The sequence below is a fragment of the Rhinolophus ferrumequinum genome, chromosome X, assembly GCF_004115265.2.
Source record: "Rhinolophus ferrumequinum isolate MPI-CBG mRhiFer1 chromosome X, mRhiFer1_v1.p, whole genome shotgun sequence".
NCBI classification, from domain to species: Eukaryota; Metazoa; Chordata; class Mammalia; order Chiroptera; family Rhinolophidae; genus Rhinolophus; species Rhinolophus ferrumequinum.
In genome coordinates, this window is record NC_046284.1 from 52346163 (window position 1) to 52418251 (window position 72089).

The following is a 72089-nucleotide window of genomic DNA, read 5'->3' on the forward strand; positions in this document are numbered from 1 at the left end:
TATATGTTGTCCTTAAAAAAAAAATAAAAAAATAAAAAACTTCTCTCAAACTTTCTAATGCAAATGATTTCCCACCACACACTTCTCAAATACAGTAGTTGATACCACAAGTTAACCCAGGAATTAGGTTGCTCATGTGAGGTGGGACAAAATCTCCTTACGATGGGGATGAGGAGAATGGGGAGCAGGTGTTAAGAGAGGTTCAGTGGTACATGGCGTAGTAGTATCACACTTACTCAAATTAACACTACTGGTGGCATGGAATGAAGTACCCAAAGTTTTGGAAAATCAAGTGGCTGTGTCATTTAAGCACTGTGTCAAAAATAATTATCAAAAGGCTGTGGAGTCATCTGTGTTTATCTGATGGTCTTAAAGAGTATGCATAGGAAAAATAGGAAAGTGAAAGCTATGAAAATACAACAAAACACATATAGAGCACCAGAAAGACTGCATGGTATGTTTTAAGGAGTCCTTCATCTTAGGGCAGATAAAGCTGAGTACCAAGCCCAGGTACTCATATTGTCACAGATTTCCGTTGCTAATTAAGTGCTCTATCTGCTATGACTTTTTACAATAAAATAAGGGCACTAGTAGGAAAAGAGATACATAGGATAGGGTCATTTGTGTAGACATGCTCCGAGGCATTAAGAAATGCATTGCTGAGATGGTTACCGGCATCCTTAAAGATTTCTGCGGGCCTGTACTCTGTAGGATGGAGACAATGGTGAAGAATGCTTCAGTGGAATTAGGCTACTTAATCTTAACGTAAATGAAGGGATCCCAGAGCGGTGGAGGTCAAATGATAGTACCCAACCATATGAGACAAGGTGAGTGTAACTGTCACAATAAGCTAAAGGTATGAAATGGTATTTAGAAGATGTTTGACCAACAGGGATCTGTGGTGATGGCTAATCAGAGAATTCCTATAAAATAAAATAATTGGGCATCCTATAGGATGCTGCCCAATATATTCAGGCAAAAAAAAAAAAAGTAAGTCTGCTGGAAAACCTAATTTGAGATGCTGTAGTGGGGTTACTGAACTTCTTACCCAACTGAGGGTAATGCAGGGTACTTCTAAGGTAGGACTCTGCAGCCACTGGTATATAATATGAATTTTCCACTAAACCTTTCCCAGGGGGACCTGCAGACACTTTTCAGGGTGACTGTGCACTAGGGAAAGGGAAATATCAAGACCTTCTGGGAGTTATTAACTAAAGGCTCCAAACTGGTGTTAGTCTCTAGACTAAGGAACAGTGAAGCAAAAGGATAGACAATACAGAAAAGACTGTGAGACACTAATGGGGCATGGTGTGAAAAAAATTGAATTTTTATGTAATCAAAGTCCCACAGGAAGAGGAGAGAGAGAATGGGGAAGAAACACTATGAAAAAATAATGGAAGATCGACTTCTGGCATGGCAGCATGAGGAGCACCACTGACCTGATTCCCAGTGTAAATCGTAAAAATTATATTTAAAAAACCAACAAAGGCCATTAAAAGCCTTTGGAAATGATCCTAAGGACAAACAGCACATTAACAAACATCTGTTCAAGAAAATCTACAGAAATTAAGTAAGAAAGGTGAAAGAATGTAATATTTGAACCAAGACTGCTTCCTCCCCTCTTTCCAAGCTCAGTGAGGTGGATACTCCATTCCAGACTGCTGCAGCCAAAAACACAGGGCTCCCTCTCCTGTAGCTCCCAGCCAGAGGACTTCCTTCACAAGAGGAGCAGTACTTTAACATTTCTTATCCTTACCCTAGCTGCCTGTTGCTGAGACTAAGTCCTGGATGAGCTCAGTTGAGAGGTAGTGCTCCCTTCTGCCCAACCTCTACTTGTGGAACAGAGAATCCATCTCATAGTGTAATGAGAATACTAGGACCCAGATCACCTTTGATCAAGCATATGAGGCTGTCGACATAAGAAATCCAAACCTGCAGAAAAATTTTATAGGAGTTTATTAGAGTTTATTTGAGCCAAAACAGAAGATACACCTGGAAGCAAGATCTCAACAGACTGAGAAAATTGCTTTGGAGAATGACAGTTTGCAGTTTCTTTTATGTATTTGGAATTAAGTAGTGAACTAAGAAAGATTACATGAAGGTGGAAGAAAGCAAGGCTTGGCTTGGATTATAGGATAGTTAACAAGACTATGTGCTCCTCTGAGGTGGTTGCAATTCCTAGGGGTCTGAAAAAGAGGCGTTTCAAAGGCATGCTAACCTGGTTGCATGGAAACAATGGACAGGGCTTGCTTAAGGCAAAGATAACTCTTTTACTAAAGAAGTTATATGCTTGGGATGTGACTACCCATCATGAACTGCTCAGTTAGGAATTCATGATCAGATCATCTGTTGAGGTTACTTTCAGTTAGATTTATTACAGTTTACCCTTTTCATCCTCAAGGCAGTGGTACTATGCCAGGAAAGGCAAGCTGAGAGGCCCTTAGGCAGCTGCCCTCCTCCATTGAGGGCTCAGATCCTAGACAGGGGTAGTAGGCAGAAAGAAGCTTTCCATGGTCTCTACCCCCATTTCCAGAGCCCTTGCTCAGAGATTTTACCAGGAGGATAAGCAAGCCATAAAATTGTTTCTTATTTCTTCCCAAAGGAACTGGCTTTTCTGTAACAGAGCGTGAAGAATCTTAAGGCTAAAAACACTCTCAAGAAGAGTGATTGTTGTGGTGGAAAGAAATCTGGAGGATATTCATGGATCTAATGAATGCACAACCTAGACTGTAGGCTGTTTGTTTGTAGGAGAGACCTGAGGAATAAGACAGCTAGAGGAGCCCTCCTGGAGTCAGAACAAATATCATTATCAAACGCTGACCTCAGCAACTATTTCTTGGAAGGAACCACAATTTGATTGGATTAGTTTGTAGAGGAATTTATCCCCTAGGGCACTGTTGAAAACAATAGAGCAATCAGCTTGCAATTAGTGGAATTTAACAGCTGGATATAATTTGGAAAAGAGGGGGAATAAAGCTCTGTCAAGGCCACTGTTGTTTTAATGACTGTGTTCATACCCAAAGTTCACCCATTGGAGGCTTAACAGTGTGTATGTGTGTGTCGGTGGGGGGGGGGGTAGACTTTGCTAAAATAGGCCAACCAGTCACAAAGCAAATAAACAAGGAAATAACAATAACAAACTATCGCTGGGGAGAGTATCCAGAGTTGCTACAATATATTGTCTAATATGACAAGTTTTTAGCAAAAATTATGTGACATGCAAAGAAGGAGGAAATATAACCCATACACTGGAAAAAGAAGAGCAAGCCACAGAAACTGTCTGTGAGAGTGGTTAGATATCAGATATAATAGAAAAAGACTTCAAAGTTTTGTTTACATATTTATATATAATATCCAAAAGAAAATATCAATAAAGAGATAGATATTATTTTTAAAAGAACCAAAAGGAATTCTGGAGATGAAAAGTACAATAACCAAAGGAAAAAATTCACTGGAGGGCTCAACAATAAATTTGAACAGCTAGAAAAACCATTAGCAACCTTGAAGTCAGATCATTAGAGATTATGCAAGCTGAACAACAGTGGGAAACAAGAATGAAGAAAATGAACAGAACCTCAGAGACATGAGGCACACCATTGTGCATACCAGCATTATGTGTAATAGGAGTACCAGAAAGAGAGGACAGAGAATGCATTTTTGGGACTACAACATATAGAAATTTAATATATGTATAATATATCTGCCAATAGCAACACAAAGGAAGTAGGGAACAAAGCTGTAACGGGCTAAAGAAATGACTACAGATGGTAAAGTAATAATTACAAGAATGTATTGTTGACTTTGCAAACTTAATGGATGTAAAACATAACAATAATAGTATAAAAGGGGGGCAAGGGAATACAGTTATATAGCAGTAACATTTCTATATGTCACTGGAATTAAGCTGGTACGAATCTGAAGCTAATTATGAAATGTAAAAATGTATATAGTAAACCTTAGAGAAACCACTAAAAAAGTAACTAAAAATATGGTTAAAAGGTATTAAGGTATGCTACATTTAAAAAAATAACCATGGCGGGGTGGGGGGGTTTGGATCAAAATGGCGGCGTGAGGTGAGCCTCTGTAAATCTCCCCTGGAATTTACAAATAATCGAACAACAATAACTCCACAAAGAACTCCCTGCACAGCAGAAAGCAAGAAGAAGAGACCCACTACTGAATTCACCGAAAGCTGGGCGTTCACAGAAAGGTGGGCGAATCGCAGGAGTGGGGGAGGAGGAAAGGGAGAGGTGCGGAGATGGAGCCGTGGGCGGACGCAGGACCCAGACCTAGCTCAGTGATCCGAGCTCGCTGCATCCTGGAACTACCACAGCTGTGGGAGAGGGAAGAACTCAGACTTCTAGGGCTCCGCTTATAGCCCAAAGGGCTGAGGGGGCAGCATATAACACGGCTGAACCCAACGCTCACGGCAGAGACCTCGGAGAAAAGACTGAGGGAAGAAGGCTGAAAACGGTGGTTTAAGCCCTCACTGCCCAGCAGAGAACGGAAGCCTTAGGCACTGAGACTAGCCGCCCCCTCCCTACCCTCCCAGACCTCGCCCCGCACCCACCTGCCCAGTGCTAGAGGCGGAACAGTAGCAGTGTCAGATCAAAAGAACAGAATATTTGCTGTTCTGAGAACTGTGGACCGCAGACAAAGATTGGCAGCCCAACAAGTTCCGGCAGAGAGAAGGGAGCTGTGGAAGCAGGACTGGCTGTGGTGGTGGTCGCAGCCATTGCTCTGGGCCACCTCTCACAACGCACCCTGCCCCTGGCCCCACCAATCTGGGCGGATCCCTGCAGGAGTAAACAGAAGTGCTGAAACATACGGGCTCTGAATCTGGTGCAGGAAGAGCTTTGGAACTTCAAAAGCTCTCCACATACCCACACGGACACTGCGCCCTGTGACACAAGCGAACTATTAACAGAAGAGAAGCCCATCTCCCAGGGTATCCCCCCATTGTGTGAGAAGCTGGAATAGTGCAGAGAAAACACAGCACTACTGTGTGAGAGAAATAAAAGGCTGCAGTCAGAGAGAAAATAAAACATTCTACCAACAAGTACTGGAAAACAAAAGAAAGACCACTTCCTATCAACCTGTTGCTAAGGCCACTCCTATACATGTCTAGGAAGAGAAATAATAAATCAGTAATTGCCATGAATAACCAAACCAACAAGACAGCTCAGAAAGAAAGTGAAAAGTCTCCAGAAAAGGAACTTAAAGATATGGAAATATGTGACCTAAACGAAGGAGAATTCAAGATTGCAGTTCTGAAACAACTCAACGAGATGCAAGAAAACACAGAAAGGCAGTTTAATGAACTCAGAAACACAAGCAAAGAACAACATGAGCATTTTACAAAAGAGATTGAAATTTTAAAAAAGAACCAAATAGAATTTCTGGAGATTAAAAACTCAATAGAAGAAATTAAGAATGAAATAACCAGCTTAGGTAGCAGAGATGACCAGATGGAGGAAAGATTCAGTGACACCAAAGACAGAAACCCGGAAATGACACAGATGGAAGAAGAAAGACACTTGAGACTTAAAAGAAATGAAAGAACTCTACAAGAACTTTCTGACTCCATCAGAAAGAACAAAATAAAAATAATGGGCATACCAGAAGGAGAAAAAAGAGAGAAGAGAACAGAGAATATATTGAAACAAATTGTTGATGAGAACTTCCCAAACTTGTGGACAGAACTGGATCCTCGAATCCAAGAAGCAAATAGAACACCTAATACCCTCAATCCCAACTAACCTTCTCCAAGGCACATTGTATTGAAGCTGTCTAAAATCAACGACAAAGAAAGAATCCTCAAGGCAGCCAGGGAAAAGAAGACGGTAACCTACAAAGGAAAGCCCATTAGATCATGATCACATTTTTCAGCAGAAACTCTAGAAGCCAGGAGGGAGTGGAACCAAATATTCAAACTATTGAAAGAGAGAAATTATGAGCCAAGAATAATATATCCAGCAAAGATACCCTTTAGATATGGAGGAGGAATAAAGACCTTACCAGACATACAGAAGCTGAGGGAATTTTCTAATACACGACCTGCACTACAAGAAATACTAAAGGAGGTTATTCGTCCACCATCAACAGGGACAATTTGTGGCAACCAAAAGATAAAAAGGGGGAGAATAAAGGCCTGAACCGGAATATGGGAATGGAGAAAGTAAGTGTGCTAAAGAAAATGGAATACTATAAATATCAAACTTTCTTTTACTTAAACTTAAGGGTAACCACTCAAGAAAAATCCAGAACTGAAATATATACTGTAATAAAAGAAGAAACAGAGGGAAACATCATAGAATACCACCATACAGAAATAATAGACAACAACAAAAAGGCAAAGAAACAATGGAGACACAGCCTTACCAGAAAACTAAAGATAGAATGACAGGAAATCCTCACATATCAATAGTTACCCTAAATGTAAATGGACTGAACTCACCAATAAAAAGGCACAGAGTAGCAGATTGGATCAAAAAACTAAACCCAACCATATGCTGTCTCCAAGAGACACATCTCAGCTATAAGGACAAGCATAGACTCAAAGTAAAAGAGTGGAAATTGACACTCCAAGCAAATGGTACCCAGAGAAAAACAGGTGTTGCCATAATGATATCAGATGAAACGGACTTCAGGGTGAAAAAGATAACAAGAGACAAAGATGGATATTTCATAACGGTAAAGGGGACTATACAACAAGAAGACATAACAGTCATCAATATTTATGCTCCCAATCAGGGAGCACCGAAATATACCAAGCAACTATTAACAGAACTAAAGAGAGAAATTGAACAAAACACAATTATACTAGAGCATCTAAATACATCACTGACAGCTATGGATAGATCATCCAAACAGAAAAGAAATAACGAAAAAGCAGCCCTGAATGACACATTAGATGAAATGGACATAATTGACATATATAGAGAACTTCATCCTAAAACATCAGACTATACATTCTTTTCTAGTATACATGGAACATTCTCAAGGATAGACCATATATTGGGACATAAAATCAGCCTCAGCAAATTTAAGAAGATCGAAATCATGCCAAGCATATTCTCTGATCACAAGGCTTTGAAATTGGATATCAACTGCAAAAAGAAAGCAGGAAAAAACACAAATACATGGAGATTAAACAACATACTTTTAAAGAATGACTGGGTCAAAGAAGAAATTAGAGGAGAGATCAAAGATACATAGAAACAAATGACAATGAAAATACATCCTACCAAAATTTTGGGGATGCAGCGAAAGCAGTTTTAAGAGGGAAATTTATATCATTACAGGCTTATCTCAAGAAACAAGAAAAATCCCAAATAAGTAACCTCACGTTACACCTTAAAGAACTAGAAAAACAAGAACAAGTGAAACCAAAGGTCAGCAGAAGAAAGGAAATAACAAAAATCAGAGCAGAACTAAATTAAATAGAGAACAAAAAGACAATAGAAAAAATTAATGTGAGAAAGAGCTGGTTCTTTGAAAAGATTAACAAAATTGACAAACCCTTGGCTAGACTCACTAAGATAAAAAGAGAGAAGACACTAATTAACAAAATCAGAAACGAAAAAGGGGAAGTTATCACGGACACCACAGAAATACAAAGGATCATCAAAGAATACTATGAAGGACTATATGCCACCAAATTCAATAACCTAGAAGAAATGGACAAGTGCTTAGAAACATATAGCCTTCCAAGGCTGAAACATGAAGAACTGGAAAATCTAAAGAGACTGATCACCAGTAACGGAATTGAATCAGTCATCCAGAACCTTCCCAAAAGCAAAAGTCCGGGACCAGATGGCTTCACTAGTGAATTCTACCAAACCTTCAAAGAGGATCTAATACCAATCCTGCTCAAACTGTTCCAAAAATTTGAAGAAGAGACAGTACTCCCTAACTCATTTTATGAGGCCAACATTACCCTGATACCAAAACCTGATAAGGACAACACAAAAAAAGAAAACTACAGACCAATATCTCTGATGAATACAGATGCAAAAATCCTAAACAAAATTCTAGCAAATCGAATACAACAATGCATTAAAAAGATCATTCATCACGACCAAATGGGTTTCATCCCCGGGGCTCAAGGATGGTTCAACATCTGCAAATCCATCAATGTGATACATCACATAAACAAAATAAAGGACAAAAATCATATGATTATATCACATGATGCAGAAAAAGCATTTGACAAGATACGACATCCATTTATGATTAAAACACTTAATAAAATAGGTATAGAAGGAAAATACCTTAACATAATAAAGGCCATATATGAAAAACCGTCAGCTAATCGCATAATTAATGCTGAAAAACTGAAGCCCTTTACTCTATGTTCATTCCTGAACGACAGGGCTGTCCCCTATCACCTCTGCTTCTCAACATAGTGTTGGAAGTCCTTGCCAGAGTAATCAGTCAAGAGAAAGAAAGAAATGGCATCCAAATTGGGAATGAAGAAGTTAAATTGTCACTCTTTGCAGATGACATGATGCTATATATAGAAAACCCTAAAGACTCCACCAAAAAGCTATTAGAAACAATCAACGAATACAGTAAAGTTGCTGGCTACAAAATCAACATACAAAAGTCCATTGCATTCCTATATACTAACAATGGAATCTCAGAAAAATAAATACAAAAAACAATTCCTTTTGCAATTGCAGCAAAAAGAGTAAAATATCTAGGAATAAACTTAACCAAGGATGTGAAGGACCTATATGCTGAAAATTATAAGACATTTTTGAAAGAAATTGAAGAAGACACAAAGACATGGAGAGACATTCCGTGCTCATGGATTGGAAGAATCAACATAGTTAAAATGACCATATTACCCAAAGCAATCTACAGATTTCATGCAATCCCCATCAAAATCCCAATGGCGTTTTTTAAAGAAATAGAACAAAAAATGATCAGATTTGTTTGGAACCACAAAAGACCCTGAATAGCCAAAGCAATTTTAAGAAAAAAGAACAATACTGGAAGTATCACACTCCCTGACTTTAGCTTGTACTACAGGGCTACAATAATCAAAACAGCATGGTATTGGCAGAAAAACAGACGCATAGACCAATGGAATAGAATTGAGCACCCAGAAATAAAACCACATAAATATGGACAGATAATTTTTGACAAAGAAGCTAAAAACATACAATGGAGGAAAGACAGCATCTTCAATAAATGGTGCTGGCAGAATTGGATAGCCACGTGCAAAAGAATGAAACTGGACTGCTATCTGTCACCATGTAGGAAAATTAATTCAAAATGGACCAAAGACTTAAGCATAAGACCTGACACAATAAGCTGCATAGAAGAAAACATAGGTACTGAATTTATGGACCTTGGGTTCAAAGAGCATTTTGTGAATTTGACTCCAAAGGCAATGGAAGTAAAAGCTAAAATAAACGAATGGGACTATATGAAACTTAAAAGCTTCTGCACAGCAAAAGAAACCATTGACAAAATAAAGAGTCAACCAACTGAATGGGAGAAGATTTTTGCAAACAGTGCCTCCGATAAGGGGCTAATATCCAAAATACACAAAGAACTCATGAAACTCAACAACAACAACAAAAAACAAACAACCCAATTGAAAAATGGGCAGAGGACCTGAAGAGACATTTCTCCAAAGAGGACATACAAATGGCAAATAGACATATGAAAAAATGCTCAACATCACTAATCATCAGAGAAATGCAAATAAAAACCACAATGAGATATCACCTCACCCCAGTCAGAATGGCTATCATCAACAAGAGAAATAGTAACAAGTGTTGGAGAGGCTGTGGACAAAAAGGAACCCTCATACACTGTTGGTGGGAATGCAGACTGGTGCAGCCGCTATGGAAGGCAGTGTGGAGGTTCCTCAAAAAGTTACGAATAGAATTACCATATGACCCAGCAATCCCTCTCCTGGGTATCTACCAAAAAAATCTGAAAACATTACACATAAAGACATGTGTGCTCCAATGTTCATTGCAGCTTTGTTTACGGTGGCCAAGACATGGAAACAACCAAAATGTCCTTCTATAGATGAGTGGATAATGAAGTTGTGGTATGTATACACAATGGAATATTATTTGGTGGTAAGAAAAGATGATATAAGAACATTTGTGACAACATGGATGGATCTTGAGAGTATAATGCTAAGCGAAAGAAGTCAGACAGAAAAAGCAGAGAACCATATGATTTCATTGATATGTGGTATATAAACCCAAAACAACAAAAGAAAAGACAAACAAATGAGAAACAAGAACTCATAGACACAGACAATAGTTTAGTGGTTACCAGAGGGTAAGGTGGGTGTGGGGTGGGAGATGAGGGTAAGAGGGATCAAATATATGGTGATGGAAGGAGAACTGACTATGGGTGGTGAACACACAATGTGATTTATAGATGATGTAATACAGAATTTTACACCTGAAATCTATGTAATTTTACTAACAATTGTCACCCCAATAAATTTAAAAAAATAAAATAAAATAACCATGGAACGCAAAATAAAACCATAAAGGAGAAACAGAGGAACAAAAAAACATGATGATGGGAAATAAGTAAAATGACAGAAGTAAATCCAGCTATATCAACAATGGCGTTAAATATGAATGGATTAATCATCCAATCAAAAGACAGATGGTGTCAAACTGGATAAAAAACATGATTCAACTATAGGTTGTCTACAGGAGAGACACTTTATTGATTCAAAGATACAAATAGATTGAAAGTAAAAAGATGGAGAAAGATATATCATCCCAACAGCAACCACAAGAAAGCTGGACTGGAAATACTAATACAGTACTCTGCCTATCCACAGTTTCACGTTCCCTGGTCACAGTTACCCACTCTCAACCATGGTCCAAAAATATGAATTGGAAATTTCCAGAAATAAATAACTCATAAATTTTAAATTTCATGCTGTTCTGAGTAGTGTGATGAAATTGCATGCTGTTCCACTCTGTCCCACTTGAATCATGCATCATCCCTTTGTCCAGGGTACGAGTATGCATGCTGTATATGCTGCAAACCCATTAGTCACTTAGTAGCCATCTGCCTTATCAGATTGACTATGGCAATATTGCAGTGCTTATGTTCAAGTAACCCTTATTTTATTTAATAACGGCCTCAAAGCCCTAGTGTAGTGATACTGACAATTCGAACATAAGAAAGAGAAGCCATAAAGTGCTTCCTTTAAGTGAAATGGTGAAAGTTTCCTACTATCTGTAGTTTCAGGTATGCACTGGCGGTCATAGAACATATCCCCCCATGAATAACAGGGTCTACTATATCAGACAAAAGCAACTTTAATACAAAAATTGTTACTGGAGGTAAAGAGAGACATTGTATAATGATATATCAACCCATCAGAAAGATATAAAAATTTATAAACATATCTGCACCTAATAATTGATCACCAAAATCATGAAACAAAAACTGACAGACATGAAGGGAAAATAAACAATTCTAAACTAATAGTTTGAGACTTCAATACCACATTTTAAATAATGGATAGAAAAACTAGACAGAAGATCAACAAGGAAATAAAAGACTTGAACCACATTATGAAACAATCAGACCTGACAGACATTTATAGAATACTCCACCCCACAGCAACAGAGTATACATGGAATATGGAATATTCTACAACATAGATGATATGTTACACCATAAAACAAACCTCAATAAATTTAAAGGCTAAAAATAACATAAAGTATGTTTTCTAACCATAATGCAGTGAAATTAGAAATCTATAGCAGGGAAAAAAGTTGGGAAACTCACAAATATGTGAAAATTAAGCACCACACTCCTAAATAATCGATGGGTCAAAGAAGAAATCAAAAGGGAAAACATAACATACCAAAACTTACGGAATCTAACTAAAGAAAAAGATCTCAAATTATAACCTATCTATCCACCTTACAACACTGCAAAAACAAGAGCAAATTAAACCTGAAGCAAACAGAAGAAAGGAAATAATAAAATTAGAGTGGAAATTAATGACATGGAAAACAGAAAAAAAAGATAAAGAAAATCAGTGAAAACAAAAGCTGGTTCTTTGAAAAGATCAACAAAATTGACAAACTTTTAACTAGAGTGACTAAGAAAAAAGATAAAACACTTGAATAACTAGAATCAGAAGTGAGAGAGGACATTACTACCAACCTTACAGAAATAAAAAGGAATATAAAGCAATATTAAGAAAAATTATATGCCAGCAAAAAAAGGAATCCTCTTTTTCAGACCCCTCAGAAGCATAACAACCCTCAAGAGAGCACATAATCTTGTTTACTATCCTGTACCCTGCCTTGCTTTGTTCCAGCTTCATGTAATCTTCCTTATATTCCCTAATTCCAAATGCTTAAAAGAAACTGCAAAACAGCCATTCTCCAGAACATTTGAGATCCTGCTTTCCAGCAATTATCATCAATTTGGCTCAAATAAATTCTTATAAAAATTCTCTACAAGTTTAGACATTTCTTACATCAACAATAGTGATAGAAAACTAATACAGATTTGGCATTGAAAGTACCAAATACCTAAAAATGTGGAATTGGCTTGGGAACTGAGTAGTGGGGGGAGGCTGGGAGAATTTTAAGGAACATTATTTCTTTGAAATAACTGTAACTAAAAATATACACCTTAAAGACCCTGCTAGTATGGGTCCAGAAGGATATGAAGAGCACGTTATTGGAATTTGGGGGAAGGAGATCCTTATATACAGTAGCAGAACGATTAGTGAAATTATCTCCCACAGTTAAGTGAAAGCAGAACTTGTAAGTAATAAACTTGGTCATTTAGCTGAAGAGATTTCTAATCAGCGTGCTGAGCTATGGCCTGGTTTCTTCTTACTTTTATAGAAAAAAAAATGTGACAGGAGAGAGACAAATTGAGGGAATATCTGTTAAACAAAAAGGAAATAGGGCTTTATGATTTTGGAAATTCCCATCCTAACCAAATGGCACAATACACTAAAATTAAGAGATAACATCTGAAACTATGACATTGAGAAATAGCTGAGGGTGTGGCTGGTATAATCCTTTGCTGAAACCTCAAAAGATAATGATGTCAGAGTATTCAGTCATACAAAGTTATTTTTGAGAGAAAAAGTATGACTCACATGTTAATTCAACCAAACCTGACAGCCTCTAGGAAGCTTCAGGGGTCTAGAGGTCAGACAAAGAAGTCGGAGATTTGAAGCATGAGAAGGACTTAACGTGCCACTGCTGGCTTTACGATGGAGGGCAGCATGTGGCAAAGAATGTGCAAATCATTTAGGAGCTGAGAGCAGCCATACTCAGGCACCTCAGCAGGAGCCAAAGATAAAGAAAAAAGATCTCAGAAATGTTTGTGAGTATTTATTTGTCCAATGGAGTAAAACCCAGTGCAGTATGTCCAAGATTCACAAGGTACTAAAGTAAATTATATCAGCAGAAACACTGTCAGCTTCAAATGAACGACACAGAAAGAGTACAAAATGAAAGGAGGATGTCAGACTCCCAAAATTGTCCAGGTAGGAAGCAGCCTGATAAGACTGCTTAACTGGGAACACATGCTACCTTTGATAATAAAGGAAGGCTGAATCAAAGGACAGAACCAAGAGATCAGAATACAGAGCTGATAGTTCAGAGGACAGAGCCATGAGTACAGAGGGTGAAGCTGAGAGTCACAGAGGATTATTCCCAGGCCTTGAAACCCAATAATGGCAGAAGTCCAGCTGTTTTGGGCTAATGACCCCTTTTTATCTTCCATTTTACCCATATTTTGTCTATAACTGTTATCTCGTGCCTGTCCAATTATTATATGCTGGGAATTTGGTGGGCAGAGAATTTGTGTCTTTAGTTTCGCAGGTCAACAGATGGAGAGGAATATCTTCATGAAATGTACTTAATGGATTATCCACAGGATCCTCACCCACATCTGGTTTAAATGATTTAGATGATAAGGTTTTGATTTTTGAGCTAATGCTGTAATGGGATGAGATTCTTGGGAACACTGGGAAAAGGTGAATATGTTTTGCATTTGGCAAGGACATGGTTCTTTGCAGACCAGAAGGCAGACTGTGGTAGGCAGAATTTTAAGTTAGCTTATTAAATTATCAGTTGGTGGTGTATATACACTTTTTTCCCAGTTATTTAATCAAACACTAATCCATGTGTTTCTGTGAAGCCATTTTGCAGATGTAGTTAGGGTCTCAAGTCAGTTGACTTTAACATAGGAAGATTATCTGGGTGGGCCTGACCAAATTACATCATCCTTTTAAATAAGGGATCCAGAATAAGAGACAGAGAAGACAAGAGATTAGAAGCATGAGAAAGAGTCAATGTGATATTGTTGACTTGAAGATAGAGTGAGCCTCACACTAAAGAATTCAAGTAGCCTCAATGAGCTGAAAAATATAGGACCACAGTCCCACAGCTGCAGAGAACGGAATATTGAAAACAAGCTAAATGAGCTTAGAAGCAGATTTGTCCCCAGAGCTTCCAGATGAGAACTTAATCTGGCTGACATCTTGATGTCAGTTTTCTGAGACCCTGAGCAGAGAACAAAATCTTGCTGTGCTAGACTTCTGACTTACGGAGGTATGAGCTAATAAATTAGTGTTTTGTTAATTTGCTAAGTGTGTGGCAATGTCTTGTGCAATAATAAATGATTATATCATGGGACACAAACATCTGTACTATCTGTGCCTTTTATGAAAGGTCCATCTACAAATCTATTCGTCAGATTTCCTCATCATTAATTTTCCAATTTAATTCTCTCCAAGTCATTTAATCATTTAATCATTGCACATGAGTGCGAGTAGATCGATACCTACAGCCATTATGGGTTGTATAGTACAAAGAGGACAACCATATGAACCACACAAAATTCTATCCACTGGTAGCATGTGTCTTTTTCACTAGTTTTCTGAGTCATTCCTGAGAGGGGCTATAGTGCAACTGACATCCACTTGCACCTACTATCAACATATTAAGAGATTCATCCATGAACTGGAGCATTGTTTTATCCATATTTTTCTAACTGGTCATGAGGAACTCCCCATGAGGCCATCCATATATGTTGGTTGAGAGAGAGACAATGAAATAGCAGGAGTTGGTATCATGTAATTTACTTGTGTCTTCTTGACTTGGGCCCAGTCTTTCAAATCCATTTGCAATTAATGGTAGAAAGCTGGTACTCACACCAAAAATTATTATTCAACAGAGTAGATTAAAACAAATTTATACCGGGCATCTCATTTGTGAGTAGAATTAATACCTCATAATCAGGTGCTAAGTCTTTGTGAGGATCTGGTAACAACCTAGGAGCAACTTCTCAAATGGAGACTAGTTTCCAAGAGAAGAGGGCACAGTTTTACTCTAAAACCCTAGGGGTGTGTCTTCTAATACCATTATGGGCTTTCTAAAGCTTCACAGACTCTGTCTAGTGGGAATACAATTGAGTCTGTGGGGTTATGAGGCTAAAGTGTCAGATAAACTTGCACCATAGTCTGGATCTACTGTAGATCGTTTTCTTACTCTAGGTACCACTCAATACTGGAAATCATATAGAATCCAAACACAAAACCAGTATGATATACGTTGTCTCTAAAATCCAAGGCCTTGATTCCCACAGGTGTGGGGAGCCATGATTTCTTGTTATTTTAAAGCCTTGCAGACTGGCTCAGTTTATGATTAACTTGTTTCAGCTTCTAAGGCATTATCTCTGCCTGCACCTGGAGGGTGCTTGCAAGCTGCTGAGAAAGTAGGTGGGAGTGACCGGTTCTCGGACACTGAGGACTGAAGACTAGCAGGATAATTGGTGGGCTTTGTCATGAGATAATGACTTTGGGAAAGTTTCAAGGATTTTGTAGTTTGTATGTAACAGTCATAAATTTACTCTTAATGAGATAATGCATACTTATGATTGTTAAGCTGCATGTACACAGATGGTATAAATTGGTGAAAGAAAGTAAACTCAGTGCTTCAGCATCACTGAAGACCGGCCGCATCATCATAATTGTGAGTGTCTTTATTTAATTCCCACTCCCCCTTTCAGGTTCTTCGTTGATTTGTGGCTGCTGGTCGGCCACAATTGGCACCCAACGTGGGGCCTGAACACGGGGGAATCAGTGAGGAACACCGTACAGATTGGGCCCAGCTCGGTTATAGAGTGTTGAAGGTACGGTGAGTAGGACACTGTCCCCTCGGTCGAATGAGTGTGTGAGTGAGTGATAGCTCCACGACCTCGTGTTACGGAGCTTGTTTGGGCTCGAAACTGCGTTTCCGGTTCTGTCTTACGGCATAACGGCGATCAGAACTCTGTTCTGCCTGGTCGGGGGGTTATACCGACACGCCTCTAGCTACGACAGATTTGGTCCCGAGAGGGGCACGGCCAGACGGGCATCTGATTGATCTATTTGTGTGAAAGAAGGGCCGAGTTAGGGAAAAGAGAAATAGGTCACGCTATCAGCAAGGACCGTTAGAAGGTTTGAGAAAATGGGTCACGCCAGCAGCAAGGACCTATATGTTAGAGGCCTCAAAAAATTACTTGCCGCCCGTGGCAGCAGGGTGAGCAAAGAGCAATTAGATAAATTTTTAGAATTTGTAAAGGAAGTTTGCCCATGGTTCCCAGATGAAGGTACCGTCAGCTTGGAGACTTGGGAAAAGGTTGGAGAACAATTACAAGGCTATTATAGTGTCCAAGGACCTCTGCGGGTCCCTGTAGAAACATTTGGATTGTGGACTTTAATCAGAGATTGCTTGGATCTTAAAAGGGAAGGCTGTAAGTTAGAAAGAGTAAAACAGGCAGGGAATGAAGAAACCCTTCCGTTTGCCGCTTCACTGGAAGAGCTGGGAGAAAGGGAGGGGGCTGATTATGCTGAGAAAACTTTTCCATCTGCCGCCTCTCCGGAGGAGAAAGAGGAGGGGGAAGGAGTCAGATATGCAGAGGGACTTGCTAAACATAATAAAGAGCCTGTTAGCCAGAAACCTCCAGATAAACACTGGGAAGATTTAGACCCTCAAGATCAGAAAGATTTAGTGGTGGCTGCAGCTCATAAAAGCAGACGGCTTGTAAATCCTATAGTTACACTTACAAAACAGATAAAGATGATTCAAGGACAATTAGTCAAACTCAAAGTTGCTGTGGGTAAAGAAAATTGTCCTCTGGGTCCCCAGATTTCTTTAAGAGATCAGTGGGATCCTCGGGGTAAAGACCCTCCCGCCAAGTTATGTTAAACCAGGATCAGATTCTGTTGTGCGCTCCCCTCTTCAATTGGCTTGCAAAGAGACTCATAAGCAGGGAGAGTCTTTAAAACAATTTAGAGTATATCCTGTCTTTAACAGGCTTGACCAGACAAAAAATGTGTTTAGAAAATGGAGGCCTTTTCAATAAAAACAAATAAAAAAAATTAAAAGAAGCTTGCACACAGTACGGTCCTATCGCCCCTTTTACAATGACAATTTTAGATGCTATGTCTAGTGAGTCGGCTCAGTGGTAAAATTCTCGCCTGCCACGCAGGAGCCCCGGGTTTAATTCCCAGCCTCCCCGTTAACCTTTTAGTACAGAAGCAGCTTGATAAAGGCCATATAATTAAATCTACTTCACCCTGGAATTCCCCCATTTTTGTAATTAAAAAAAAAAATCGAAAAAATAGAGATTGTTACAAGATTTTAAAAGAGTAAATAAAACTAGCCTATAAAAAGATATCAGTGGCGAGTCTTTCCCCAAGACATGGCAAATAGCCCCAACTTGTGTCAGAAGTTTGTTAGTAAAGCAATTGATAACACCAGAAAACAGTTTCCTTCTGTTTACATCATTCATTATATGGATAACATTTTGTTGGCCTGTAAAAAGAAAAGGGTGTTGTTAGCTTGCTTTGTAAATATAAAAGAAAACCTTCTGGCCTCAGGTCTTATTATTACACCGAAAAAAGTACAGAGAAGTGAGCCTTATTCTTACTTGAAATTTCAGTTGTTTGCTCAGTATTTCACTCCACAAAAAATAGAGCTTAAAAAAGATCATCTTAAATCTCTTAATGATTTTCAAAAGTTGTTGGGAGATATTAATTGGCTGCGCCCTTCTTTGGGATTAACTACTGGAGATCTTAAACCACTGTTTGAAATTTTAAAAGGAGATTCTGATCCGACCTCCCCCAGGTCTCTTACTGAGCCTACAGTGAAGGCTTTCTCTAAGGTTGAGAAAGCCATTCAGCAAAAAATTCTCTTTATTTTGCCAACAATTTTTCATTAATCATGTTACTGGCATTCCTTACAATCCCCAGAGACAAGGGATTGTTAAACGCACTCATGGCACATTAAAAAAATTTGCAAAAAATAAAAAAGGGGGAGTTATATCCCCTGATGCCCCATAATTACCTGTCTCATTCTCTCTTTATTCAAAATTTTTTGACCTTGGATGCCCATGGTAAGAGTGCTGCAGAGCGCTTTTGGCATCCTTCCACTGCCACTCAGGCTTTGGTCAAATGGAAAGACCCACTTACAGGCTTTTGGCAAGGCCCAGATCCAGTCCTCATATGGGGCCAAGGGCATGTTTGTGTTTTTCCACAGGATGCAGAAGGCTCTCGGTGGCTGCCAGAACGATTGGTGCGACATGTGGACCCTCTACCTGCTGATGACATTGATGACCCTCAACAATGCAGAAGAAGACCAGACGTATTGGGCCTATGCACCTGATCCACCAATCCTCCACCCTGCTGTATGGGATGGTCCTGAGATTCCAGTCTATGTCAATGACACTCACGCCCTAGGATTGCCTTCTGATGGACACATAAAACAACATTTAAAAAGTTTTGTAAATCAGGCACTCCCTGCAGTCAGGTGACTGATTTACAAGATGGGACTAGAGACTGGTCTAAAAAATCTGTTAATGTATCTGCTTGTGTTCCTTCCCCATATACACTTTTGATTGGAAATATTAATGTACACTTTGTAGAAAATCAATTTAATGTTTCCTGTAATAATTGTTCTTTAACAAATTGTATTTCTTGGGTGCCGTTAAAAACTAATGTTATGATACTTAAACAACCATCTTTTATTATGCTTCCTGTTAATATCTCTGGACCTTGGTATACTAAAAAAAATTTGGCATGATGCTAATGTGTCTTTAGATATGTTTCGGCTTCATGATAAAATTCAAAATATGAGAGAAGCTGAACCCTTAAAATTTGATACAGCTCAGGCTGCTTCTGAGTTTATTGATGCTCTTAGAAATGCTATGCCATCTATGCCTCATATTACCAATTCTGTTATGATTTTTCTTATATTGGGCATCTGTGTCTGTTTGGTTCTGTGCCTACTCCCCATCCTCATTAAATGTTTCATCAGCAGGATGTTAGACTTGCGAGCTGACATCCATCAGCTTGAGCTTAAGACAAGGCCTTAAGTCTCTCTCTCCCCCTTGTATGTATTGGGACGGGTTAGCCAATGACGGGTAAATCCTGGGAGGTCCTTCAACACCTAAGACAGGGCTTGTATTAAAAAATACAAGTTCCAAAGATGGGTTAATTGATGAGATGGTCCCGGGGTGCCTAAGACAGGCACCGTCATCTTATATCTCCTGTAATATGGATTTTGCTTCTATAAAATAAAAAAGGGGGAGATGTGGGGAGCCATGATTTCTTGTTATTTTAAAGCCTTGCAGACTGGCTCAGTTTATGATTAGCTTGTTTCAGCTTCTAAGGCATTATCTCTGCCTGCACCTGGAGGGTGCTTGCAAGCTGCTGAGAAAGTAGGTGGGAGTGACCGGTTCTCGGACACTGAGGACTGAAGACTTGCAGGATAATTGGTGGGCTTTGTCATGAGATAATTACTTTGGGAAAGTTTCAAGGATTTTGTAGTTTGTATGTAACAGTCATAAATTTACTCTTAATGAGATAATGCATACTTATGATTGTTAAGCTGCATGTACACAGATGGTATAAATTGGTGAAAGAAAGTAAACTCAGTGCTTCAGCATCACTGAAGACCGGCCGCATCATCATAATTGTGAGTGTCTTTATTTAATTCCCACTCCCCCTTTCAGGTTCTTCGTTGATTTGTGGCTGCTGGTCGGCCACACACAGGCTAAGTGGAGAAAGGTCTTCTGAAGGTATAGCAACTGCTATTCCTCCAGGGAAGCCCTCACTCCTGGCCTCCCACCCTGGCAGGCACGCTTCTGTCACTTTGTGAGTTTGTGTTCCTGTGGCAAACACAGAGCCCTGTACTGGGTCCCTTTACAGCACAGATTCCAGAGTTGTTGTTTCACTTTGCAGAGCCTGTCTTCCTGGGGTTGAGTTCTACTCTGTCCAGCCCAGGAGCTCACTTTGGTGCTGCTGAGTGTATATTCTTTACTAATGGCAGCTCTGGCTGTGAACTGCAGTAGGCCCTGTGCAGTATGTGAAGCCCATGACTTCCCAGTCCTTTTGGAATTGTAAGTAAACCTTGCTAGACAATTTAAGTAATTTGTCCAACGTTATTTATGTAGACAGGGGCTAAACTTGGAGAAAAACTTGAGATTCCTGAATTAGTCATTATTATTTACACTTTTATTAAGTACCTACTCTTTGTTAGGTACTATCCTGGGCACTAGGGATACAAGTATGCAATGGACTGGATATGCTTTGAGATGCAGAGTCCAATGCAGTGTTTCTCAATTTTTTTTTAAAGTACAGACCACAGTTCGAAATAGATATTTTCATCACAACTCATGGTGCATACTCATACATACATATATAACTGAAACACAGATTTCACAAAACAATATTCACCCTAACTACCTGCAATGCAATTTTATATTTTCTATTTAACTCTATTCTACTCTATTCTATCTTGTTTCATTAAAAAATTGCTAGTCTTGATTAACTGAACTAATTTCAAAGCCTAACGCATGGGAGAGGGGTAACTGTGGTTTGACAAACATGGGTCTTTTTAATAATCTGTTAAGTCTTATATGGTGCATATATTTATCCTTTCAGGCACATATTTCATGTGAAAGTGGGAGTGGGGAGCCTGAAGTCTCCCTCTAAGCCAGTGCTTCCTCAAACTTCAATGTGCATAGGAATCACCCGGGGATCTTTTAAAGTGAAGACTCTTACTAGGTCTGAGGTAAGACCTGAATTGTGCAGTTCTAATTAGCTCTCTGTTGATGCTGATGCAGCTTGTCCATCCACCACCTGTTTACTAATACCCTAAAGATCTAAAACCCAAATATGTTGATGGGTTTGCTAAACTGCTAAAGTCGGGCCTGACAAGAGTTTCCTGGAGGAGTGAACACACACACACACACACACCAGCCAGCCAACTCTTTTCTCTCCTGGCGAGGGGCTTTGGCTTGGCCGGGACTAGAGGAGGCTTTTATTTAGCGGTGGGGGTGACATGAAAGTGAGATAAGAATTTTTCGACCCGGGAAGCAGAAGTGCTGCTCCTGGGTTTTACAGGGAGTAAAGGAGGAGCAGTGATTGCATGGGTAATGAGTGATAATAACTAACATTTTTTCTAAGCCCTCCTTGTGTGCCAGGCACTGTACTGCGCAACTTGTGTGCCTCTCATTTACTCCCACAAGAACCGATGAGAATGAATTGACCAGAGCAATGGTTGTGGAGAAGCCTAGTCCCCTGCTGGCGGGAATTTGTCAGACAGTATTACACACTGCTGAACCAGGCCCCAGACATGCTCCACAGATTTTATGGAAGGACTTCTTCTTATGTCCATGGGGGACTGGATTCAAATGGAAAGCCAGCAGATGCAGTGTACAGACAGAAAGAAGTCCACAGGAAAGTGATGTCACAAAACTTCACAAATAGCCACGCTAAGATGTGCCATGTTGATGCTCATGCCGCTCTGAATGATGGTGTGGTGGTCCAGGTGATAGGGTCACTCTCTGATAACAACTCGGCTTTGGGGAGATTCATGCAGACATTCGTCTTTGCTCCTGAGGGCTCTGTGGCAAATAAGTTTGACGCTCACAATGATATGTTCACAATGACACCAAGATGAGGTCATTGGTAGCTTTGCCACTGAGCCTCAGGAAGAGTCTAAGGAAGCAACAGAGGAACCTGAAGACAGACAGCAGACACCGGAGGTGGTATCCGATGATTCTGGAACTTTCTATGATCAGACTGTCAGCAATGACTTGGAAGAGCATTTAGAGGAAACTTGCTGAACCAGAGCCTGATCCTGAACCAGAACCAGAGCAAGAACCTGTATCTGAAATCCGAGCACCTACAGATATAGCTCAGACAGTGCAGGAAGACGTGAGGACATTTTCCTGGGCATCTGTGACCAGGAAGAACCTTCCACCCAGTGGAGCTGTTCCAGTTATTGGGATAACACCTCATGTTGTTCAGGTACCAGCTTCACAGCCTTTCCCAGAATCTAAGCCTGAATCTCAGATTCTACCACAGAGGCCTCAGAGGGATCAAAGGGTGTGAAAACAACGAATAAATAAGTATTCCTGCCCAGAGGGGCCTAGACCAATCCATGAGGCTGGTGATGTTGAATCCCGAAGAATTGTGACACCCTGACAGTCACCAACTTTTCATTGGCAATCTACCTCATGAGGTAGACAAATTAGAGCTTAAAGATTTCTTTCAAAAATACGGGAATGTGGTTGAGCTGCCATTAACAGTGGTGGGAAATTACCCAATTTTGGTTTTGTGTTTGATGATTCCAAGTCAGTTCAAAAGGCCCTTAGAAACAGGCCCGTCATGTTCAGAGGTGAGATCCATCTGAATGTAGAAAAGAAAACTCGAGCTGCTTGAGAAGGGGACCAGAGAAATAACTGCCTGCGGGGACCTGGAGGGCGTCGAGGTGGGCTGGGTGGAGGCCTGGTGCAGAAACCAGGATTTGGAGTGCGAAGGGGAATTGCTCCAAGGCTGGGAATTGCTCTTCACTGATCTTCACACGCAGCAATTTAAATTCCCTGCACTTGCAGAATGGTGAATTTCTTCAAGCATCCTTTGGTATCTTACAGTATGAACCTGGTCTCCTACAAACTGCTTAAGTATATACAATTTTACTTTCTGTGTTAATGGTGTGTGTGTTACCTATCTCTCTCTTCCCTCTCTTCATCTTTTAGCCATTCACTTCCAATTTTGTGGAAGATATTTTAGGAAAAATGGATTTTTAAAGAAGAAGAAGAAAAAAGGCTGAATTTCCTTGCTTTACTTTGCATATACAGAAGGGATTTTTTTTTTTCAACAGCTATTTCCCCAAAGGAACGTGTCTTGCTTATCACTGACATTTGGTATGTTTCATTCATTGGGATATTTCTCATTTGTTTCCTACATGTTTCAAAAGCCTTTGAGAAATACAGGATTTGATAAACATTGAAGGAAGGAAAAACCCAAATTGTTTCTTCTTTGAGAGCTATAACTACCTTCTGGTATGGAGAAACTGCCATTGGAAAAAGTGACAATTTTGATTTTTGCTGGTCTTGTTAAAAACTGAATAAAAGGTGTTAGTAGAGTTTTTTTTTTCTTTTGGTATGCAATCACAAAACAATTCTAAAACTGACTGTTTTTACCACTGAAATTTAAATTGTGAGATAGGTTTTAAATGTCTAGAGTGCAACTGATGCACTTCTCTTGAATTGTTAGTTTTTTTGTGAAGTAGAGTATTTTCATATTTAATTTCTATTTGTAAAACAAACAACAAAAAAAACCACCACTACCACCACCACACCCAATCCGAATAATACAAAACCAGAGCAAAACTGCCTTCTATTTATCTTTGATTCCAGTATTGGCAATTGTTTAAAGAAAAATATGTATTTTTTAAAAGTCTAAATTTGTTTTTTCAGGTTCAGAGTATGTTGGGAAACAGAGACTCCCTCTTTCACCTTGTATGTCTTCTGTTCATTTGTTATACCTTATTCTGAAACTGAGTCTCAAACTGGAATGCCTTCAGGACAGATGCTTCTTTAGAGGTCCTTTGACTTAAATAATTCAGTATTTGTATTAAGTTTTATTTAGGTGTCTATTCAGAATCTTCATCATAGCCCATGAGAAAGAATGTGATTTTAGTATTGGACTTTGCTGATATGCTTTTGTGTCTGCTAGTTTTCTTTTCTCCTTTTAATCACAGCCATATAGTAAATTTTCTATTTTGCTATGGTTCTCTTTTATTGATGGGCATGCAGTGGGTGTTTCTTGGAAATGGCCAAGTTTTATTAAAATGTTTTTGGAATAAAATTAAGAAAGAAAGGTTTCCTGAGAGACAGAACTCAACCTAAGAAAGAAAGAGAGAATAGCACAGCCTCTATCATACAGATATATTTTTTGTTGATCTAACTTGCAATATCTGAATTTGGTGAGAGGGATATTTATATATGCAAAAATACACAAACCAACAAAATACAGATGAATGATCATTTTGCTTAAAAATATCTGAAAGGTATTGAGCCCCAAGTAACTCTAGGGACATACTCACAGGTAACTGGGTAATTGTAACTCTAAAGTGGTGAGAAGATTTTATCCACACTTCTATAGGGGTCAAGGATGGGTACTCATTGGCTCCGGAGAAATTGATAGGCTTTTGGCAAGTTAAGGCCACCAACTCACTAGACATTGTCGGTAATTTATAAGGGACCTAGGAAAAGGGGCACAGTGCCCAAGAGATATGGCAGTATCTAGGAGAGAATGACACCCATCTCTCAGCTGCCCGATTTGTTCCTGGACACAGGGAGACCACTCTCAGTCCTCCTCCAAGTATCTGGTGTGGGAAGTATTCCTCCCCCAAGTATCTGGTGGAGGCTGGGTCACAACACAGCTCACATACTCAGTACCTCATCTGACCCACTAAGCAGACCTGTGAAACAAGTATTATCCCCATTTCACAGATGACAATACTGACCCTTACATCAGTGGGTCTGTTATAACTGCCAGGTTAATTCCTCTAAAAGTCCCAGAGGTAATGTGTTTTACATATTATTACATATTCTTACAACAGGAAATTTAAGTGTCTTCATTGCCCTCATAAACTCACTGAACAGTTCAATCACTTGTCATGTATTATTTTCTGGTTTTAGATATTTTTTATTATGACAAATATAACCCATATATCCTTTAGGAAAAAGTGATGAGTGACAAAAGCAAAGAAAAAGAATCACACAAGGTGGGAGCCACGGGATGGTAGTGGACCCAGGAGAAGGGGCCTCAGTGCCCCCTGACATGGTTCCAACTCGGGGACAACCTGGGGATGGGCACGCCTGCCGAGGAATGGCATGGAGGTGCCTAACCATCAGGTGACTGCACTCATTCCTGAGGACAGGCAAGACCTATTTTGGGCCACCATAGAGGAATCGCCTCTTTTCAGTGTACACACCTTCAGGGTTTTCTCTGTGCCCAAATGCATTAGGCAAACAATGTTTTTACAAAAATGGGCTGATACCGTATATGCGGTTCTGAAAACATTTTTCTTTGTTATTTTACAAAGTACCATGGACATCTTTTCCATGCACGTGGGAGGAAATCCCCTACTGAAACAGAGTGCTGTAGTTGGATCAAAAGGCTACTGGCAACAAGAGTGACACCTAAAGCAAACTATCAGCTTAAGGTTAAAGCACATGGCCTGGCAAATGCCTGCCAGGGAAAGCAGGGTGGGCAATATTCTCATTAGAGAAATCAGAATTGAAGGCCGAGGGCGTTAAACATATGGGATATCATGTAAGCCCCTTTGGCCCCTACCTCCGCCCTTCACTCCCCTGACACCCCTTTGGCCCTTTGGGGCGAATGGATCTTGCACATCTCTTTGCATCCAATGAAAACCACCCATTTTCTGTTTTTTCCTTAGCTCTTCCTGAGCCCGTGACACATCTCCACATTCTCTCATCTCACTGCCCACATGCCTTTCCTGTAAGTCCTCCTGATAGTCCTTGGGGGAATCGTCTGTCCCCCTGTCTGTTTTTCGTTTTGCTTTCCGAGGCACATAATCTTCAGCCTGGCGCTTCTCGGCAGCCCGCGGCTCGCTCCCTGGCTTTGCCTGGGGTTCTGACTTGCCCTCACCACGTGCTTTTCCCTCATCTTCAGACTTGCCCTGCTTTTCTTGCTTCCCCGCATCATCTGGCTGTCCCTCATCATCTGGCTGTCCCTGGTCCTGGAGCTGTCCCTCATGTTCTGGCTTCCCCTCCACTTCAGGCTTTTCTTCCTCATCTGACTTTCCTTCATCTTCTGTATTTACTTCATCTTCTGGCTTTCCTTCATTTTCATTGTAGAGTCTTTCCATGTTGAGATGTCCCCTCCTTTTCCTGTCCTGGGGGGTGGGGTGGGGTGGGGGTAAGAGGAGACAAAGAGGAGACAAGGGAGACTGAAGGCTGGGATGTGAAATGCAGGGCCAGATAGTACTGGCATCTCGCCCCTTGTCAGGGTTCCCCTGACCTGGCCTTCTGCCACCCTTTCCATCACCATTCCTTCCACACACGTGAGCCAACCGTTTTCCTAGCAGGCCCTACCACCTTCTGTACCATCCTTCGGGGTGGTGGGGTGTGTGTATGTTGTATGTGGAGGTGGGATGGGTGTGGGCCCTCAAATTCTGCCCAAGCTGGGCCTCCACACTCCCCCTCAGTTCCTGTCCAGGGCCTCCCCCCCTTTCACTGACCTGCAGGAATTCTGACAGGTTCCTCCTCCTTTTCTAGCCTTGCAAGTGCTGGTGACACACAGGCAGACCTGCAGATAGGAGACAGAGGCAGGGGCTGCGGGCTCAGTGGACTGAGAGCCCTTTCCCCAATCCACACCCTCCACATTCAACATTCAATGTTTCCCTCCCCTATCATTCCCTCCCTCCCTCCCCCAGCCCAATCACAATATTTGTTTTCAGGCCTCCAACACCAGCCCAGGATACTTTCCAAACTACTGGGCCTCTGTGTCCCCCTCCCCTGCAGGCAACCTGCCCCACCCTCACCCCCTTTTCGCGAAGGTCAATATTTCTTCATAGGCGCAGTGTGTGAGAAGGGGGTGATTCCCAGAACATGCCTACGTTTCACTGTCGCACTGCAGGGGCTCCACCCCATTTTAGGCTCGAGAATGGATGGAGGGCACACAGTTGGGGAGCCGAGGAGGCGGCAGGGTCTCTAGCGGGGTGCTCCCTCCCCACCTGCCCATGCCTGCGCCATGACCCCCTTCTCCCCAATCTTGGACCCCTCGTTCTCCCCCCCTCTGACCCCCGCCCCGCAGCGGCTCACGGATCCTGCTCGCATCCACCCCCTCCCCTGCCCGGGCCGCCGACAGCGCCCAGCTGCACACTGACCTGCGGCCCGGGCCAGGCCCGCGCCTCCTCGTGCTCGCGGAAGCCCGCCCGCCGCCTGGGCAGCTCAGGGAGCTGGTTCCACACAGGCGACGGGAGCGGTGGGCGCCAGGACGGCACCGCAGGGCGGGCGCCAGGTCTGCAGCCCACAAGGGCGCCCAGCCAGTCACGTGAGCGCCGCGTCACCCGAGCTCAGCCCCGGACCCGCCCTCCTCACTCCCATCCCCGAGGACCCAGCAGGGGCGACCCGGGTGCGGGTGTGGTGGCAATGGGGGAGTCACCGAGAGAGCAGGAAGCGGAGGCTTCCTGACCGCAGGTGCTGTATTTACCTGGCACATCTTCTCAAGTCCTCGCCCAGCATTCCTGTGAGATGCGCATTCTCGCCAGGTGTGACTGCTGATCACAGGGAGGGTACCCGACTTCGCCAAGAGCGCTCAGCCACAGAGCCCCACAGCCGGCTTCCAACACCGGCCCTGCCTGACTCGAGCCCTGGCGGTGGTGCCCGCCAGGAAGCTGCGCGGCCACCTTGAGTAGCGGTATTCCTGGGCCTCCCCTCTTCTCACTCCATACGTTCTCCCTCCCTGGATGATCTCTGTTCGTTTCCCACTAAGACAGATGATTCCCAAGTCTGTATCTCCAGGCTATTCCCTCCCCTGAGCCTCAGACCCTGGTTGCCAACTTTCTATTGGACACCACTGCTTGAAATGCCCTCCCTGAGGGACCTCAAAATCCATATACTCCAAACTGATTTCACCAACTTCCTTCTTGTCTTCTCCGTTTTCCTCTCTCCACATTGGAAACTTGCACCCCAACATTTGACCTGTTTTCATGTAGAGAGACTGTCAGACAGCTAAAATCAGAAAGCATTAAGACATTTTTAATATGGACCACAGATGAACAGATTCATCATAATCCTTAGTTCACAGCACATCCTATCATTAATCCCTGCTTGTCCTTTTTTCCTTCCCTTCTCTTCCCTTCCCTTTCTTTTACTCTTTCACAATTGTGAAACCACCACCCAACTCAAGAACTACATATTTGCCAATATTTCAGCTCCTACAGTGTAACCACACACACACACACACACACACACACACACACACACACAGTGTATATGTGTATCAGTGTATGTGTAAATATGGAAACCACTGTCTGTATTTTGATTTGCAAAATACTACATCTTGTTTACACAATTACAAATTATGTGCATGACACAACCATTCTAATTGTATTTCTGCTACGTTTCTTAATTTAGTAAGACACTGATCTTTCTCCAATGTTTTTCTCCACCAAAATGTGTATTTACATTACCATCACATAAAAAATAATTTTATTTTCAATGTTGAATTTTTTAGCTGAATTTATAATGCCATTTGTAACAAAGCTGGATGTTTCCCTTTCATCGGTATTAACTTCCAAAAATATTATTATTATTTTCCATGAATTTGATGAAAATAATATCAAATCACTGTTGGTATTAACCGATTTTCTATTTTAATCATCTGGTGATGCTTAGACTATCATCAATAATTGTTTGCTAAGTTCTTTTGCTAATGGAGCCAACATATTAACAGCTATCACTCCTATTTTTGAACATGCACACAAAAACTTGGAATTCAAAATTGGCATAATTAAATTAGAAGAAAAATAATTTGACCTAAATTAGAAGTTTTGTTAATAGAATGAGAAGTCAACATAACTTCTGCATCTGTAGAAAACTGACACATTCTTCTTAAAATAACTGTTACCTCTGAAGTATAACAGATGTAAATGTGTCTTCAGCAGGTTTGCAGATTTTGGTTTCCATGAGGTCAATCACATCACTATAGTCCCTGGGTACAGAGTAAATATCAGTAAACATTTGTGCCAGTTATACGTTTACCATCAACTTTTTTAAGAAAATGAAATTTGTTACTTAATTTTCCATTCAATAAGCACTTTTGTTTCTTATTGAAAAATTAACAAATCATTCCAAACAATAAAATACATATAGTTGTAGATTTACACTGAATAACAAATGACAAAACTGCTGTAGCAAGAATGTTCATGCTCCACAGCAGGACAGCTCAGCCTTTATTTCCCAAACACATTTCACATGCACTTCCGCTATAATGTTTTCCTCTGATCTTATTGTATGGTGGTCTGGCACTTTCACATGTTGGACGTCTTTGGGATGGGTAATTGCCCGACTAGCTAATAACATATAACCAACAGAGGCAGCAGAATCAATTTTTTTTCACTGCCACTCAAGACAAAAAGGAGCTAGCTCTCTAGCTGCTCCTACATGAGTTTACTTCATTTTCACAGTGAGTACCCTGCATATTGTCCTTGAAAGGGATATGTTAATTATGTTGAATTAAGAAAGAGACTTTGCAAATGTGATTAAGGTAAGAATTTTGAGATAGGGTGAATATCCTGAATTATCCAGGTGGGCCATAAATAAAATTACAAGTGTCCTTATACGAGGAAAACAGAGGGAGATTTTCCTACATAAAAAAGCAATGTGAGGGGCAGACGGGTGGCGCAGTCAGTTAGAGTGCGAGCTCTGGGCAACAGGGCTGCCGATTCGATTCCCACATGGGCCAGCGAGCCACGCCCTCCGCAACTAGAATGCAGTCAATAAGCTGCCGCTCAGCTCCCGGGTGGCCAGATGGCTCAGTTGGTTGGAGCGTGTCCTCTCAACCACAAGGTTGCTGGTTCACTCCCGAAGGGATGGTGAGCTGCACCCCCTGCAACTAACAATGGCAACTGGATCTGGAGCTGAGCTGCACCCTCCACAACTAAGATTGAAAGAACAACAACTTGACTTGGAAAAGTCCCGCAAGTACACACTGTTCCCCAATAAAGTTCTGTTCCCCTTCCCCAATAAAATCTTTAAAAAAAAAAGAAAGGCAATGTGACAACTGAATCAAGATGGTGCTTGCTTTGAAGATGGAGAAAGGAGCCATGAGTCAAGGAATGCAAAGAATAAAGCTGGAAAAGGCAAGGAAATTGATTCTCCCCTAGAGCCTCCAGAGGGAGCACAGGACTGCCGATCAGTAACCTTGATTTCAAGCTAGTAAAACTGATTTTGAATTGTTGACTTCTACAGCTGTAAAAATAAATGTGGGGTTTTTTTTTTGTTTTTTGTTTTTGTTTTTGTTTTAATTTCAGGTGTACAAAACAATGTGATAGACATTTACACCCCTCACAAAGTGATAACCCCCCCTCCTAATCTACTACCCCTCTGACATCGTATATAGCTGTTACAATTCCATTGACTCTATTCCCTATGCTGTACTCCACATCCTGTTAATATATATATATGTATATGTATACATATATATGTATATATGTATATTTATATATATATAATATGTATAAAATTATAGTTGATGTTCATTATTATTCAGGTGTACAGTGTAGTGATCAGGCATCTACATCATCCCTGAGGTGGTCTCCCTAATAAGACAAGTTTCCATCAGATACCATACAAAAATCTTTACAACATTGTTGATTATATTCCCCAAACTGTCTTTCGTACCCCCGTGGCAATCTTGTGGTTACCAATTTGTGCTTTCTAATCCCCTCGCCTTCTCCCTCATCCAATGTGTATTGTTTTAAGCCTTCAAGTTTGTGATTATTTGTTACAGCAGCACTAGGAAACAAATACAAGTAAGCAAGGTCTACTACTAAACCCATTCTGGCTTACTTTAATGTAAATATTCATAATAACATTGTTTAAAAATAAAAATTTTTGGATGAATGTTAAATTAGATTTGATGCCAGGTCAACAGGCAACCTTTCTGTGGAGAGCAAACCAGGAAGCATTTTTATCATAGAGGTAATTTATGTAAATCCACCTGCCTAGGACTTGGCACATAGCAAGGGTTCAATTGAGTGAGTGTTCTTAGTTCTGTAGACAAAAAAAACGATGACTTTTAAAAAAACTTTTTTTAGACAATTGTATATTTACATATAGTTGTAAGAAACAATGGAGAGAGAGATCTTATGACCTTTACCCATTTTCCCTCCGTGGTGACTTGTGTAACTACAGTACAATATCCCAAACAGAAAATTGACGTTGATATAATTCACTGACCTTATTCAGGTTTCACCATTTTACATGCATTCGTCTGTGTGTGAGTGTGTGTATTTAGTTATGTGACATTTTACATGTGTTTTCCCAGATGTGATCTATCTGAAAGGTGTTATCCAAAAAATGGCAAGCATAGGTGAAATGACTTGCCCATGGCCCTATGGTATGCCTGGCCCCCAATGTTCTAGTGCAAGATCTTCTGCAAAGGCTCTTCTTTCTTCTTCATGGGTTATATTGCACATATTATTCTTGAGAAAATAACAGAATAAAAAAGTGGAATGGGAAACTATATGAAATAAAATGAAATGTAGTGATGGTTTTCTTTTACAGACCCTATGGAACTGGTCCAATGATTGTTTTCCTTCTTCCTAAATTGTCATATAAATCACTCTAATATGAGAAATGACATTGAAGTTAATGCATAATGAAAACTTGTTCATTTCCCTTCTGTTTAACATTTCCACATGTTTATCATGTGATCATGCTATTTCCATTATGTCAAGGAAATGTCCTTTAAATGAAGGATGGATGTGAGAAAGGAGGGGAACTAACATCTGTTGAGTTCCAAATGTACCATATGCTATGTATGACACTTGAAATATTTTGTTTTTTTTGCTCCTAACAATAATTGTCTGATATAAATGTAATTGTTCCCATTTTACAAATGAGAAAAACAAAACTCAGAAACATTATGTAATTCTTATAAATCTTGCCATAAGTGTACAGATCTCAGAGAGACTAATCCTAAGCCAGTGCTCTTCTCATATAACAAACTGCATGCTTTCTACTTTGTGGTCATGCAGGGCTTGGGAATAAACATTTTTGAACTGTGTGTGTTCTCCCTTCATTCATGCCTGGATGAATGAGTTCTAATACTTTTCTTCCCACAAGGGGATATTTTCAGTAAATATAAGTATCTAGATCTCAGAAAAAAGATCTGATACATGGATTTTAGCAGAAGTATCTGGCAAATAATAAAACCCAATAAATATCTATTGAAATAAGGAATCTATGTATCAGTGAAGGCTATTAGCTTTGATGTCTTGAGAGCCCTTATAATAAAATAGCAAAATGGACAAAATTTGTAAACAGTGCACAGACCAAAAAAATGTAGATGGTCAATAATCACAAGAAAAAGTTCTAACTCAGTAATAATTTGAGAAATACAAATAAAAGCATCTAAATAACATTTTACCACCTATCACCTGACAAAAATTAACTATATAAATAACCCAATAAAATGAAAAAAAATTCACTGAAGAAAAAGTTTAGAACTGGCTCCATGTGTATATGTGGAGAGAGAGAGAAAAAGAGAGAGAGAAAGAGAGAGAGAGAAAGAGAGAGAGAGAGAGAGAGAGAGAGAGAGAGAGAGAGAGAGAGAATTTCAATAAATTCAAGGAAATGGAAACACATTTATCAGTAAGAAATTAATTTAAATACTCTGATGACACCAGGTATAGAGGTGGGGTGAAGAAATGAGAATTCTCCTATACTTTCTGAGAGAGTTTAAATTATTGAAATCAAGTCCCAGGGAATATATATGTAAGCACGTAATAAAGGGAAATTTTCTCACATGTAGAAATTAGGCTGGTAAGAGGACATTCAATTTAGCATTGCTTGAAATAAAAAACAAAAGAGAGATAAAATAAGAGGCAGTTCAAAAGTGCTTTCTGTCTGTCTACCTGTCTATCTATCTATCTATCTATCTATCTATCTATCATCTATCTATCAAATATATATATTCCCTGACTGGAGGGCCCAGGGTTTAATTCTTATACCTCATCAATTTTTTTATCTTCCCTTATTTGATAAATGGTTCCAATTAGTTCATGAAATCCATATAATTATGACTCCTCCAATCCAGAGCTCACTCCTGAAATCTAAGATAACATTATTTAACTTATTCTGCAATTCACTCTTTCCCCTTTAAAATGTGTTTTAGAGAACTTTACAGTAACTAACATGTTTCATAATTTATTTAAATATTCCCCTTCTTTATGAAAATTTTGATTATTTCCAGTTTTCTTTTCATTTACAGCACTTAGTTATAGTACATTGCTTAGCTTCCATTCTATGTAAGCGAAGGCTATGTGTAGCAAACAATTTTTTTAAATTCCTTTCTCTGTCTTTTTTTCCCATTTTTTTAAAAAAAATAGTTTCAGGTCTACAAAGCAATGTAGTAGTTAGACATTTAAACCCCTCATAAAGAGATAACCCACCCCCCAGGCTACAAACCCTCTGACATCTTATATAGCTGTTACAATACCATTGACTATCCTCGCTATGTTGTAGTCCACATCCTGTGACTATATATACCTATATATTTAGTTATAGTTGACATTCAATATTATTCTACTTCACCTTCAAGTGTACAGTGCATTGGTCAGGCATTTACACAGTCTATGATGTGATCCCTCTGATAAGTTCAGTGCCCATCTGGCACCTTACAACATTGTAAGGTGATCTTTACAACATTGTTGATTATATACCCCATACTGTATTAACTACCAATTTGTATTTCTTAATGTCTTCACCTTTTTCACCCTGCCCCCAACCCCATTCCCAACTATCACCCTGATACATCTAGTACTTATCTGGCACCGTACCTAGCTATTACAATATTATTGAATATATTCCTTATGCTATACCCTATATCCCCATGACTACTGTACAACAACCAATTTGTACTTCTTAATCCCTTCCCCTTTCACCCATCCTTAATCCCCCTCCTATCTTAAAGAAGTTCCTCTAAGATTCCTTGTAATACTGGTTTGGTGGTGATGAACTCCTTCACCTTTTTTCTTGTTTGGGAAGCTTCTTATCTGTCCTTCAATTCTAAATGACAGACTTGCTGAGTAGAGCAATCTTGCTTCTATGTCGTTGCTTTTCATCACTTGGAATATTTCCTGCCACTCCCTTCTTGCCTGCAAAGTTTCTGTGAAGAAATCAGCTCATAGTCATGGGGGGTCTCCCTTGTAGGTAACTAACTGCTTTTCTCTTGCTGCTTTTAAGATTTTCTCTTTGTATTTGACCTTTGACATTTTAATTATGATGTGTCTCAGTGTTGGCCTCTTTGGGCTCATCTTGTTTGGGACTCTCTGTGATTCCTGGGCTTAAATATCTATTTCCTTCACCAGGCTAAGGGAGTTTTCTGTCATTATTTTATCAAATAGGTTTTCGATTCCTTGCTTTCTCTCTTCTCCTTCTGGTACTCCTATAATGTGAATGTTGATACACTCGACATTGTCCTGGAGGCCCCTTAACCTCCTCATTTTTTTGGATTCCTTTTTCCTTTTTTGCTGTCCTGTTGGGTGTTTTCTACTACCTTATCTGCTACATCGCTTGTTGGATCCTCTGCTTCATCTAATCTACTGTTGATTCCCTGTAGTATATTCTTCATTTCCATTACTGTATCCTTTATTTCTGACTCGTTCTTTTTTTGTGGTTTTCATCTCCATTTTTATGCTTCCTATCTCTCTGTTGAAGTTCTCCCTGAGATCATTGAGCGTTCTTATAACCAGTGTTTGGAACTCTGCGTCTGATAGATTGCTTATCTCCATTTCGCTTAGCTCTTTTTCTGGAGCTTTGTTCTGTTCTTTTGTGTGGGACATTTCTTTGTCACCCCATTTCGGCTGCCTCCCTGTGTTTGTTTCTATGTATTAGGTAGAGCTGCTATGTCTTCCGGTCTTAGTAGAATGGCCTTATGTAGTAGGTGTGCTGTGGGGTTCAGTGGCACAGTCTCACTGGTCACCTGAGCCACGTGCTCCAAGTGTGTCCCTTGTGTGGGTTGTGTGTGCCCTCCTCTTGTAGGTGAGCCTTGGTTGATAACTGCATATCAATGTGAGGGACTGACCCTTGGGCTTACTGGTTGTGAGGACTGGCCTTGACTACAGTGGAAGAGTTGCTGTGTAGGGGCTGACCCTATGGCTCCAGTTCATTTTGAAGCTGGCTACTGTGGGCGCCAGCCCCAGGATCTCCTTGGAGGGGTTCCACTCTAGGTGTACTTCAGTCACAGCCCGTGCCCCACCTCCCTCCCCCCTCCCCCACCCCCCCATATCCCCACCCCTTACCCCCCCACCCCCGCTCCTCCGGGACCACCCAGTGGGAGCCAGAAAGAAATCCTCAGACAGCTGCTGCCCATGCTGTGCTTGGAAGTGCCTTGAGAGGCCAAGCGAAGAACCAAGGCCAGTTGCTGCTAGTGCTGGCTTAGGGCTGCTCAGCCAGAGGCACAGGACACGCTCAAGCCAGAGGCTGCTTGTCTCGGTTCCACAAACCTTTGAGAGTCTAGGAAAGTCTGCAGCTTGAGGCAAAGCGGGTGGTCTGCATGGAAAAGCCACTGCAAGTGGCCTGGGTGTGCTCAGGAGGGGCGAGGTCTCAAAGCGCCAGTGCATGGCGAAAAAACTGCAGAGATTCAGATATGGTAGCCACCTGTATTCATGCACCGGGAAGGGGGTGGGCTCAACAAAGAAAAAATGGCCTCTGCCAGCTCCCCCGTCCAGGAGAAGGCTACTTCTCTAGCCCCTGTCCCAAGCCAGACAACTCAGTTCCCCACCATATGTCCAGCTGTTGCCCCAGCGCTGGAGCTCAGAGCGAGTGATTCCATTGGTGGGTAAGTCCGTGTGTGGTCTCTTTAAGAGGAGCGCCTGTGAGTGTAGCCACCCTCAGTCGGCTGAAATATCTCTCCCAATCTTTAATGGTCACACATGGGTGTGGGACAAGCCCGTTCTGCGTCTCCGACCTTCTTACCAGTCTGGTCTTGAGGTGGCTTCTTCTGCACATCTTTAGTCGAAAGGCTTCAGTTTAGCTTGATTTTAGGTAATTCTCAATAATGGTTGTTTCGTAGATTAGTTGTAATTTTGATGTGGTTGTGGGAGAAGGTAAACACAGTGTTTACCTACTGTGCCATCTTCGTTCCTCTGTAGCAAACAGTTTTATTGCTTCCTATCACATCTCCTTGCCACACATCCACAGCTGGTGTGGATAGTTCCCTGTGAGCTCACACCAGTGTCCTACCTCAAGGAGGCCCCCTTTGTTCACTTACCTGCTTCAGATTCTTCTTATTAACATCAAGCAGCCTTGATAACTGCCACATAGCACATTCTTAAATTGCAGGGGAATTCATGCCCCCAGAAGCAACACTTAACCAACAGAAGAACACACAGTGGTGAATAAACCTTCCTGCCTCCCAGTTTTGAGGCAGACAATTATGGGAAACATTTTGTATGCCTGTCAGAGGTCTCAGCCAACCCTAGTCCCCGTTACCTACCTACAGCAGTAATGTCAATAATGCACCATTATACTGGCTTTAATTTTTTTCTCTATACCATTCTGGCTCCTACCTCACTGTTGCTTCCTGGATCACTTCCCAGATAAACTACCAACACCCAAGTTCAGCTTTTGAGGGAACCCAAACTGAAACACTAAGTAATGGAGTTCTATCCAATGGAATGTGGACGGAAGTAATGCTTGCCGCTTCTGCACCTGACCTTTAAAAGCTCCCAAGCAATACTTCATTCCTTCACTTTCTGCCAGCAGAACATTGATCACAGAACTCAAAGGCTCAAGGGAATGGCAGAGCCACAAGGTAGAAGTCCCTGGGTCCCTATATCTTCACTTGCAGAAAAGGCATCATAAGAACCACCTGACAAGTAACACTAGTGTTGGTCTATTTTATAAGAGAAGAATAAACTTTTATTAAAACAAGGAAAATTAGCACTGTATGCTATGCCATTCGCCTATCCCAAGAAATACAATTGGACATCATCTTTTCTCTCACTGATGGAAGTTTTAGAAGTTAACCATTTCTCATTGTTTTCCCATAATGAGAATACAGGCATTCAGACAAAGGGAGCAAATGTCTCTCTGATTTGTCTTGAGTTCAAAGGTTTGTGGACAGAGGTTCTCTACTTTCTTGGATGACTCAGAAGCCCATAAGCGCTGCTCCACATCATGCCTCTGAGCAGACTCTAATCCAGTTCCCACACTGGGAAGACAATTATGTCTCTGACTGACCTGGTGAGCTCAATGAGAGATCGCACCAGGGCAGCAAGGGGTGATGTTCGCCCAGCTGCTGCTCCTGGACTGCTCCGTATGTTCGTATATTTATAGGAAAATTCAGGACTCGTTCCACATCCCCAAGGGAAGGGCTCCTCAGATCATGCATTATCCCGCCACATCACGTCAGGATTTCAGCCATCTGCTGCCTCCCTGAGAGGCAAAAAGCCTAGAATTACTAGCATCTCTTTGACATACAAGCACCCATTCTCCTGTTCACTAATAACTAAATATGCATTGAGTTTAAAACCCATAGTATTCCATTAAAAGTATCTCGTTAACTCTAGAGTAGAAATAAGAGGGTAAGTAGGGAAATGAATATACGGGGGGAAATTCAAGGATTAAATCTGAGAAGAGATGATTTTTACATTAATTTTTAAACTTGCTCAAGTGTCAAGGCATTGAAGATTTTTAAAAACCCTCCTTGGACCCCTCATCCCCCTTCAGCCTCAGGATCTCTCTCTCTCTCTCTCTCTCTCTCTCTCTCTCTCTCTCTCTCTCTCTCTCTCTCTCTCTCTCTCTTTCCAAAGACAATGTTCCAGAAAGCATTTCTGCATTCCGTTAAAATTCTCCACTTGCAACTAAAACATAATCCTACTGCATTATCACTTCTGTTCCCATGATTGCAATGAACGTGCTATCACCAACCATGGTTGCAAGTCATGTTTGGGTCCAGCTAATTTGAATGAATATATTAACATGCTGAAGCCTACTTTGAATGACCTCTAAAATATACATATTTGTGCAGACTGCTTCTGCACTTAACAACAACAAATCTCTGACAGGCTCCCAGGTTCTGGAGCGTGAGGCGTTGGGTACAAACCCAAGCTGTCTTTCTCTCTAACTGTGCAGTCCTGGGCTAAGTCTCTTAATTCTCCCTGTCCCTCAGTTTTTCATCTATGAGAGGACGATTAACCCCATATCTACCTTATAATTGTGTTGTCAGCATTAAATGACTCAATACATAAAAAGTACTTGGCACATAATACATTTTAGTCTTTCTATATCTTTATTAGGCATTAGTATACCTACTATATTTATGGTATAAACTGGTGTTTATTCATCGTCGATTTTGAGGTATGTTATTAGTGAGACAAACAGGTTACAAAGCTAAGTGTAGGAGGTAATCTTGTATTTGTACATAAATCTATAAATGCATGCATACATGCATAGATACCTGCATAAGAAAACTACTGGAAGAATATAATGCAGATGAAAACATTAGTGGTTATTCTAGGTTGAATTGTGTGTCCCGCCCCCCCATGTTGAAAGTCCCAACTATCTCAGAATACATTTTTGGTGGAGTCTTTAGGGTTTTCTATATAAAGAATCATGTCCTCTGCAAAAAGTGACAATTTAACTTCTTCATTCCCAAGTTGGATGCCTTTTATTTTTTTCTCTTGCCTGATTGCTCTGGCTAGGACTTCCTATATTATGTTGAATAACAGTGGTGACAGGGGTCGCCCCTGTCTTGTTCCTGATTTTAGAGGAAAAACTTTCAGTTTTGCACAATTTAAGTATGATTAGCTGAGGGTTTGTTGTATATGGCCTTTATTATGTTGAGGTACTTTCCTTCTATACCCATTTTATTAAGTGCTTTAATCATAAATGGATGGTGTATCTTGTCAAATGCTTTTTCTGCATCTATTGATATAATCATATGATTTTTATCTTTTATTTTGTTTATGTGGTATATCACATTGATTGATTTGATTGATTTAAGCATGTTGAACCATCCTTGTGCCCCTGGAGTGAACCGCACTTTATCATGATGTATAATCTTTTTAAATGTATTGATGTGTTTGATTTGCTAGCATTTTGTTTAGGATTTTTGCATCTGTATTCATCAGGGGTATTAGTCTGTAGATTTCATTTTTGTGTTATCCTTACCAGATTTTGGTATCAAGGTAATGTTGGCCTCATAAAATGAGTTAGGAAGTATTGCCTCTTCTTCAATTTTTTGGAAGAGTTTGAGGAGGACAGGTATTGAATTATCTTTGAATGTTTGGTAGAATTCACTAGTAAAGCCATCTGGTCCTGGACTTTTGTTTTTGGGGAGGTTTTGGATCATTGTTCTGAATTTCCTTACTGCTGATCAGTCTATTTAGATTTTCCAGTTCTTCATGATTCAGTCTAGGAAGGCTATATATTTCTAAAAACTTGTCCATTTCTTCTAGGTTATTGAATTTGGTGGCATATCGTCCTTCATGGTATTCTCATACGCTCCTTTGTGTTTCTGTGGTATCTGTGGTAACTTTTCCTCCTTCATTTCTGATTTTGTCTATTTGTGTTTTTTTCTCTTTTTACCTTAGTGAGTCTAGCCAAAAGTTTGCCAATTTTATTAATCTTTACAAAGAACCAGCTCTTTGTCACATTAATTTTTTCTATTGTCTTTTTCTTCTCTATTTCGTTTAGTTCTTTTCTAATTTTTATTATTTCCTTCCTTCTACTGACTTTGGGTTTCATTTGTTCTTTTTCTATTAATAGTTCTTTAAGATGTAATGTTAGGTTGTTTATTTGGGATTTTTCTTGCTTCTTGAGATAGGCCTGTGATGATACAAATTTCCCTCCTAATACTGCTTTCACTGCGTCCCAATAATTTTGATACAATGTATTTTCATTCTCATTTGTTTCCATGTATCTTTTGATTTTTCCTTTTATTTCTTCCTTCACCCAATCATTCTTTAATAACACGTTGTTTAGTCTCTGCGTATTTGTGTTTTTTTCTTGCTTTCTTTCTGCTGTTGATCTCCAATTTCAAAGCCTTGTGGTCGGAGAGTATGTTTGGTATGACTTCAGTCTTCTTAAATTTGCTAGGCTAGTTGTGTCCCAACTTATGGTCTATCCTTGAGCATGTTTCATGAGCAGTAGAAAAGAATGTATACTCTGGTGTTCGAGGATGAAGTGTTCTGTCAATGTCAATTATCTCTATTTGCTCTAAGGTGTCATTTAAGGCTGATATTTCCTTACTGATTTTCTGTTTAGATGATAAGGTCCCGTAATATAATTGTGTTTTTGTCAGTTTCTCCCTTTAGTTCTGCTAATGGTTGCTCTGTGTATTTTGGTGCTCCTTGATCAGGGGCATATATATTAATAAGTGTTAGGTCTTTTTGTTTCATTGTCCCCTTTATCATTAAGAAATGTCCATCTTTGTCACTTGCTACATTTTCTTTCTTTTCAAAATTTCTTTAATTAAATTTATTGGGGTGACAATGGTTAGTAAAATTACATAGGTTTCAAGTGTACAATTCTATAGTATATCATCTATATATCACATTGTGTACTCTTGTTACCTTTTTTATTCTGAAGTCTGTTTCAGCAGACATCAGTATGGCTACACCCACTTTTCTCTGGATGCCGTTTACTTGGAGTATCGTTTCCATACTTTCATTTCTTTTTATTTTTTTTAAATTAAAATTTATTGAAGTAACAATGGTTAATAAAAAACACATAGGTTTCAAGTGTACAATTCTGTAATAAGGGTAAGGGTGAAATATATGGTGATGGAAGGAGAACTGACTCTGGGTGGTGAACACACTTTCATTTTGAGTCTACATTTGTGCATGTAGCTGAGATGTGTCTCTTGGAGGCAGCATATGGTTGGGTTCCTCCCCGCCCACACCGCTTTCTTCTGCCTCCCTCCCCCCACTCCGGTTCAAGCCATTGTTTCTCAGTCTAGTTGTGTAGGGCACAGCTCCCTGGCCCAAGCTGTTGTTATGAGCCTTGCGCTCCCCTCGGTTGAGGCAGTCGGTCGCCAGTCATCAGTAGGCTGCTCACAGCAGCTCATGGCAGCTTTGGCTGGCTGCCGGCCACTGACGCTGGCCACCGGCTGCTCAAGGCAGCACACAGCAGCCCACAGCAGCACACAGCAGCTCACCCTGGCTGCCGGCCACTCACGCTGGCCACAGGCTGCTCATGGCAGCACACAGCAGCCCGTGGCAGCTCACACCGACCTCTCGCTACTCACAGCAGCCCAGCTCCAGGGAGAGCTGTTGTTCACAATCTTAGCTGTAGAAGGCGCAGCTCAGTGGCCCATGTGGGAATGGACCCGGTGACCCTGGCATTAGGAGTGTCAACCTAACTCCAACCACCTGAGCCACTGGGCCGGCCCTGGGTTTTGTTTTTTGATCCAATCTGCTACTCTGTGCCTTTTTATTGATGAGTTCAGTCCATTTACATCTAGGGTGACTATTGATATATGAGGATTTCCTATATCCATTTTGTCATTTGTTTTTTGGTAACTTGGTGTCTCCATTGATTCTTTAACTTTTTGTTGCTGTCTGTTATTTTAGGTGGTGGTATTTCTATGATTTTTCCCTGTGTTTCCTCTTTTTTTATGTTTTGTGTCTCAGTTCTGGATTTTTCTTTTTTTAGTGGTTACTGTTAAGTTTAAGTAAAAGAAAGTTTCATGTATACACTAGTCCTTTTTCTTCAGCATACTTCTTATCTCCATTCCCTTTTGCAAATTCAAGGTCTTCTTTAATTTCATGAAGCAAAGTTTAGTAGTATTCAATGTACAGGCCTTGCACATCTGTGGACAGATCATTCCTAAGTATCTCCTGCTTCTTGTTGCTATTGTAAATGGCAGTATTTTTAATTAAAATATTTGTATTTTATTTTCATTGAACCGTCGGCAGCCAAATGTTCCACAGAAACTGTTGAGGAATCTTTTTGGTTGAAAGCACAGCTACTCTAGGATGTGAAAGGTATTTGATGCATAAAATGCATATGCTTGTATTCCCAGGTCAGCTTTAATCTATTATTGTCAGTCTACTGAAACTAGGGAGAAAAATATCCCAGAGACAGTTCTACAGGTCATCTCCAGACGAATCAATGGCTAAAATAGTTTAGTAGCTTTGAAATTTGTGGGTACTCAGAAAGGAATCTGTTGAACTGTGAGGATGTTCTTCTTTACACTCCAGCAAAGCTACCCCAACGAATTCCTAGGAACTTGGGTAGTGAAACAAACTGTGGGTGGGAGAGCAGTGGGAGGAGGGAGGGAGGGAGGGACAGAAGGATGGATGGAGAGAGAGAGAGAGAGAGAGAGAGAGAGAGAGAGAGAGAGAGAGAGCTAGAGAGAGAGAGAAGAGGAGAAAGAGAAAATGTATGTGTACTTTGCCAAAGCTGCCCGGAATGTTTATTTTGAAGAACACTTCAGGTTAATTACTGTGCATTATGCCAGTCCTGTCAATCCTTAGGACATATTGGAACCCAGTCAGGACGGATATTGTTTATTTTTCTCCAGCTTTACTTGGCCAGCATGGTTACCATGGTAACTCAGTGACTGCAGAGGGACTTGATGTGGTCTGAGCATCCAATGATGATTCTTGCCTCAGTCACTTACTATGGTTTCTGTCAATTATTGCTTTTATAATCCTGCCATTTCTTGTAGAATTATTGGTTAGCACTTGACTGCAGGGTTGAGCTTTTCTTGTCCCCTATCATTAATTAATTATATCATTAATTAATTGCTTTCATGTATATAAGTATGACCCCGAGATTCCTATTTTCTCTCAGAGGATTTAATATCATTATATATTTGATGCTCAAATTGTCTCAGAATTGGCCAGTGTTAGCCCTTCAAGTTGGCCTCTGTGACCATTTGACACCTCCCTCAGCTTCTTTGAGCACGTATGTTCTTCTCTGAGCCTGACTATCTCCCATCTGTGGGAAGGAATGATGCCACGTCGGAGCATTGCTTTGAAGATTTGAGGAGAAAAGTCTGAAAATAACAACCTACAGTGTGTGGCATGTAATATATTCTCACCAAACTTTATTTGTCCATTTCCACTTTACCTCCTTCATTCTGTCCATGTGATACCTCTGGCATTAGCATCATAGAATGACTGTCCAAGAGAGAATACTTGGACAGGTAACCACAAGCAGGGATAAGCTGACATTTCCATCATATGAGCTTCAGTGTCACTGCTGTGAGGGGAGAGGGCCGTGTGATGGAGCCGGGGGAGGGGCAAAGCGCCATTGCGCAGCTTCCAGTGACCTGAGTAGGGAGAGGCAAGCACCCGTTCCCCTGTGTTTCACGTGCTTTTCCCATCCTCTCAGGTTCCTCTCTGTTCCATGTGCTGTCTCATCCCCGCCTCCCCGACTCTCCCTTCTAGTGGAACGTCAGAGAAGGGTGCGGACTCTGAGCCTCAGAAGGGGCAGGTACAGAATAACCAAGTGTGATGTTGAGTGTGCTAGACCAATCCCTGAAGAAAGAGTGAAGAATTTAGGGTCCCAACATTGCTTGGGACACTTCAGGTAAGCCATTACCCTTTCCTACAGCCTCATCTATGGAACAAGGTAGATGTTCCATTATTCAATGGTCCCGACCACCCAGGAACATTGTGAAGGTTAAGTGAGATGCCGTGTGGGAAAGCAATCTGTGGTCATAGGTGGGAGGGACGGACTAGTGCACTGTCAAGTAATAACATTAACAGAGACATCCCAGATACTGTGGAACTCCGCATGGTAGGCATTAAATTAATGCTACACAGATGTCAGCTGTTTAGGTCAGGATTTCTCCATCTGTGGTCCATGGACCACGTCATAGAAATTGTCAGGGTGTGCTTGTTAAAATTGCAGATGCCTGGGCCCACCCTGGGTCTGCGGAATCACAACCAGGTAGGTCGGGTAGAAGGTGCCTATATTTGAACAATTTCTCAAGTTGGTCGAGGTATTCATTCAAGTTTGAAAAGCACTGCTATAGATTAACTCCAAGGATTTGCTAAAATTTTGATTCCTTTAATGTGTACCTTCTTTGCCAATTTCTGCCGCTACTCAGCTTTAAATATCTGTGCCATCTCTGGAGTGTCAAATAGGTAGCAGTTCCTTCTAATATTAAGTCAGTGCTTTGTATGTAAGTCACTGAACTAGGCACTGGGGACGCGGCACAGAGAGCGAGACAGGCAGGGTCCCTGGGGTTCCATTCTCGTTTGAGAAATTGGCAATAAGCAGGAAAACACATCAATAAGTGGGGCAATTCCATAAGGGGATGAGTGCTTAGAAGAAAATGAACAATCACATAGAGTAGAAAATGATGGGGACAGTGATTTTTATAGATGGAGTTGTCAGTGAAGCTCTTCCTCAGGAAGTGCATTTGAGCTGAGTCCTGAATGACGAGAAGAAGCCAGGCCTGGGCAGGTCTTTTGGTCAGTGGCCCTGGGATGTGCCTGACACCACTTTCTCCAAGAGCAGACAACAAACTTGAATGGCTGGAGCCTGGCACACAAAGTGCAGATGGTAGGAGAGGAGGCCAAAGGGCAGACAGGAGCCACTTCGTTGGGCCCTGTAAGGAGTTTGGAGTTTATTCTGAGGGTGGAGGGTTAGAGCGTGGGAATGACATGCTCTGATTCACGTTCTCAGAAGGTGACTCTGGCCTCTGTGGGGGGAATGGACTGGACAGAGAGAGCCAAGACAGCTGTGGGGATAACCATTAGGAGAACCTTGCAGACTCCAGGGGAGGGATGAGGGTGGATTGGGCCAGAGCTGCAGCAGGGTGCAGAGGACCGGGGTGGCCTGGAAGGGTGTGTTGGTGGTAGGGCAGGCGGGACCTGTGGTTGTTCTGTGTGGGGGATGTGAGGATAAGGCAGACTCCAGTATGACCCTCAGGCTTTTACTTCAGCCACATGCAGGAACAGTGGTGCTATTTCCTGAAATCAGTACTCTTCAGATCATCTGTCCCAACGGAAACGCCTGTTCTGCTGACTTGGCCCGTGTCTGTAAAAAACAGTTATTTCATGAGTCCTCATACCCAGGTGTCTTCGTCCCAGGTGGAGGATTCCACTTCACCCACTGCCACCACCACCACCACCACCGTCCTCATCCTCATCGCCAAGAGGGGTTGTTGAGTGAGCTCCCATGGGGGAGTGTGACACGAACCGTGTCCACACCCTGGTCGCCCATCATCTACATAAGAGGTTGATGGGTATATGCAGTGTTAACTCAAACTTTTTTCATTATTTTCCACTTTATGGAGGTCCTTTAGACTATTTCCCCCTCATTTTACCCTTCCTGTCTGGAACGCAAAATTTTAATACCACAGATGAAGTGTAACCTGTTTCTATACTGTAGTCCTTTGAGTGTGAACAATAGTTCCAATGTCTACCTTCGCTTTACCCTCAAAAACTATGTTCAGCCTCGGTCGCAAGGGGGAAGGTGTCACGACATCACCCCTGTTGTGGGATGTTGTGATGAGGGCAAAAGCTGGAGTCCCATTTCTACCCTTACTTGATGTGTGATCACAAGTGGAGTCCTTGCTTTGCCTCTTGGTAGCCTGCCCTTGCCAGATGGGGCAATGGGGTAAGAGGGGATCCATAATACCTACTTTACAGAATTATAGGGAGAGGTAAATGGGAAAGCCTCTACAGAGGAGATGCCACGTGTTAGGACTTCAGCACGTTAGTCCTGGCCCTCCTTTCTCCTCTCCCAGAGACTGATGACTGTTACCTAAACCAACGAGCATCACTGCCATAGATACCAGCTAGCAATATAGTAGTCACCTACTCAAACTTACATTATGAGTGAAGCTTTGCAGCCATTTCTGTGTTGCAGGGTGGCTTCGCTGAGTGAGTGATCTGGGGAAACGATCATCGAATCTTCCAATATTGGAAAAGCATTTTCCCATTGTGCTCCAAGTTAAGCCAGGTTAAGCTATAAAGACAAGGCAGGTATCACAGGCCCTTTACCCTGACACCAGACCCATTACCCCCTACAGGACCATGCACCTGGATTTCACCTGCACCACCAGCTTCTTCAAAGAGAGGAGTTGGCGCCTGAGTGCCCATGTGGCCACAATACTAGAAAGCTGTGAAGCTATAAGTTCTCAAGTCCTAGGAAGTCATCAGTTATCAAGGAGATGGTTGGGTGACCTTTGGGAAGGGCAAGAGGTGGAATCGCATTCCTCTTCCTTGATGGATGACTGCAGAAAAACATGTTTTCCATCAGCGAGTCTGACTTTGTCATCTGTCAAATGGGAATAATGATGCTGTTTTCAGTGAGTTGTTGTGAATGAGTAATGCAAAATTGATCATTGCTTGCTTGTTTCATCTATAAATATGTAAGTGATATCATACTGTAAGTGCCTTTTGCAACTTTTTTCCCCTGCAAATAGTGTTTCTGAGATTTCTCTTACTAGGTGACTGTGGGGCTGTGTTGATGTGACTAGTCACACTGCTGGGTGAATCCTTGCAAGTGTTTCCTGGAGAGCAGGTGTTCCAGATGCTCTGCAGGCCAGAAATAACAGTAGGGCAGCCGTAGGGGGTTTTGCTTTCCTCTCTGATAGAAGTTACCTGATGTCTCTGAAAAGAGTTTGTAACAATTAGTTCCCCTCAGCAGTATATGGCATTGTCATGCTACCCCCACCCCCCGCAATTTCCATTTAAACAGGATGTACTATAAAAAGAAAGGCACTAAACAGATTTTGCTTTCAAAGTCTACAATTATTCCAGGACATATATTGAAGCATAAAATGGAACCATTAGCAGGCATTAATGAAATATTTAGAAACACACATGTGAAATATGCCATTTATGGGGAAATAAGAGAGGGAAAAGCAAAGGTTTCCTAATCTTCTAACAAGCAGGGAAATCTATCTCACAGCTGGATGCCCACGACTCAGTGGGCCATCCACAGAGCCACTGTAAGTGTTGATGGAGCAGTGCTCAGGCCCCGACTCCTGAAGGGACCTGTATGCCTCCCTTGCTCTCTGCATTCTGTGTCCTCAGAGGCCCTCCCCCGCCCAACAGGCACAAGCAGCCCTGTCTTCTCCGTGAGATTAAGTTTTCACAAAGGACAGAAGAAAACATGGTCTTCGGACGGGTTGTGCTTCCAGCCCCGGCGCAAACCTCCCTTGAGGGTAGAGGGAGGGGCACCAAGCCTGGCGCCCTGCTGCAAGGTGAGTAAACCCAGGGAGAGCAGAGATGAACCACCTCAGCAGTATGTGTCCTGATCCCCTTGCTAATGCTCTTCCACCAGCAACTACAGGTGCCCGGGCTGCCAGGTTCCATCCTTGGCTCTGGCGGTGGCGTGGGGAGCAAGCAACCTCTTTGCCATCTGTGTGCTCAGGATCACTTGCTTTGCAGTCACACACGTCCACGAAGAGAGGACAGCGATCCCTCACCACCAGGGCTGTCTTATGGATTAAATCCCGCCAGTGACACGAGGCGCCTGGAGTTGGGCCCCTCTAAACATCCTCCCTCATAAATTGTAGTTGTCTCTCCTCCCTGGAACAAGGAACCCACGGGGCAACGTGACGTGCCCCCTCAGCCAGGGCCCATGAGCCTGGATGCCGGCCAGAATTACCGTAATGGTCTTTTTCTAAACCCTCACGTGAAACTCTCTTCTTGGTGGAAACAGGACTTCTGTATCAAAGGCCATTCACGTTTTTAAGGTGTAATAACGTGGGCCCCAGAAAACAGATCTGTCCATTTGGCACCAACAGTGTATGCGAGTGTCCATTTCCACTTCATTCCACCAAGCAGATTTGTCTTGATTGCCAGCTTTTCTGTGTTAACACCAGTCTCCATCTTTATTTCTCATCCGATCTGCTCATTTTCCCCGACACATTACATTGGAAGAGTCGTCTCAGATGGTCCTTAAGCTCACAGATTCGTAAGCTCCTTACTTAGGGTTGCCAGATTTAGCGAGTAAGAATAAAGCGTGCCAGCTGCGTTTGAATTTCAGATAAACAAAATTATACTGCATCCAACATACGTACACTAAAAAAATAATTATTGTTTACCTGGAATTCAAGTGTAATTGGGTGTCCTATGTTTTATTCGGCAACCCTACCCATGGCAGGCTACACATAAGAGAACCAAGGTGCTCTGGTCAACAGCCCCAGGTGAGCCCCCATCAGACGCCAGCACCAAGCGCCGATGTGAGTGAGCTCTCCTGGATGTCCCAGCCAAGTGGCGCCTCCAGAGGACTGTAGCTCCAGGTGACAAATTCCACATGAAGCAGGAAAGCACCCAGCTGAGCCCAGCCAACCAGCAGGTTCCTGAAAGAAAATAAGTGGCTATTGTTTGAGGATGTTGTTAGGTAGAAAGGATATCCAAAATTTCGGTTTGGGTGTACTCTCCCTCGTTTTCTGTGGTCTTTTATCATTGGATAAAACGATGGTTCTCTTATCCTTCTAGCCTGGGGACGTCTTTGTTACACGTTTGGCTGTTATGTATGGGTATCAACTTCTGACCATTTCATCGATTTCTTTGTGAAAGGATTACCATAGGAATTTTCATGATACATGATTTTCACTTTAGTCTTGGAACTTGGAAACTCATCCCAATTCCGCTGATGATGACACGAGCCTCCACTGCAGTCACACATGTTAAGGAATCGAGAGGCCAGTACTACACATGGTTCTGTGAGCCACTTGGAAAGCCGTGTCCTCAGAATGTGGCTTGGTGACTGTGCAATCCGAACGGGGGGTAGTTACTCACTTTGAGAAGTGTCCCTCAAAGACGGTGCCCTGAAATATTTTCTGTTGCTCAGGGACGGCCTTGCAAGGAAGACACCTTCCTTGGGCACATGTGGACGGGACTCCTTCACGAGACAGCAGATAGATGGGCATTGCAGTCCTTAGCCTTTGTCACTGTCGTACTCCAGTACTGCTGGGTGAACAAGTCTGTCCCATGCTGGGTTAATTAAGAAGAAGCACCTTGCCTGCAGACCTAAGCCACTTCCTCCGATGTCACAGCTACAAGGAATGGAACAGACGAATTGCATTCCTTATTCTTTTGTCATATTTCTTAGTTGGTTCAGAGCTCAGATGTGGAGAAGGGGTGCACTTGGGGGCCCCTAATGACTCAAGTATTTTGGAGCAAGACCTTACGAGTAATAGGGGAGCTGGCAAGACACAGAAAAGGGGAGAAGGGCTGTAAGCCCATTGTAAGTCCCACCCCTGGCGGTGCAGAGCAGAACATATGCTCCCTGAGCACAGATTGCTACCGAGAGTTTTGAAAGGAGAGGGTCTGGGCTATGCAACCCCTGTTTCTCCTTGCAACCTCACTAATGAGGGAAGTTATTCTAGCAGAAGAGAAACAGTGAGTGTGTAGAGGGGCTGGAAGAGTTTTGGTCATGAACGTCCCTCCACGTGGAAGAAATATCAGGAATGATGGATAAGAATTCCCCAGGATAAACCAATGTATGGTTGAATCAGTAGGGTTTCTGCCTAGTAAATGACTGTAATAGTTTAGGCCCGCCTCCCTGAAATAACTGTGAGAGTTCTCAAATGACACTTTTTGTATATGTAGCTACACCATTCAGTCACGTGATTATAGACAGTTCTCAGTTCTCTGCCACAGACGGTTGTCTGCTTGGCATTCGTGTGATTTTACATGTTCACCCTCCCAGGCTAGCCCATTTCCAACAAACCTTGGAAACTCTCCTGGGTCTGTGTTTGCTCATAACATTCCCCTCCTGTCTCTTTAAAGCAAACAAAATTCTTGACGATTTGGACATGATTGGTTGGAAGACCTAGTCAGAATTCCCACAATTGCCCGGTTCCCAGTCTAGTGTATTGTATCACTATACTTCCTCATCGGGCAGCTAGAAGAGCGAAAGTGTTTTGCTTTTAGCAAAGCGCAAGGGGAGTGTGGACTTTGCGGAGGTGGTTCCAGTGTGCAGGATAAACATGCACATTGTGGTTGCCATGGAACCCGAACATTAATCTGCGACCTTGTGACTTTTCAGTAGAAAGAGACTTAGACTGGAAGGAGAGCAGGTCTTGCCCACAAGCTTTTGGGACTGAGCTGAGGGTGTGGGTCCCCGTGGTGGGCATGGACTGCCTTGGGGAGAGGGGAGACAAAGGGATCCAGATCCAAGTCGCCTCTTCGTTGCTTTGGGGTTCAGTGCCCTGGAGGTCTGGTAGGTAAAGCCATTGTGGTCCTGTCCAGCCCTAATGGGTGTGGTGTTCTGCTCTAGGGGTGTTCTGGAGGTAGTCTCCTTCTGAAGGCAGGGACATGGCAGGTAAGATGAGCAAGGACTCTCTCTGAGCCCCAGCTTCCCCCTTTGTCAAGTGGGGACAAGAATGTTTCAGCCTGAGAATCGCTGTGGACACTTGCTGAGGACCCATGCGTAAACCCACGGCCTTGAGGTTCTAATGGGATCATAATGCTTGCCTGCATATATGCCTCTTCTTCCTTTTCAACTTTGTTGTTAGGGGACAGCTGAGGAAAGAAGACAAGGCCCTGGTGAGAAGCCCATTGTGACATCTGGTTGTTAGGATCACTAGGTATTTGTATCAGTGTCACTGGCACTAACCCAGTGCCTAGCCTGTGGTGCCGGGCACATGCTGGCACCAGAAACGCACAGTGCTTGCTGGATCTGTCTCTCCCCGTGCATCTCCTCCTGCCGGTGGCCGAGCTCATATCAGGTGTCTGAAGGAGGCAGGTTGTAAGCATCAGAGTCCTGATGGCAACTGAGGCTTCCACTCCAGGTTCAAGGGCAGCCGTCCTCAGGAGACATCACAACCCTGGCAGGATCTGACACCTGGCTCAAGTGAGTTCATAGATGTGAACAAAAGCATGGAGAGGAATCGCTCCTGTGAGGGTCACAAACCAGGTTAAAAGTAGAGAAGCTACTTTGCTGTCTTCTGGGAGGCGAGGTAGAGATCTAGCAGGTGGAATGTCATTCCATTGGAGGCTACAGGCTTTGTAATAGCTCTGAGGCTCATGTTAGAGAAGGATTTTTTTTTTTTTTTTTTTTTGGAAAGTGGGGTGGGTCAGAAAAGCAACGAATTGTCCAGCTGGAGAGGGAAGTTGGTCTTTAACATGCTTTTGCAGTAAATATACCTGTGGTTTAAGCATTCTTATTCCCATTTGACAGAGAGGGAAGCTGGGGCTCAGAGAGACTCTCTGCCGATCTTAATGCCTGAGTCCCTGCCTTTAGAAGGAGAATAGCTCCAGGATACCCCTGGAGCAGGACACCATAGTTACTGGGTTGGGCGGGACCACAATGGCTTACCTACAAGATCAGGCATTGAAACCCAAAGCGGGAAAGAGGCAACTTGGATCTGGATCCCTTTGTCTCTCCACAACCCAGGGTGGGACAGCACCCACTGCTGGGACCCACACCCTCAGCTGAGTCCCAAATATCTGCAGGGGGGACCCAGATCTTGTCAGCAGGCCACAACTGTCTCTGTCAAAATGTCATCACGGGGCCGGCCCGGTGGCTCAGGCTGTTGGAGCTCTGTGCTCCTAACTCCGAAGGCTGCCGGTTCGATTCCCACATGGGCCAGTGGGCTCTCAACCACAGGGTTGCTGGTTCAACTCCTCGAGTCCCACAAGGGATGGTGGGCTCTGCCCGCTGCAACTAAGATTGAACATGGCACCTTGAGCTGAGCTGCCCCCCGGATGGCTCAGTTGGTTGGAGGGCGGGCTCTCAACCACAAGGTTGCCGGTTCGACTCTCGCAAGAGATGGTGGGCTGCGCCCCCTGCAACTAGCAACGGCAACTGGACCTGGAGCTGAGCTGCGCCCTCCACAACTAAGACTGAAAGGACAACAACTTGACTTGGAAAAAAGTCCTGGAAGTACACACTGTTCCCCAATAAAGTCCTGTTCCCCTTCCCCAATAAAATAAAAAAATTTAAAAAATGTGATCACGGTCATCGCCACAAAGGTGGAATTCCTTGGGTATATGAGAGCGCACTTCCCTTTTCCTCCTAAGACTGTGTATCCATTTCTGGAGCTGAGACAGCAAAGACTTCTTCCCAGACCAGAGTGGAGCCATCTTGGCAGACTGGACTGGAACAGAGCTGAGCAGAGCAGTGAAAGACACTTTATTCAATGCCAACAGCTTAACTGTGATACAGCATGGCCCTGAGAACAGCATGGCTGTGGAACAGCTCAATAGTAGTCACAGATCAATTCTGAAACAACAGGCTGTGAAACAGCATCGCTGTGAGGAGGCCCTGGGGAGATGAGCCCCCTAGCCAGCTAGGCTCTGCTCTGAGCTACTCTACTCTGAGGTGCTCTGCTCTGGGCTGCACTGCTCCACTGTACTCCACTCTGAGGTGCTGTGCTCTGAGCTGTTCCTCTCTGAACTACACCGCTCTCAGGTGCTCTGAGCTGCTCTGCTCTGCTCTGATCTATTCTGCTCTGAGCTATTCAACTCTGAGGTGCTTCGCCCTGCTCTGCTCTGTTCTGAGGTGCTCCAATCCGAGCTGCTCCTCTCTTCTCCATGGAGACACCTTCAGTGTTTCAGATCTGACCAGGGAATCACACTCTCCAGACTTTGGTGCAAAGGGAACCTGCTCATGTCTAGACAAACGGGTGCTGACTTATATAGACAGAAGTTCCCACTGCTGTTCCCTGATTGGTCAATCCTCATGCAAGTGGGGTATGAAATCCTCACAGTTTCGGTGGTCCAAAACACACTGTCCTGATTGGTCAGAATGCAGCCACTCTGATTAGTCGGTGCAGATGCTAATGAGGATATAACTGCACAACTCTGATTATATATGGAAAGTCTCAGTTCTATTGGTTGAAATACAATTCCAAGAACTCCTTTATAAGGGCTTGCTCAGATGGCAAGAACACACTGCAGGCAGGCAGTTCAGGGCAGGCTTCTCCCTGAAGTGTAGTTTGCCTGAGGCCCCTGTGTAGAAATGGTTGCTAGGCTCTGCTTTTAAATTTGAGCCCAGATAGCCACCAGGAGCCCTTCTTGGCAGGTATCTTCTTTCTCAGGGTCCACAGACTTAACAGTCAGGAAAAAATGTGAAAGCGTTTCCTATCACCACCATCATGTGATCTAAATACAGTACATTAGACAATGCTTTTAGGCAACATACTTAACCGTGGCGGAGTTTGGAACAACATTATAATTTCAGGTGATTTTATTCCCTCCTTGGTAATCCCTTGAGATGAACTGAAAAACAAGTAAGACAGAGACTACCAAAGTGACCATAAAAGTTTGTTTCTAACATACACTAAACATGTTTGCAAAATCCTTTTCAATGAAGCAAAAACATGAGCGATGTGAAAGAAAAATCTGTGCTCCATTTCAATGCCCATTATCCCCAAAGCACAGTCTTAACCGTTATCTGACTGTGTCTGTGGAAGGCATTTTACAACTCTGCATTTAATGTACTGTAATTGATCCTACTGCGATATAATCCTGTCTATATCCAAGCCATTGAATTCTGTCCTGGGGGAAGGAAATCCTTTCCTCTTGATAAAATAACTGTTTGTCTCCATTTGAAAAATCAGTTCAACATTCTGGTTCTACAAGTGTGACAAAAGGAGGTTGTTGAGTTGCCAAGTGTAATTTCAGTGGAAGTGTGGGGGAACACAACCAAAGGGATGGTGTCGTTGGGGCTAATGTCTGTTAACGAACAAAGGGATGGATGGGTGCATGGATCGATGGAGGAAATGTCAAACATGGGCTGGCAATTCATGGATTTTTATATCATTTGAATAGCAGCGCTCTCCATGCACAAGACAGAACCCTTGGTGTTGGGTGGCTGAGAGGATGCAGCTTTTCAGGACTCTGCAAGTGATGGCTTTGAGATGGGAGGCGTTTCCGGTTTTGAAAACAGGCCTGAGCTTCGTGATTGCCATAGAATCCTGATGTCATTACGGTGACTGTCGCGTCCCACACGACGAGAGTTGTGGGGGGGTGGGGCGAGGAGGGCAGCGCAAGGTTAAGAAAAGACAGTAGCCATGAATAGAGTTTAAGCGGGGCCAAGGGACCTGCAGTCTCAAAGACTGGACACCTAATCGGGCCTACACATTAGCTTTTATTAGTTAGGTGGGGCAGTAAAGGAGACAAAGCTTGTCAATCTCAAGATCTGTAAATCCTATACATCATAATAGGAAACTGATTCAAGCCAATCACCCTTGCCTGCAGCCAGGGGAACCGTAAGTCTCAGGATGTATGTACTTCCCCAAGGGACAAAACCTAATGCATATGAATAGATGGAGAGCACATCATTGAAGCACTTCCCTTGCAGGTTGTGGGAAGGAATGCAGCCACAGAGGCAGAGGCTCTCCTTAGCCAGGGGAAGGTGGGGGGCTGTGCCCACCTCTATGAACCCCGTGGGTTCTCCTGTTGGTCCCCACTCGACTGCGCCTGGCTTGAGTTGTCCCCTCCCCCTTCCCCCCCCCCCCCCCAGTGGGGAATCTTACTCCTCATTGGCTGACAAGCCATCTTTCTGGGGCCAAACAGGGAGACATAATCTGCAAGCACAAAGGTAAAGCAAAGTCCCTGAAAGGATCCGTCTCACAGACTCTCCTTTCTTTAGGGGCAGGTACAGGGAGACAGACGGGTAGGCTGCTGTGTGGCAACAGGTGACGACTGAGACGACATTTTAATAGAGACGGACCTGGCCTGTTGACAAGATCTGTGTCCCTCCTGCAGGTGTTTGGGACTGAGCTGACAGCGTGGGTCTCAGCAGTGGATGCTGAACCACCTGAGGTGTGGGAAGACAAAGGGATCCAGATCCAAGTCGCCTCTTTCCTGTTTGGGGTTCGAAGCCCCGGCTGTCTTGTAGGCAAAGCAGTTGTGGTCCTGTCCGGCCCCAGCGAGTGTGGTGTCCTGGAGCTTCTCTCCTTCTAAAGGCAGGGACATGGGAGGTAAGACAGGCAACGAGTCTCTCTGAACCCCAGCTTGCCCCTCTGTCAAGTGGGGATAAGAGTGCTTAAGCCACAGGGTTGCTGTGGGCACACGTTGATGATGCATGAATATACGGCACAGCCCTTTAGTTCTCAGACATCATGATGCCTGTGTGAATTCATGCTCCTTCTTCTCCTTCTTCTCCTTCTTCTCCTTCTTCTTCTCCTTCTTCTTCTTCAATTTTCTTGTTAGGAGACAGCCAAGGAAAGAAGAGAAGGCCCTGGTGAGAAGCCCATTGTGACTTCTGGTTGTTAGGATCACTAGGCATTTGTATCAGTGTCACTGGCACTAACCCAGTACCTAGCCTGTGGTGCCGGGCACATGCTGGCACCAGAAACGCACAGTGCTTGCTGGATCTGTCTCTCCCCGTGCAGCTCCTCCTGCCAGTGGCCGAGCTCATGTCAGGTGTCTGAAGGAGGCAGGTTCTGAGCATCGGTGTCCTGATGGCAGCTGAGGCTTCTACTACAAGTTCAAGGGCAGCAGTCCTAAGGAGACCTCAATATGTCACAACCCTGTTGGGATCTGACACTTGGCTGAAGTGAGTTCATGAATTTGAACAAAAGCATGTAGTGGAATCGCTCCTGTGAGGATCACAAACCAGCCTCAAAGTAGAGAAGCTACTTTGATCTCATCCTGGGGGAAGAGGTTTAGCAGTGGAATGTGATTCCATCAGAGGCTACATGCTTTGTAATAGCCCCGAGGCTCACCTTGTTTTGGAGGGGGAGGGGGTATGAAAAAGCAATGAATTGTCCAGTTGGAGAAGAAAGTTGGTCTTTAACATGCATTTGCAATAAATATACCCAAATCGTTCAAACCATGTAAGTAATGATCAGCAATCCCCTTGTATCTCGCCTATGGTTTTGCTAATAGGCAGTTATTAGATCTTCCTAGCAACTTGACATTGCAATGTAGATTCCTCCCTGGTGACCTCATTTTTTCCCCATTATATAATGAAATATTTTAGAAAGGCAGAAATTTTCCAAGTGTCAGTTTAAAATGTCAATTACTATAACTTAATATTTTAAAAAAAATATTTGTTACCCTCGAGTTTGCCCTATTATAATGATACTCAGCCACATTTTCCCAAATAACCAGCAACTCCTATTAAATATCATTATGAATATTTTCCTAGGATATAGTATTTTTATTTCTGTACTTCAGAAAGACATGGATATCAGCTTTCCCAGAATATTAGGATATATTTCTGGGGTGGCCGGTTTGCCCAGTGGTTAGAGCACAGTGCTCATAACACCAGGGTGGCTGGTTGGATTCCCACATGGGCCAGTGAGATGCACCCTCCACAACTAGATTGAAAACAACGACTTGACGTGGAGCTGATGGGTCCTGGAAAAACACACTGCTCCACAATATTCCCCAATATAAATAAATAAATAAATAAATAAATAAATAAATAAATAAATAAATAAATATTTGGACATATTTCATTGCAAACCATTATAACTATTTTGGTTATATGTCGTGCGGAGCAATTTGATAAGGCATAGTGTGGATGTGTTAATAATACAAAAGCATAATCGTGGGAATTGTTCACCTGATTAATTTAATTGTATCACAGAATTGTCATTATATAAGTATATTTCCAATACTTTATTCAGGTATGGTTGATATACAATACATTGTACATATTTGAAATATGTGTGCTAATAAATTTATATATATATATATATATATATATATATATATATATATATATATATATAGCCAAAAAATATGTACATGTTTTAAGAAAGGAAAAAACTGTATTAATTTTAATACTCAATATATACTGACAACAAAAGATGAATACAAGTCACATTTGACTTCTGCAATTACGAGAAGTACTCAAAGTGGTTACCATCAGCATCCAGAGAATTCTGATTGCAGTGAATTACTGCTTGAGCAACGTTGACCAAAGTGTCCACTTGCATACATTTTTTTTGACAGGCCCAGTGTGTGTGTGTGTGTGTGTGTGTGTGAATCCAATACTACAATCAAGATAATGAACACATCCATCACCTCAAGAATCCTTCTTTGTGTCCCTTTGTAATACTCCCATGTACCTCTCCCGCCTACCCCTCCATGTCATCCTAACCCACTCCCAGGGACCCACTGATCGTTTGTCATGGTAGCATAGTTTTCTTTACCCATAATTTTATGGGAATGGACACATACCATGTATGTTCTTTTATGTCTGTCTTCTTTATTTCAATCTAATTATTTCTAGATTGATCCATTTGTTGCATGTATGAATAGTTCCTTGTTTTAACTGTTGACTCATATTCCATTTTACGGATATACCACAATTTCTTCTATCCATTCATTTAGCAATGGACATGTGGATTGTTTCCAATTTGGGACTCTTGTAAAATAAAGCTGCTGTGAGCATTTGCGTATAAGATTTTGCTTAGACATATGCTTTCTTTCTCTCAGGCGAATACTTAGGAGTGCAACGGCTGGGTCATATAGTATTTCTAAGATTAGCATTGTAAGAAACTTGTGAACTGTTTTCCAGATATTGCCGCACCATTTTTGTTTGCCACTAGCAGCGTCTGAGAGTTCCATCCTCCACATCCTTGCCAAGACTTGGTATGGTCAGTCTTTTCAATTTTGGCCATTCTCAGAGGGCTGTAGTGATATTACATGTCCCTAATGACTAATGACGTTGAGCATCTTTTCACGAGCTTATTTGAAATGTATATGTCTTCTTTGGTGAACTATCTGTTCAAATCTTTGTCCACTTATTTGTTGAAGTGTCTGTTTTCTTCTTACTGACCTACTGGAGACTTTTTATTCTGGATACAAGTCCTTGATCAGATATGATTTGCAGATATTTTCTCTCAGTCAGTGGCTTGTTTTCCTTTCTTACAACAGAGTCTTTGGAAGAACAGACATTTTTAATGTTGAGGAAGTCTAGTTTACTAGCCTCTTCATTCATGGTTTTGATTTGGCTTTTAGTATCATATCTAAGCAATCTTCATCTAACCTGAGGTCATAAGAATTTTCTCCTGTGTTTTATTTTTTTCAGAAGTTTACAGTCTTAGCTTTTATGTTTAGGTGTCTGATTCATTTTGAGTTGACTTTTATACAGGGTACAATAGATAGATCACAGTTTATGTCTGTGCTTATCGATGTTTGTTCCCTTGTCCCAACACCATTGATGAAAAGACTATCCTTTCTCCACTGAATTGCCTTTGTAGCTTTGTCAAAAGTCATTTCTTCATATACGTATAGGTCTATTTCTGGACTCTTTGTTTCTTTGATATACATTTCTACCTTCATCCCAACACCACACTGTCTTGTTTACTATAGATTTATAGTGAGTAGGTAGTGCTTATCTTGCAACTTTGTTCTTCTTTTTCAAAGTCGTCTCTCATAGTCTAGGCTCTTTGCATTTCCACATGACTCTTCGAATAAGTCTGTCAAATTCTTTAAAAAAGTGTAGGCTAGGATTTTTACTGGAATTGCATTGAGTGTATAGATCAGTATGGGGAGAACAAGCATCATCTTAACCATATCGAGTCTTCTGACAAATGAAAGTGAAATGTCCCTCCGTTTATTTGGACCTCTTTAATTTCTCTCTGCAATGTTTTGCAGTGTTCAGAGTACAACCCTTGTACTTCTGTGGACATACATGTGCTACATACATTACCTCTGTGTAGTTCATACATTTTGATGCATTGTCGTTGTGAGTAATTTTATTACAATATGCAGGTATTATATTTTGACTGAAGTGTCAGAAACGAAATGTTGCTGGGATATCTTTTTGGTCAAAATCACAGGTTACTCTAGGATGGAAAAGATACGTAATGTTTAATATGTGTATTAGTCAGGGTTCTACTGAGAGACAGAGCCAAAAGGATGTATATATATATATATATATATATATATATATATATATACACACACACACACACACACACACATATACATATATATATGTGTGTATATATTTGCATATATATATTTGCATATATATATTTGTGTATATATATTTATTTATTTATTTATTGGGGTGACATTGGTCAACAAAACTACACAGACTTCAAGTGTACAATTCTATAATACATCATCTATATATTGCACTGTTTGTTCACCACCCAGTCAGTTATCTTTCCATCACTATACAAGGTGTGGGGACAGAGCCCCAAAAAGCAGTTTCCAGGCTCTCGGCCTCACATAGAAAGGTGCTGGCTCAGGTAGTAAATGGCCATCGACTGTGATCAAATGGCCATCAGCTGTGGCTAGTTGGCCGTCAGCTGTAACCAGTGAGCCATTGGCCACTAATATAACTGCCGTGGCTACGCTAGCAGAAAATGGGGGCTAGCAAGAAGATGGTGGCTGAGCCTGCAAGCGGCGCAGTGAGGGTTGAGAATTGTGTGGCTCCTGTTTCCTGTGACTCCAACCCAGCCGCCAGCGAGAGTATAGTGGTATGACTCCCCTACCTATGGCTCCGTGGGTGTTCCTTTTTGGCCTCACCATGTCCTGCGTTCTTATGTGGGGAGCGGGAGCAGAGACCCCGCATGACACCCCGCACGACAGAAGGTCTGACAATTGAGTTTGCGAACTCATCCTAGAAAAAGTGCTACATACCTCATTGCTGAATATCACTACAGTCACCTTTGAAGTACTCCCCTTGGGAAGCAATGGACCAAGCCAGCGCCTAGTCCACCGTTCAAAGCAATTTTGCATCTCTTTCTGAATTCTCCATCAGAGCTGTCATTATATTATCCCTGATGTCCTGAATGTCATCAAGATGTCTTCCTTTCAATATTTCCTTTATCTTTGGGTAAAGAAAGAAGTCATTGGGAGCCAGATCGGGTGAGTAGGGAGGGTGTTCCAATACAGTTATTTGTTTACTGGCTAAAAACTCCCTCACAGACAGTGCCGTGTGAGCTGGTGCACTGTTGTGTCGCAGGAGCCATGAATTGTTGGAGAAAAGTTCAGGGCATTTTCTCATAAGTTTTTCATGCAGCCTTCTCAGCACTTCCAAATAGTAAACTTGGTTAACTGTTTGTCCAGTTGGTGCAAATTAATAATGCATAATCCCTCTGATATCAAAAAAGGTTAACAACATCGTTTTGACTCTTGATTTGGACTGACGGAACTTTTTTGGTTGTGGAGAATTGGCTGACTTCCATTGTGCACTTTGACGCTTTGCTTCAGGTTTGAGCTTGTACACCCATGTTTCATCACCAGTGATAACATGGCCCAAAACGTTGTCTTGCCTCTCCGAAAAATCTTGGCTAACTTTGACTCTCCTTTGCTTTCGTTCATCAGTGAACTCCTTCGGGACCATTTTTGCACACACCTTTCTCATGCCTACATTTTCAGTTAAGATTTTCCTGGTTTTCTATCCATGTTTCCTTGGTCTGCTATACTTCTCACAGTCAGCTGATGATTTTTTCACACAATTCAATGAATTTTTTAAATGTTTTCATCAGTTCTGCTCATTACTGGCTGCCCTGACCTCTCTTCATCAGTGACATGTTCTCTCCCCTCAGAAAAACGTTTAATCTATTTGTACACTGCCGTTTTCTTCATGGCATTATCCCCATAAACTTGGACTAACATAGCTCTGATTTCACTTCCATTCTTGCAAAGTTTAACAAGAAATTTAATGTTTGTTCGTTGCTGTGATTTAAGCTCAGACATTCTCGCGACGGCACACAAAGACACGCAACAACAATAATAAATGCCACTCAGCAAGACACCGCCACACGTCGGCATGAACACAGCTGTGAGACACTGATATATCAAGGTTATGAAACCTTACCGAGCTGCTAGTACAGTGCTGCCAATGTAAGTGCACAGTGGCAAGTTCATGAGCTTAATTGTCAGACCTAGTATATTTGACCTCCTTTACCCTCTTCTACATGTTTATATATAGATAGAGATTTATGTTAATGAATTGACTCATGAGATTATGGAGGCTTGGTTAGTCCAAAATTTGATGGTGGAGGCCTACAGGCAGGAGACTCAGGAAACAGTTACCTTTGGAGTCTGAAGGCAGTCTGCTGGTGACCCACAAAGGGCTGATGCTTTAGATAAAGTCCAAAATGCTGTCTCCTGGCAGAGTTCCCTGAGGCTCAGGGGAGTCCAGCACTTTGTTCTATTCAGGCCTTCAACTATTTAGATGAGGCCCACCCACATTATGGGAGGATGAGGGCTTTATTCAGTCCACCATTTAAATGTATATCTCATTCAAAAGCACTCTCACAGAAACATCCATAGTAATGTTTGATCAAATATCTGGGCACTGTGGCTCTGCCATGTTGAGAAAATCTACCAACACAATATTCATTTTGCTTAGATTTCCATGTCAGCTTTTAGATATTACTGGCAAGGTACTGAAACCAAGGAGAAAAATGTTCCAGAGAAACTTTGACAGGTCATCTCTAGAAAATCAGTCTCTGAAATGAAATAGTTTAGTAGCATTTAACTTTATTAGTGTGGCTTTAATTGAATTGTGGAATTTTTTTCTTTATGCTCAAACACAACCACCTCGATGATCCTGGTTTCTTGGAAAAGAGGGAGACAGTGTGTATGAATATACGTGTGTGTGTGTGTGTGTGTGTGTGTGTGTGTGTGTGTGTGTCTGAGGTAAATCTGTGAGGAATATTTATCATGAGGAATATTTGAGGTTAATTATTATGTGTTTTGTCAAAAGCCCTGCTCAATTCCTAGTACACATTAGGAACCTAATCAGGATGATTGCTACTTCTTTTCTCCCAGCTTTCCTTGGCCAGCATGGTTACTGTGGTGACTCAGTGACTGCTGTGGAGGTTTTGGTACAGACTGAAAATTCGTTCATGATTCTTGCCTGAGTCACTCATTACTATGATAGTTGTTAACTGCTGCTGTTGTAAATCTGTCATTCCATCTAGATTTATAAATTGACATTCAAATGTTGGGGACAGCTTTCCCTCTCCCTGTCAATTATTTATTTATTCATGAATTTATTTATATTAGCATGATTCATAGATTGCTGCTTTTCTCAAAGGGTTACCATCTGGCAGCATGATTATGCATTTTGATGCTCACATTGTCACAGAATTGGCCAGTATGAGCCCCATCAAGTTGGCTTCTGTGTCCATTTGACGCCTCCCTAGAATTCTTTGAGAGTGTACTCTACTCTGTGAGCCTTAGTATCTTCCCATGAGTAGAAAGTAAGTAATGATGTCCACCTTCCAGTATTGCTTTGAAAACTTAAAGAGAAAAAACTGTGAAAAAAGGCAACCTACAGCATGTGGCATCCAATAGGCCCTCAAAATGGTAGTTGCCCATTCTTGTTTTTCCTCCTTCATCCCGTCAAAGCGATGCCTCAGAAATTAAAATATTGATAATAGGATGACTTGGAATGCGAGTGAGGAGCTCCGAGAGTCCGGGAGGCGGACCACCTGGACCCCGAGACTGGAAAGGCAAGAGGGGGTGTTGTGGGGGCGGGAGACGCCCCACCCCCAGCCCGACCAGCTTACAACCGGCGCCCAGCGCCTGGCAGCCTGGCGAGGAGGCCAATGCAGCCACCAGGTCGGGGCCGGTCCCCGAGAGAGGTGCGCAGTGCCGGGGGACGCCTGAGCGGAGGCTGCCGGGGAGGAGGTGGAACCGCTGCGCGGAGGCCGCCAGGGCATTTCCGCGCGGAGGGTGCGGCGGCGACTGGCGCGGGCCGGGCCCAGGGCCCAGGGCCCAGGGGTGGCCTCAGATGCGCCCTGGGCTCCTGGGGAAGCGATCCACGCCGGCCTCTCCACAGCCAGCTTTCCCGGAGATGGCTGTGGGAGAGGCTGCTGCTGCGGGAGAAATGGCGGAGCCAGAACTGGGCTGGGGGGTTGCCGGAGCGGGGGCTTTGGCTACTCCGGGCCCTGATTCTGGAAAGGGTCTGTTGGGCCCCGTGTCCTGGGGGCTGTCCCTTCCCACAGGCGCTTCCTTGATGCCAGGGTCTCTGCTGTGTGCGCAGTAGGTTGGCGATTTCAGGCGGCGGGGTGCATCTATCTGCCAAGGAGCAGCTTGAGAAAAAGTTGGAGCAGGAAAATAGCCTGGATTTCTGGAGGTGTGTGGGGGTGGGGGGTGGGCAGCCGCCATTGACTGGAGACCCCAGTTGGGGTTGGGTAACTGTGACCAGAGCGGGTCAGGCATCCAGGAATAAATCCTAAAAGTTCCATCTGTACCAGTTCCTAGGCACTTCCCTTGGCTTCCTCCCTTACCTCCAGCAGTAATTGGGGGTAGGAAAAGATGGGCTCGGAGGCGAGGGCGAGAACGGAAGTCATAATTACAAGAACCACTGCACAACCTGTTTTCTAGAATATGCGGGCGCCCCATTTTATGCTGTCCAAGGCAAAGGGGTGTGTTGGACCTAGTGGTGAATCCTCAGAATTGAAGACAGGAGCCATGGGACAACTGTGACGTCAAGAAAAGATGTCGTTATCTGGAACCCTGAAACAGAGGGCCGCAGTAAAACGAGAACGTTCTACCTAGAAGACCTTAAATGTTGAAAGACAGATCACATGTGGACTCCCATCATTGGTGTTGGTCTGTCCACCAAGTGCTCAGTTGCTACCATGGACTCCTGACTGTGTTTTCTTTTCGTCCATTTGTCCCTAGGCTTACTTTAAGACCGGTCACTTCTGCAAGGAAGGAAAGGAGGAAGAGACTGGCTCAATTCTCTGGAAGTTGGTGAGAAGGGGGAAATGCAGGGGATAGCGACAGAGTAAGATCATGGCAGGTCTTTGCTCCACCTCTCCTGCTCTCTGCCAGATTTGCACACTGTCCCAGCATCCCTTGTCCATTTCCTGCAGGAGATATTAGGAATACTGGGGTAGGTGTGGATTGGGCTGTGAATGGGAGGAGAAGACCTGAGATCAGACACCAGGAGACTGGAAACGTTAGACAAATTGGACCCTTAAACAGAGAGATGTTTGCGTCAGGGGTCAGGGTGTCTGCCTGTCAACCAAGCACTCAGACTCTATTTTCTCCTGTATGTTTGTCCATGGGACGGCCTGCTGTCTGCTCTAGGGCATAATTGGTACCACTGGAACAAAGCAAGGAGTGGGAAATTGCACCACATCAGAGCAGGTTGGTATGACAGTGGATACAACTTCGGGTGTGGTAGTGGAGACCAACGCAGGCCCAAGAGTGACTGGGGTCTAGTCTCAGGACTCCTCAGCCTCTCTCATTGCCAACATATTTTCCCACCGACCTCACACCTGTTCGGTGGCAGGCCAAATAGTGTGGTAGCTGTGGGCAAAACGAATGTAACAGAGGGATTTTCTAATAGCCCAACAGCCCCACCAAGAATTCAAGGTCCAGTCTGTGTGTGTGTCCCTGCGTGGAGAGACACAATTCAAAGAGACTCAAAGCCCCGTGTCCTTCTCTCTCCCGGGATCCACCTCCAGTGGCATCTCTGGCGATGTTGGAATTGCTGCTGAACAACACCCTCAATAGATGTGCACCACCTGGGAACCATCCATCCTCCACATACTTGGTTTGTGCCTCTTCTGCACTCCGTCTGTGATATTGGCTGAGGCTGGTCTTGGGAAGGAAGCTGGTTAAATGGTGTACTGGTGATTGACTCTAACTCTTATTTCCAACTGTATCACCTGAATCACTGAAAATCGGTAGTGTGAAAATACAGAATTGTGAGAGATCTGTGGTAGAGGCAGGGACTGTGGTGCTGGTATTATATTTAACTATGTTCTCTGTAACTGGTACAATGACTGGGGCTGAGATTGAGCCTGGTGCCCAGGCCAAGCCTGAAAAGAAGGCTGGAGAAGAGGCTGGGGGTGGGGCTGAGACAGAGAACGAAGTTCCGATGGTGGTCAGACCCAAGGTTAGGACCCAGGCCCAGGTAATGCCTGGGGTAAGGCAGAACTCCATCCAAGGTTATGAATGGTGCAAAGCCCAAAACTGCATCCTTGTCTATGAATGGGGTAAGGCCCAAAACTGAGTCCCAGGCAATGGCTGGGGCAAGGCCTAGAAGTGAAGGCCAGACAATGTCTGGGGCAAGGCCCAAAACCAAGACCGGGGCAGTAGGTAGGGCATGTCCTAAAACTGAGGCCAAGGCAATCCCTGGGCCAAGGCATAAGGAAGAAGCCCAGACTTGGGCCCAGACTGAGTTTGGGGCTGAGGCAATGCCCCAAAAAGAGGGCGTGCCCCAGACCAATGCAGTAGCCTGGCCACTGCTCAGTAGTGAGTGTGCCTCAGGTGCTAAACCTGTGGCCCTGTCTGTAGATAGGGAACTGCTCAGGGTGGACACTGAGACCTTTCCTGGCTCCCAGGGTCAGTCAGTCGGGAATCCAACCCTGGTTTGGATCAGGGGAGGAAACTAATACCGGGTCTTGGTGCTATCCCAGGCCCAGGGCCAGAGCGGAGGGCTCTAATGAATCTGGATTCTGGTCAGCAGATGAGATCTCTACGATGTCTTCCTTCTGGACTGGAGAAGAGGCCAGTGTCAGATCACGGCCCAGGGAAGAGGCCAATACCAGGTCCAGGCACAGGACTAAACATCAACCTAACCCCAGGTCTCGTCCCAGATCCAAGCAAGATTCCTATATTGATTCCTAGTCTGGGTCTGAGGAAGAGTCGGGCAACCCATTCTGCTCCTGGGCTGGAGAAAATACCAATAACTTGTTCAGACCCAGAGTCAGAGATGAAGCAAATGTTAGGTCCAAGCTCAGGACAAAGATAGAGGATGTTTCTGAGTCTGAAGATGAGTACTTTAAGGAGTCCTGGTTTGTGCCTGGAGAACAGGCCGATAGTAGATTCAGGCCTAGAGACAAGGAAGAGCCCAGTACCGTCCTGAAGCCCAGGGCCCAGAAAGATGTTGATAACAGTGATAGGGTCAAACAGGAGCCCAGGTTTGAGGAGGAAGTCATCATTGGGTCCTGGTTCTGGGCAGAGAAAGAGGCCGGTATGGAGGCCGGGGCTTCTGCCATCTGTGAGTCCATGCCAGGGGCTGAAGAGGGGGCCATCGGTGGATCCTCGTTTGAGACTGAGGAAAAGTTCAGTTTGGGGGCTGTGGCCAGAGAAGAGACCAGGCCAGAGTCTGAAGAAGAGGCCATATTTGGATCCTGGTTCTGGGACAGGGATGAGGCCTGCTTTGATCTAAATCCCAATCCGGTGTACAAGGCTAGTCCCAGGTTCCACGATTCAGCTGAGGAAATTAATACATCATCCAGGCCCCAAACTTGGGAAGAGGTCACTGTTGAGTTCAAACCTGGTCCTTGTTATTTCGTTGGTTTCCCATCCCTGAGCCCCTTTAGAATTCCAGAAGGAGCAGCAGCAGCTGCATTCGCTGAACTGTCTGAGGGAAAGCCCCAGAATGCAGAACGTACCCCAAATAGGGAAGAGCAGGAATCTGTGCTTCAGCCCGATCGGCCTGATCTTGAGTTCCCATTTCAGTATGAACCATCCTACAGGTCAATCAGGAAAATTCGGGAGCATCTTAGGACCAGGGAGACTGCAGAGCCTGAGAGTTGGTCCTGCAGCTGCATCCAATGTGAACTTAAAATTGGTTCTGGAGAGTTTGAAGAACTCCTGTTAATGGACAAAATCCGAGATCCTTTTTTTCAGGAACTATTTAAAATCGTAATAGGTATGAGAAGTGCTTCTCAATTTACCCGAGATTTCATTCGGGATTCGGGTCGTCTCACTTATTGAAACCTTGCTCAATTATCCCTCCTCCCGAGTTAGTTCACAGCTTTTGGAAAATATGATTCTCATGGCTCCACCATATCCAAATCTAAACACGATTGAGACATATGTATGTCAAGTGTGTGAGGAAACCCTTGCACAAACCGTGGATTCCCCCGAGCAGCTGCTTGGATTAAGGCTGCTTAGATCCCTCACTACAACTACTGACTATCACACACTGGTTGCCAATTTTATGTCTGTGTTTCTCTCCCTATTAGTGACAGGCAACGCAACAACAAAGTTTCACGTTCTGAGAATGCTGTTGAATTTGTCTGAAAATGCTGTGGTGGCCAAAAAACTATACAGTGCCAAAGCTCTATCGATATTTGTGGGTCCTTTTTTTTTTTTAACATACTAGAAGAGTCAAACGATAACAGTCAAATTGTTATTAAAATGTTTTGGAATTTCAGTAATATTATAAGGAATGGAACAATGGCCTTAATTGATGATGATTTCAGTCTTGAGCCACTTATTGCTGCATTCCATGAATTTGAGAACTTAGCCAAGGACCTACAAACCCAGATAGACAATCAACATGATCCTGATCCTGAGGGGGGACAAGAAAGCTAATATGATTAACCACCTGCCTCTGATCGGCCTGATGTTCCCAAAGAGCCCTGAGTAGTGGCTTCCGTTTTCACAGCCTGGTTTTATGTTGTAACTTATGTTTTTAATGCTGATGTTAACTTGGTCCAAATCTTGGTTTGAGCTGGCTCATTTTGTGGATGCGAAATGAACATCAGAGCTGAAAACACATGTGTTGATATTTGTCTTGCCATCTGTGGGGACAGAGCCCCAAAAAGCAGTTTCCAGGCTCTCGGCCTCACATAGAAAGGTGCTGGCTCAGGTAGTAAATGGCCATCGACTGTGATCAAATGGCCAGCAGCTGTGGCTAGTTGGCCGTCAGCTGTAACCAGTGAGCCATTAGCCATAAATATAACTGCCGTGGCTAGGCTAGGAGAAGAGGCTAGCAGAGAAGAAAAGAGAGAAAGGGGGGAGCTAGCAAGAAGATGGTGGCTGAGTCTGCGGGCGGCACAGTGAGGGTTGAGAATTGTGTTGCTCCTGGTTCCTGTGTCTCCAACCCAGCTGCCAGTGAGAGTATAGTGGTGTGACTCCCCTACCTGTGGCTCCGTGGGTGTTCCTTTTTGGCCTCACCATGTCCTGCGTTCTTGTGTGGGGGGCGGGACCGGAGACCCCGCCAGACGCCCCGCACGACACTTGGCGAAGTCGGCAGGATGCCCTGCACGACACCATCCATATTGCGGTATATTTCAAGTATTGAGTTTCCAATGAACGGAGTCGCCTATGTAAGCTACCCTGCTATTCGTTGTTTAAACAAATGGTTCTCCATTTGACTCTGTGTTTTCAATAAAGTTCTGGGTGAAAACTGGCAGAAGTGACCCTCCTTCAGTGTAAAATCCAGATGCTGGTGCTTTGTGCACACTGACAAACATATCAGTAGCATAATCAGTAGCATGACAAACATACTCTCATTGGAAAATTCCATTCCTGGAGCTTAAGAAGGAAGAGACTACTGTGGGCCTTGGTACTTGAGGAATGCTTCCGAGAAGAGGGACCCACTTAAATTGGTCACCGAGGACTAGGGTAAGACAAACCATTAGGTCATTCTTGGGAGTGAGCAGTGGTGGTATGAAGAAAAGTGTGTAACTTGAAAATCTGCTCCGGTAGCGAGGACATACCCTGTCTGCCTGAATTAGGTGAGACAAGTTTAGTTAGGGATGCAGTTGGAATGAGGCCGGTTTGGAGAGCTAAATCGGCCAAATCTGCACATTTTACAACTCAAAAGTACAAGTGTTGCTTCAGTACCACCTAAAGAATGAAAGGGTAGAATAGCACACCAACTAAATGGAGTCAGGAGTAAGATTCTCTTTGTGCTCCCAGCCCAAGGAAAGTATTAAGGAAATTCCATTCAGCTATTAAAAATGGTCTGTTCGTTGGCATGAAATGACAATGATGCTTTTATGTCCAGTGAAATAGAGAAGAGTGTGAGTGACATCTATGGAAAATTAGATCCCATTTTAAAACCGTGTGTGAATAAACACAATTTCTATGCAATTTCAGTATGATTTTCTAAGAAACTTCATATATTCCATAGCCTAGAATAAAATCACTCATGTGTGGGATATAAAACTGAAGGCAATGGAGGAACAAGACACACAAATGAAACAAAAACTCATAGACACAGACAACAGTTTAGTGGTTACCAGAGGGTTGGGGGGGGGTGGTAGAAGAGGGTAAAGGGGATCAAATATATGGTGATGGAAGGAGAACTGACTCTGGGAAGTGAGCACACAATGTGATATATAGATGATGTATTACAGAATTGTACACTTGAAACCTATGTAATTTTACTAACCATTGTCACCCCCAACAAATTTAACAAAAAAACATAAAAAATCTACCATGCTAAAAACAGTTGTCAGAGACAACCATTATTAGGGAGATTGAAAAATCAACGAGACAGGGCTTTTTCTTTCAATATGCTTACAGCTAGTGCCTCAAGTTATAGGCAGACATGTTAGAAAGGATACAGTTATATAAGTGAATAAACTATATGTGTTAGGAACAATTTTTAGAGAATAAACCACTTAGAAAAGACAGAAAGGAATAAGACTTAAGGAAAACTAGCTTTTTAAATGAAATGTTTAAAGAAAAATAAATTATCAAAGTTATGTTTATATTCATCTCTCGACTGTACAAAGATGCCAATTTTTTTTTACATGACTATTTCATTAAAAAAAATCCTAACATTTCCGTTTGCAGTGACAACAGAGTTATGGAAGCAGATAGACAGTGGCGATGGTTGCACAACATTGTGAATGTACTTAATGCCACTGAATTGTACACTTTAAAATGATAACTTTTATGTCTTCCATATTAATAAGTAAAAAGGTCATGCCATACTTTCAGATAGAAATCACAGAACTCAGGGATAGAGTTGGTTTGGAGAGGGAATCCAGACTTGTGCAAAATAGGTTTTATTATTTTTTAGGCACAGTGAAAATGTTATTTCTGTTTTGTGTGAGGATGCTGTTAATTGCTGAGAAGGTAAAATTATGACTTATAAATTAGAAATGAACATTTGAAAGATTTTTCAACACAATGAAGAACTGCTAAGATTACAAAAGTGGTTGAAGGAGATATGTGTGCATACAGCATACACAGTATAATCACAATAAAAACAAAATAATGTTAAATTTTATATACACATAGAAGATTCATAAATGTTAGGATAACATTGCTGGCTTAAATACAAAACTAGTTAATATCTTAAGTGCAATCAGTTGTAACCATGGATGTTATGTGTTCCACTGGACATAAGCCATTTCCAGTATCGGACAAAATGTCTACCAGTTAACACCAGCCTCTCAGTGTAGAAAACATGCTGGGTCAATTCCTCAAAAAAATTACGAATAGAATTACCATATGTCACAGCAATCCTTCTCCTGGGTATCTACCAAAAAAATATGAAAACATTTGTACATAAAGACAAGTGTGCTCCAATGTTCATTGCAGCTTTATTTACGGTGGCCAAGACATGGATACAACCAAAATGCCCTTCGATGGATGAATGGATAAAGAAGTTGTGGTGTATATACACAATGGAATACTAATCGGCGGTAAGAAAAGATGAAATAGGACCATTTGTGACAACATGGATGGATCTTGAGATTATAATGCTAAGCGAAGTAAGTCAGACAGAAAAAGCAGAGAACCATATGATTTCACTGATATGTGGTATATAAACCAAAAACAACAAAAGAACAAGACAAACAAATGAGAAACAAAAACTCATAGACGCAGACAATAGTTTAGTGGTTACCAGAGGGTAAGGGGGGTCAGGGGTGGGAGATGAGGGTAAGGGGGATCAAATATATGGTGATGGAAGGAGAACTGTCCCTGGGTGGTGAACACACAATGGGATTTATAGATGATGTAATACAGAATTTTACACCTGAAATCTATGTAACTTTACTAACAATTGTCACCCCAATACACTAAAAACAAAAGAAGACTAAAAAGAAAGCGAAGCAGAGCACTGCACTGAAATAATATCCAGCAACCTGTGCTGTGTTTACCCAAGTTTTGTGTAACTTTTCTGGCAGTGCAGCATGCTTTTTTTCTCCCTTTCTAGTATGCGAGATTTGTGGAAATAGGTCAAAGGAGCAGTTTTGCCTCCCTTCACAAACCACAAGTGTTAACAGGGATCATCCCGGTGCTGGAAATTGGCGTTTCAGCGTTTATTTTGCCCATCAGGGTTTTTGAGGACAGATCGATCCTGGGTATGTTTTAACATGTCGCCCTGAGTTTTAGACAGAACATTCAAAGTCAGTTCGTCTCCAAACCCCTCATGGAATGTTCCCCCGCCATCGCTGGGCTCCTACAGGGCAAAGGCCAGGCCTCGGGCTGGAAGCGCGGGCTCCCTACCCCGCCTTCCTTCAGCTCCCGGTCTTCGCCACGGTCAGGAGCTGCAGGTTCTGCTAGCAGGCAGCTCAACCTCACAAGCAGAAGTTTCTGTCCCGGGTGCTGCAGGGCTGTGGCAGCCAGGCTGCCCGCGAGGTCACGTGGGCCGACGGTGGGTCACGTGACCACGCCCTCCGTTGGGCGGGCCTCGAGGTGCGTCCCACGCAAAAGAGACGGGAAGGACGTACGCGTGACGACTGGCCCACTGCGGCGGGAGGAGTGGTAGGGTGCTCGGTAGGGTGTGCTCGGTAGGGTGTGAGGAAGGTAGGTAGGGTGCGTGTGTGTGTGTGTGTGGGGGGGGGGTTTCGCCACGCCGCACTAGCCTGGAAACTACTCTCTCGTGCGGCCCGAGCTGCAGCATTTGTTGGTAGAGGAAACAATCCCGCGGCCGGTCGCCAGCGTCTTAGCAGGGTCTGCCTGTTGCCCGGAGCTCAAGAGGCAGGAAGTCATCCTGCGGGAGGCACACGCGGAGAGAAGCGGCGATCGCTCGCTGGCGGACCAGGTGGGTGCGAGGCCCCGAAATGGCATCCGCGGGACGTGGTGGCTGAGACTAGATCCGGGTGCAGTAAGTGGCTCGGCCCCTCCCGCCCCCTCCTGCCTTCTGAACGCCCCCCACCCGCCCCCGCTCCCCGCTCCCGGCACAGCGGTCTTTCAGTCTGCGTTTCTAGGTGTGGGTGGGGGAGGTGGACGACACATGGAGGGAGTTGGCTTCAGGGAAGCCCAGAGAGAGGAAGCGGTGAAGTGACCTTCGTGGACGCCCAATTCGTGTAAACCAGTGATGCCACTGGCTCTGGAAAAGCACGTGTGAGGATGGGACCTTGCGCAACACCCCTGTCCTCCCATCTGTTCGCCACTCACTCTCTACGCGGTCTGTCTGTTCCTGACGATGGGGATGGCTGAGACCGGCTCAGAATTGGGGTAGGGTGGGGGCGAAGGAGGGGA

General features: G+C 42.9%; 2 protein-coding genes and 1 pseudogene across 4 annotated transcripts; 2 read left to right on the forward strand and 1 right to left on the reverse strand.

The window, feature by feature from the left end:
- Positions 1-21280: 21280 nt before the first annotated feature.
- LOC117020961 (ras GTPase-activating protein-binding protein 1-like) lies at positions 21281-23194 on the forward strand (annotated as a pseudogene).
- Positions 23195-24283: 1089 nt separating this feature from the next.
- Positions 24284-27842, reverse strand: TCEAL6 (transcription elongation factor A like 6). Of its 3 annotated transcripts, none has more exons than XM_033103740.1 (3): positions 27566-27842; positions 26592-26659; positions 24286-26246 (listed from the first exon to the last, which is right to left on the reverse strand). In XM_033103740.1, exon 3 carries the CDS (start codon positions 26217-26219, stop codon positions 25641-25643), a length of 579 nt encoding a protein of 192 aa, XP_032959631.1. In that variant the 5' UTR covers positions 26220-26246; positions 26592-26659; positions 27566-27842; the 3' UTR covers positions 24286-25640. The 3 variants fall into 3 exon arrangements, with proteins under 3 accessions (XP_032959637.1, XP_032959631.1, XP_032959622.1); XM_033103731.1 differs by lacking the exon at positions 27566-27842 and adding an exon at positions 27240-27393; XM_033103746.1 differs by lacking the exons at positions 26592-26659; positions 27566-27842 and adding an exon at positions 27240-27395 and having other exon boundaries at positions 24284-26246.
- Positions 27843-62442: 34600 nt separating this feature from the next.
- Positions 62443-67429, forward strand: LOC117020840 (G-protein coupled receptor-associated sorting protein 2-like). The gene is given in 7 exon segments (XM_033103602.1): positions 62443-62530; positions 63576-63647; positions 63987-64835; positions 64837-65251; positions 65253-66613; positions 66615-66996; positions 66999-67429. Coding segments are annotated over 5 exon segments (2565 nt in total). The 5' UTR covers positions 62443-62530; positions 63576-63647; positions 63987-64662; the 3' UTR covers positions 67233-67429.
- Positions 67430-72089: the final 4660 nt, after the last annotated feature.

What these genes read in the sequence shown, in the direction of transcription:
- TCEAL6 (XM_033103746.1), bottom strand. Translation starts at nt 26,219, where the DNA reads ATGGAAAGACTCTACAATGAAAATGAAGGAAAGCCAGAAGATGAAGTA.